Source organism: Rattus norvegicus, chromosome 1 (assembly GCF_021556685.1).
Source record: "Rattus norvegicus strain SHRSP/BbbUtx chromosome 1, alternate assembly SHRSP_T2T, whole genome shotgun sequence".
In the NCBI taxonomy this organism is placed as follows: domain Eukaryota; kingdom Metazoa; phylum Chordata; class Mammalia; order Rodentia; family Muridae; genus Rattus; species Rattus norvegicus.
The window spans coordinates 36824971-36897059 of record NC_141534.1 but is presented as its reverse complement, the minus strand read 5'-3'; the positions used below and the strand labels follow the sequence as shown (position 1 = coordinate 36897059).

Here is a 72089-nt window from a genome sequence, read left to right as displayed (position 1 = left end):
GTTGTTGTGGTGGTGGCGTCGTCGTCGTCGTCGTCGTCGTCGTCGTCGTCGTCGTCGTCGTCGTCGTCGTCGTCCTCCTCCTCCTCCTCCTCCTCCTCCTCCTCCAGCTCCTCCTCCTCCTCCAGCTCCTCCTCCTCCTCCTCCTCCTCCTTCTCCTCCTCCTCCTCCTCCTTCTCCTCCTCCTCCTCCTCCTCCTCCTCCTCCTCCTCCTCCTCCTCCTCCTCCTCCTCCTCCTCCTCCTCCTCCTCCTCCTCCTCTCATTTGGATATTTCTGAGTTGTAAGACTGCAAAGAGGATGATTTAGTCATTAAACAATCTTATTCACTCATAAAGGGCGATGGAAGATATTTAGAATAAAAGAGAAGAGTCTCATGAGCCTAGCCCTCTTCCGTGGGGTTGATAGGCAGCTATCAATTCCTAGATGTAGAAAAACTCATGAGGCCCATCATTATCTGTGGGTTATGGGTTTGGGAATTTCAGTGATATCTCCCCTGGAATGATCATTGTTTCTTTTTCTGAAATGAAATCCCCCAAAGTTCAGAATCTCCAGAAACTTGAAAATGAGAGAAAATCTTCCATAGGTTTCTGTTCTTCCACGGGAATGTTTGCAGCGATAAGACTGGATCGATTTGCATTCATCTACATGCTGACCTCCAGTTGAAGCAGCAACATTTATTGAAAATGCTATCTTTTTTCCACTGGATGGAAAATACCCTTTGTCAAATATCAAGTGACAATGGGTGTGTGGGTTCATTTCTGGTTCTTCAATTCTATTCTATTGATCTACCTGCCTGTCTCTGTACTAATACTATACTTTTTTTATTATTAATATTGCTCTGTAATACAGCTTCAAATTAGGGATGCTCATTCCTCCAGAATGTCTTTTATTATTGAAGATAGTTTATGCTATCCTGGGTTTTTCTTATTCTAAATAAATTTGCAAATTGCTCTTTCAAATTCCATGAAGAATTGAGTTGGAATTTTGATGTGTATTTCATTGCTTCTGTATATAGATTTTTGCAAAATGGAAATTTTAAAATATTAATCCTGTCAATTCATGAGCATTGGGAGGTCTTTCCATCTTCTGAGATCTTCTTCAATTTCTTCTTCAGAGACGTGAAGTTTTTATCATATAAATCATTCACTTGCTTGGTTAAATTCACTCTGAAATATTTTGTTATTTGTGACTATTCTGAACGGTGTCATTTCCATACTTTCTTTCCCAGATTTTGAATAGAGGAAGGCTACTGATTTTGTTTGAGTTAGTTTTATACACACCCACATTGCTGAATTTCTTTATCTGGCTTTGCAGTTCTCTGGTGGCACTTTTGGGGTCACTTAAGTATACTATCATATCACCTGCAAATAGAGATATTTTTACTTCTTCCTTTCCAATTTGGATTCCTTTGACCATCTTTTATTTTCTGATTGCTTTGGCTAAAACTTTGAATACTACATTGAATAAGTAAGGAGAGAGTACGAAGCCTTGTCTAGTCCCTGATTTTAGAGGGATTGCTTCAAGTTTTTCTCCATTTAGTTTGATGGGGCTACTGGTTTGTTGAATATTGCTTTTACTATGTTTTTTTTTTAAATATTTTATTTATTTCTTATATATGAGTACACTGTAGCTGCCTTCAGACACACCAGAAGAGGGCATCAGTTCTCATTACAGATGGTTGTGAGCCACCATGTGGTTGCTGGGATTTGAACTCAGGACCTCGGGAAGAACAGTCAGTGCTCTTAACCACTGAGCCATCTCTCCAGCCCGCTTTTACTATGTTTAGGCATGGGTTGTGAATTTTTTTTAAAGACTTTTAACATGAAGGAGTTTCAAATTTTGTCAAATTGTTTCTCAGCATCTAATGAGATTATCATGTGCTTTATGTTTGTTTGTTTGTTTTTTGTTTTTGTTTTTGTTTTTTTATCTATTTGGTTGATTTTAGCCCTGAGTTTGATTATTTCCAGCCATCTATCCTTCTTGGGTGTATTTGCATCTTTTTGTTCTAGAACTTTTAGGTGTGCTGTCAAGCTGCTAATATATGTTCTGTGCAGTTTCTTTTTGGAGGCACTCAGAGCTCTGAGTTTTCCTCTTAGCTCTGCTTTCATTCTGTCCCATAAGATTGGGTGTGCCCTGCCTTCATTTTCATTAAATTCTAAAAAGTGTTTAATTTCTTTCTTTACTTTTTCCTTGGTCAAGTTATCATTGAGTAGAACACTGTTGAACTTCCATGTGTCTGTGGACTTTCTATCATTTTTTTTCTTTTTTTGTTATTGAAGACCACCCTTATTCCGTGGTGATATAATAGGATGTATGAGGACTATTTCAAATTTCCTCTATCTGTTGAGGTCTGTTTTGGAGAAGGTACCATGAGTGTTGAGAAGAAGGTATTTTTTTTTAGGATCAAATATTCTATAAATATCTGTTAAATTGGTTTGGTTCATAACTTCTGTTAGTTTCTCTGTGTCTGTTTAGTTTCTCTTTCCATGATCGGTCCATTGATGAGAATGGGGTGTTGAAATCTTCCACTATTATTGTGGGAGGTGCAATGTGTGCTTTGAGCTTCAGTAAGGTTTCTTTTATGAATGTAGGTTCCCTTGCATCTGGAGCATAGATATTCAAGATTGAGAGTTCACCTTGGTGTATTTTTCTTTGATGAATATGAATTGTCCTTGCTTAACACTTGAAAACTTTTGGTTGGTAGTCAATTTTATTGGATATTGGAGTATATACTCCAGCCTTTTTCTTGGGACCATTTGCTTGGGAAATTGTTTTCAGGATTTTACTCTGAGGTAATCTTTTTCTTTTTTACTGACTTCTGTTTCCTGTATGCAGCAAAATGCTGGGTCCTCTTTACGTATCCAGTCTGTTAGTCTATGGCTTTTTATTGGGGAATTGAGTCCAATGATATTAAGAGATATTGAGCAGTAGTGATTGTTGTTTCCTTTTATTTTTGTTGTTAGAGGAGCAATCACATTTCTTTGGTTCTATTCTTTCAGGTTTATAGCAAGAACATTACTTTCTTGCATTTTTTAGGGTGCAGTTTCCCTCCTTGTGTTGGAGTTTTCCATCTATTATCCTTTGTAGGGCTGGATTTGGGGAAGATATTGTATAAATTTGGTTTTGTCATAAAATATCTTGGTTTCTCCATTTATGTTAATTGAGAGTTTTGCTGGATAAAGCAGCCTGGACTGGCATTTGTGATCTCTGAAGGTCTATATGACATCTACCCAGTATCATCTGGTTTCTTTTGCTTAGGTTTCTGCTCTTGCCTCTCACCATCAGGTTGTCTCTGGTTTCAGCTGGTCTTGCTATCTCTGACAGTGGCTTGACTCTCCTGTAAGCCTGTGTGTCAGCACTCCTGTAGACCTGTTTTCTCCCAGCAGGATCTGGGTAAAGAGAACTGTAGGTCCTGGTCAGGTCTGGGTTCAGGCAGAAACTAGAAGATCCTTTCCCAGACTCTTCCTGGATTCCTTTGTCCTGAGGATTCCAGGTGTGTCTCTTGGAGCAGAAGTGGTGGTCTTACCTTTGCTCTCAAGTATGTCAGCATGCTTAGTGACTGGCTTTCAGCTCTAGGTGCAGGCACAGCAAGGAAGGATCCTGTCCCTGGCTGCTCCTAGGTTCCTGTGTCTAGAGGGCTCTAGGCAGGTTCCTCTTGTCCAGATTATGAGCAGAAGTGGTGGTCTCCCTTGAGCTCTCAGGACTGTCTACCTTTCTGAGAGTCCAGCTCTCTCCCCTATGGAATCTGGGTACAGAGAGTTGTGGGACAGAGTCATCTCTGGTTGCATGCAGAAACTGGAAGCGGTGTTTAATACTTTAATTATATAAATCAGATAGAAATAAGAGAGGCTGAGTTTGAAGTCTCCTGGAGAAACTACTACTATTACATCCCCCAAAACCTTCTATTATACCTCAGAACATACTCTGGAGTGTGCATGTGCACATGTTTCCTTTTCTGTAGGGATGTTTAGATTCCTCTGCTCCTGGGAGAGTCTTTACATAGTTATTGCCATTGCATCTTGTAAGTATACATTTTAATCAACCAGAATATATATTCAACATTTTTTAAATTTTTTATTAGTTATATTTCTTTACTTAAATTTCAAACCTTATTCCCTTTCCCAGTTTCCTGTCCATAAGCCCCCATTCCCTCCCCTCCCCCTCCCCCGTACAGGTATTTCCCCTATACATCTCCCTTATTGCCCCCCCCCCATATACCCCTGTGCTGGGCATCCAACCTTGGCAGGATCAAGGTCTTCCCGTTCCCCTGGTGCCCCAACAAGGCTATTCTCTACTACATATGCAGTTGGACCCTGGGTCCATCCATGTGTAGTCTTTCGGTCATATTCAATATTTTAATCAAAACTTGCTATAGATCTACAGAGTCAAGACATATCCATTCATCATAATTTGATAATATAATGAAAATTCTGTACAATTTTTTTCACAAATAAGGTATTTGAAAGCTCAGAGAGACCTAATAATATGCCCAATGAAAGAATTTGTGCTATATCACCTATACTTTTGTTTTTGTAAAAAAAATATTTGAATTTGCTCTGTTTAAAATAAAGTTTTAACAAAGATTTTTTAACAAGGTTTTTAAAATTCTTTTTTAAGTTTTTCCTTCTATACATTTTTTTCAGGTGCTCACAGATCTAAAGCAGGCCTCAGATTTTTTGGGAAGTGGGCTGTGTACAGCTAGGAACCAGCATATCTGGTGAACCAACTCTGGACTTTTTTAACACAAGTGCTCTTTACTGCTGAGACACATCACCAGTTCTGAAAAAAATGTGTTTAAATAGACTTAAGGGCAGGAGTGGAGATAGCACGATGGAGAGCAATGATTTTAAAAGAAAATTATGTATTAGTATATAAAGTATCAAATAAGGCCATTGGGAAATTAATTTAAAAGGGAAAAGAAAAAGATATTGTCTTAAAGGAATTCCTTAGAAAAACAAAACACAAAATGCAATAGTGTAGGGAATACAGGTAGAAACTCAAGGAACAGGGGCAGACTGTACTCTGCCTGTGCTAGAGCTCAGTGGGAATTCAAGGAGCTAACAGGATTAGAAGAAACACTCTGTTGCCATCCCCATCCCCTCAACAATTAGCCTGAACTTGGAAGGTGATAGTGTGTAGGGTATTTGGAGAGAAGTGGAGCTGTTCACTTCCCTGTGCTTGCTTTACAGCTGACAGGGGCTCCATTCAATTTCACACTTTTATTTTAAAAATTAAAACAGAGAGATTCCTTGATTAAGATCTAACTATACTTTTAAAATTCATGAGGAGTGGCCAGTTTGTTTTTTGGTTTTGTTTATATGTTCATTAAATGCCTATATTTGTGAACTCAAAGGATGACTCAGCAGTTCAGAGCACTGCTGCGGGAATCATGGCACTTCCTTAGCCTCTGGAGGCACCTGGACTCATTTGGCAGACTCATACACATATGTACAAGCAGTCACACACAAAACATAAAAATAAGTCTTTTATTTTTAACTCTGCATTTGTCATTTTCACTTAAAACTTTATTCCAAATGCCTGGTGGAGAACTTCTTTACATTTATGAAGTATTAATATAATTTAATTTAATTAAAAAGTTCAACACCATTTTTGGTACTACATGTAGAAGGTGATAGTGAGAAGACAAAAACCTAGGGAATAAACATGTTCAATTCCCCAAAAAGTATACTGGGTTCCTTAGAGGGAGAAACTGATAATAGGTCTTTAGTCTGTGACAGCCCTGACATAGGAAGCGTAAGTCTGGAGCTGTGTCAGCTCCTGGGACACCTAGCTAGAAGAGATAACAAGGCCAAAACTTAGCTGGTTTCTAAAATACTTCAAGGTCTCACCAAATAAAATGAAACTAACATAGGGTCCCCGCCAGTGGGGACCCAGTTATTCAGGGTCCCGAAGAGGCTTTCTACCTGTGGGCCAAAATGGGGGTGAAGAGAAGAAGGAGACCAAGCAAAAGTTCTGTTATCAAGGTCTCGTTTATTGGGGTGAACGTTATAGCTTTTAAGGCTTTCAGGTAGGGGGAGTGTCCTTTGTGAAACACAGAGGAGGGGGAGGTGTGGCTATAGGTAGTGATAGCTGGAGGCCAAGAGGTCAGGTGGTAGAAGATGAGGTCAGGCAATGGAGACACCAGGTGTTGTATTCAGGAGATAACAGGTATCTGCTAAGGGAGCTGAGGCATCCCTTGAATGTTATCTTCCTGTGCCGTAAATTCATGGGAGAGGCTTTCATTCAACAATCTTAAGACTTAAGGCAGTCATCTTAGGGGTGAGTCTCTGTGGCCAAACAGCCCAGAGTCACCTAGTCACTTTGAACCATGCAGTTCAAAAAGCGGCTAGGCCCAAATCCAATATGGCTCTGTACAACATAGCAGCCAATCAAAATTGTACTAGTGTGACTACTTTGTCCTTACCAATTATATTAGAAGTTATCTAACCCTTATGGAAAATTCCCTAACCCTGTATTAAAAAGGGTCTGACAAGTCAGTCAAGTTCTCCTCATTTTGAATGGTTAACCCAATATGCTGGTCATTTCTGCAGAAATGCTAACTCCAGGAGCATCAGACATCTTTCTCTTTTATGTGCCCATTCCACACACATAAAAAGAAGTCAAAATGAGAATTTGAGACTCATGAAAGTTCCTTCTCTGTGATAATGGTCTGGTAGTCATGTTGTGAAGAAGCTTGCAAACACTTTAGTCACAGGGCTAGAAAGAGACTGAGGTGAGTTCAGAGACAAGATCTAACTAACAATAGCTCCCTTTTCTCCTCTTTGATTCTGGAACTATGTCAGCCCAGTCCCTGTAATTGGAAGGAGGCTTGCCAGTGACAAAATCAAATAAGAGTTTCTCTTTACTGAAAGAAAAAAAAATACAGCCAAAAAGTCAGAAGTTTAGAAATGCTATCTCACCCCTAAGAATCCCTAAATACCTCAAATTCCAGACCCTGCTGTCCACCTGTAATAGGTAGAAGGTCACATTTCTTGAGTCTGCTCTCCCAGAACCTAGATAAAATGGCTGAAAGATAAGGCTCTTAGATCCTGACCTAGTAATGGTCTCCTTACTTGAGTGAGGGTCTCCCCACTCTGGGGGTCTTCTGTACTCAGTGGCTGACAACTAGATTGTCTCTGTCAGAGCTGACTCTCCAACTCAATTAAGCTAGTACCACAGGATTTGTTTGTTTAAAAACCCATTCTGAGAGTCTGGTGCTCATGATTGCCACATTTGAAATTTAAAAGCAATCAACATCCTGATCAGATAACTTGTATAAACAACACTTCATATGAATTAGTTTTCAGAATTTTAAGTCTCACAAAGTTAAGGTCAGAAAGAGAAGGCCATCTTAAAATGCCAAGGTTTAACAATTAAAATAATTTTAGAAGTTTTTAAAGTACATGAACACTTTGAATTTCACCTGGAGCCTTAGGTTTTTTGAAATGTAACAGTAATAAGAGCCTACATTCACTAGAAGTTAAATCAAACAAAATTTCTTTGTTTATATTAATAAGGAATTGATTTTGTGTTCATCCATTTCTAAGCTGCTACCTATTTAATTTGTCATAATAAAGTATATCAAAACATTTAAAAGAGAATGTTATGACTATTCTATCTTCTGAAAGAAATTTTTATATTCAAATACAAGTTCTTAAACATTGGTAGGATTCATTTTCTTTTCTCTGGTGACACAATCATCTATGGTATAGTGTATAGGGATCAGTTAACTAACTCATTCATACCCATCAAGGTGCTCAACAACAATAGCTAATTTCTTTTCATCTATTTCTAGTTTTACTGTATTTTCTTATTTTATTAGATCTGCCCTTTTCTTTCTTCTTAAAAGTATTCAAGTGTGTGTGTGTGTGTGTGTGTGTGTGTGTGTGTGTGTGTGTGTGTGTTTGTGTGTGTCTGTTGTATGGGAGACCCTCACTCAAGTGTCGGGATGACACGACCCCCCAAGTACTCACGCAAGACCATCTTTGCTTTAATCACATGAGGCCAGAGCACTGGGGTCGAGACTCATATCCCACGCAGGGGCATAGAAGTTCGACCCCCAGTAGGTGGGAGAAGGGTTATTTAAAGGAAGAAGTCACAACCCAAGGGGTCAGGGATGGCGTCATTGGAAAATGTGGAGAATACCAGTGAAAAATCACAAGGAGAAGCTTCCTGTCTCTCAAGATTGCTTTTGAGATTGTAATCTAACTTTATGGTCAGCTAGTTCCTGGGAGAAGCCTCCTCTTAGATAGGATCACCTATCTAAGGGCCTTAAACCCTTTTATCTGGATCCTGGGAGAGCAGGGTCAAGAAATTTGACCTCTTACTTACAGGCAGAGAGCTGGAATTTGACCTCTTACTTACGGGCAGAGAGCCTCTGATTTTTTGGCTGCATTTTTTATTCTTTCACATGCACACAAGTGTACGTGTTGAGATCACAGAACGACCTCAGATGTGGACACTGATTTCCTTGGTATTTGAGGCAGATATACTGCAGGCCAGCTAACCAGTAAACTTTAAATTAGATTCTCTTCTCTCTACCTCCTATTTATCTTAGCATTATTGTTATAGGCATGAGTATGATGGTGTCTGATTTAATGTGGGCTTTGAACTCAAGTTTTCATCTTGTCTAGTAAAGAAACACAGGACACCTGCCACCATCTCTGCTCATCAAATCCTGTACTCCCCTGTCCCTGAGCAAAGTCAAAGCAGTTAGTATTCCCTTCCTCCACCCCACAACCCCCTGTGTGGAGCCAGAGCAATGCCTCTGCCTTTGAAGAGGGCAGACAAAAGGAAGCCCATCTTAATTACTATGTAATGACACTCAATTTGCAGCAACTAGAACCCAAGCTTAAGGCAGGGGGTAGGATGAGGTTGGGGCAGGTGTCAGGTTAGCTGGAAAAGAAGCCTATTCTATTTAAAAAAGAAGTAAAAGTGGCCAAAGCCTGAGGGCAGAATTGCTAAAACGTCTCCCAGCCTGTTTGAAAACGTGCTGAAGAGAGTTTGTCCTGTAGCTATGAAGCCCAGGCAGGTCAGAAACATGGAGGGTTGAAAAGGCTTGGCCAGGTCTGCCATTACAAAACTAATGTTGGGATAACAACAACACAATACACAAAATAAAAGCCATAGGCAGCTAAACTGGTGGGGCATTAAACTTAAAATTGATAAAACAAAGTCCTTTGAGAGATGTTTTGAGATTAAAAACAAAAAATGTTTTCTATATTTGGGATGAGGGAAAGCACCATTGTGCTTTTACGTAGGGTATCTGGATTTAATATGATCTTGCTTTGTTTATAGGCATGCAAATGGCTATTTTTTGTAGTGCCATATTGGATTTGGGCCTGGCCGCTTTGTAACTGCATGGCCACAGTAAAAGTCATGGGATTGTTGGACAGAGGCCTCTCCCATGTATTTACGGCACAGGAAGAAAAGACCAAGTAGTAAACACCCGATATCTCCACTGCATGACCTCTGCTGAGCCCGGCTGATGCTTGTGGAACTGACACACCTGGACCACGCCTGGGTGGTGGTCAATTTACCTCTGCCTTTTACTTCCTCAGCCTTTATCCTTGAGATTTAGGCTGGTCTTCTGGGATTTCTCCCTAATTAATTCAGGTCTCCTAGTTGGTCTTTTGTTACCGAAGTCATGAGCCAGGTAGTCAAGAGCCCGGGGTTTCCCACTGTGCTTCCCAGACATTTTCTACCTGAAGACTTGGGTATATAAGTGGTGAATAAAGCTACAGGAGTCTCTCACTCTTCCTCCTCACTCTCACTATTCCTCTCACTCTCACTCTTCCCGCCGCTCTCCATTTTCTCTCTCTCTCTCTCTCTCTCTCTCTCTCTCTCTCTCTCTCTCTCTCTCTCCCTCTCCTGGCTTGACAGGATAACCTGTGTGTGTGTGTGTTTCTTTCATCCCGTAGGCTTTCGCCCGATTCTCGGTACCAGGTCGGTGCTGGCGCCGACAATTTTTCAATCATTATAGTTCTCTATGTCCTCTTTGGGAGAAATCAGAATAAGGAAGATGTGGGAGATTGAGAAATTAAGTACTAGATTAAAGGTCATAAAACAGAGGTTGAAAGCATCTTTAAATCAAAACAGGAAACCCTCAGAAGAATAAATCTGTAATTTACTATAGTAAAATCAAAAAATGTAGTTCCAGTTAGAATGGTTCCACAGGAGCTTGAGAAATTAGGATGGCAGCTCATAGGCATATAATATATTGAAATAAGAATCCAGATTCTGCTTATTAATCCTAAATTAAAGCAATGCTTAATTTTATTTGGAAAATTTGATACATTGTAACATTGGTAAATGTTACAATGGCTTTCTGCCTTGAGTTCTGAGGAGGATAATGCTGAGATTACACATTTATTAGAAATGATGGCTATCTTAGATATACCTTTACAGATTAAAACTGATGATGTTTAGCAATATAGGTTCATTAAAATACAATTTCATGGGCATTATGGCATGAAGGCTATTCCAGATAATGCTTACAATCCTACAGGTTAAGCCTTTATAAAAAGGCCTAACGATGTTCCTTTGTTCAAATAGGCTGTAAGTAGAAGTCCTTCAAAAGTACTCAGAGAATATGGCATTTAAACATAATTTTATTAATTTAAGTACTTTGTTGATATTGAAACTGAAAGATACCTGTTTGATATTAGTGTACCCATTTCTTTTTTTTTTCTCCATCTTTATTAACTTGGGTATTTCTTATTTACATTTCAATTGTCATTCCCTTTCCTGGTTTCTGGGCCAACATCCCCCTAACTCCTCCTGCTTCCCTTCTATATAGGTGTTCCCCTCTCCATCTCCCAGCCATTACCACCCCCACAACAATCACCTTAACTGGGGGTTCAGTCTTGGAAGGACCAAGGGCTTCCCCTTCCACTGGTGCTCTAACAAGGCTATTCATTGCTACCTATGCGGTTGGAGGCCAGGGTCAGTCCATGTATAGTCTTTGGGTAGTGGCTTAGTCCCTGGAAGCTCTGGTTGCTTGGCATTGTTGTTCATATGGGGTCTCGAGCCCCTTCAAGCTCTTTCACTCCTTTCTCTGATTCCTTCAATGGGGGTCCTGTTCTCAGTTCAGTGGGTTGCTGCTGACATTCGCCTATGTATTTGCCATACTATGGCTGTGTCTACCAGGAGAGATATACATCCGATTCCTGTCAGCCTTCACTTCTTTGCTTCATCCACCTTATCTAGTTTGGTGGCTGTATATTTATGGGCCACACGTGGGGCAGGCCCTGAATGGGTGTTCCTTCAGTCTCTATTCTAAACTTTGCCTGCCCAGGGTATTCTTGTTCCCCTTTTAAGGAGTGAAGTATTCGCATTTTGGCCATCCTTCTTGAGTTTCATGTCTTCTGTGCATCTAGGGTAATTCGAGCATTTGGGTTAATATCCACTTATCAATGAGTGCATATCATGTGTGTTTTTCTTTGAGTGGGTTACCTTACTCAGGATGATATTTTCCAATTCCATCCATTTGCCTATGAATTTCATAAAGTCATTGTTTTTTATAGCTGAGTAATATTCCACTGTGTAGATATCCCACATTTTCTGTATCCATTCCTCTGTTGAAGGGCATCTGGGTTCTTTCTAGCTTCTGGCTCTTATAAATAAGGCTGCTATGAATATAGTGAATCACATGTCTTTGTTATATGTTGGGGCAACTTTTGGGTATATCCCCAAGGTTTGTACAGGGTGATAAGAATTGATGGAGTGCAGCCATTTCTTAAGAAAGAGAATCTTTCAAGCTGTACCATGCTTAGCACCTAGACGTTAGACAATAGACCAGAAAGTACAGAAAGCACATTCCCACCCACTCTCTAGGAAGGTACCCAACCATAAAACAAATGGTATAGATCATATTTACTGCAGGGCAATTACAAGGCTAGAAACATCTCCGGGAACCTGACTGACCACTATAGATTGTGCTGCAGGATTAAAAACATATATCAAGTTAGATGTCCTTGGTACTGACATAGCTTTGCTGACATAGCTATAGCCTTGTCCTGGGAACACCAGGAGAGAAACATCTGCCAAGTCAGATATCTTTGGTCCTTGTCCTGGGAACCCCAGGACGGAAAAACATATATCAAGTCAGACATCCTTGGTACTGAGATGGCTGCACTGATATGGTTGCATCCTTGTCCCAGAAACTCCAGAAGGAGAAGCATCTGCCTAGTCAGATATCCTTGGTACCAAAATAGCTGAGCTAAAGAAACTGTGTAACCTTAAATGTTTATATAAGCTGTACATTTCTGCTGGTCTGGGCTCTTCACATACCTCCTGCGTGAGGACCATGTCAAGCCCCAGTGCATTGGTATCCCAAAGTAAACCTCTTGTTTTTCCATCAAGACTGAGTCCCGCGTGTTTGTGGGGTGGTTGGTGTCCTCAGGATTGGAGCAAGAGTCGCCTCGGTCTGAGGGTCTTTCAAAACATATCAGATCCCAGCTGTACCTCATTAAACTTAGAAGAAGAAGATGATGAGCTCCAAAGAAAGTCCATTTAGAGCTGTCTTCATTTGTGGCAAGCTAGCCTCTGGGCAAAGAAAGTGCCCTAACTTAATCGGGAGCCAGAAAGCCATCCAGAAAAGAAAAGAAAACAAAACAAAAACAAATGCATGGAACTTGATTGCCAAGCTTTGCCAATACAGGGTAAGCAAATCCTTGGTAATTCCTGCTTCACAAAAGGTTTGTCAGATACTTTGAACAAGAGGGCTGAAGACAGTGCTCCAATGTCTTAGAATACTTTGAAGTGGTCTCTACATCCAACTGTCTGCCATTTTTAAAACTTTGAAAGCGTTTGTCTGCACTTCCTATTTAATCAGGAAATATTTCTTCTTAGTTGTCTTTTGGGGTTGAATACAAGATAATCATAGTCTCAATAAAAGCTTAAGTTGTTATATTTAAGAAGATTTATTAGACCTATAAAGATGGTTTTAGGTTGTTAATGCAAGTTAGAATAAAATTTGATTTAGATCCAGAACTCTGAACTCACCAGGATAGGATAGATAATAGGATATTTTTCTTAATTACCACATACTATGGACTTGACATTGTAAATATATATCACACCTTATAACTATTATAATTTTTATATTTTTATTCAATTTATATTTGAAAAAGACATTTATTGTACTTCAAAGGGGGATTATTGAGAGAATATCTAATGTCTATATGACTATGGTACTTGTTAATAATCTGATGGCTTATTATTTAGGTGGTAAATAAGAAGTGGGAAATCTAGGAGAAATCATAATTCTGAGATAGAATGCGTCAGGAGATTCACCTTGGAAGATGTGAGGAGAGAGACTCATAGTACCTGAACATGGTTAAGTAGGCATGTTACAGAATGTAGGCTAAAATAAGTCAGTTCTTCTAAATTGTGATCTAGTTAGAGAAGAGCCTCACTATACAGTCAAGGTATTTGTAAATATATCTTGAGTCTGAGTCTTAGTTCTCGGAGCATGGCGCTGTGTGGAAGAACTGGATCAAACTGCTACATTATATTGTTCATGAGTTTTAAGCCAAGCTAAGTTTACAGGGGATATTGTCTAAGTACATACTCAAATAATAAATTATAGATGTCATAAGTTGTTAAAAGTTATGATTTTTGTGGTAGAAATCATCCCTCATATTTGAGTTGAGGTCTTGCAGTTGATTTGGTAGACTAACCTGAATTTGATTAAATGAATGTATTTGAATTTAATTGATAAATTATTTATATTTATGTCCATGGAAATGGTAGAAGGGATAACTTTGTATGGTAAACTGTAGAAAAACACAGAATACTTGTCATTACAGCGGATTTAAACATTTTCCCCTAGATTTCAAATTGTATTACAAAACTTACAGTAATAAAAAAAAGCATATTATTGACATAATAGACACATTGATCAATGTAGAGGATTGAAGACTCAGATCCAGATGTAATTCCATACATGTAAAAACACCTTGTTTTTGACAAAGAAAACAAAATTACACACTGGGGGAAAAGTCAGCATCTTGACAGACAGATGGTGTGAATAGAAGCATACAGAGAAAAAAAGTAGATCCATATCTCTCACTGAACACAAGTCACCTCCAAAGGGATCAAGGAATTCACTCAAATCACTGAAAGACCAAAAGCCCTAAAAATGACCTCTTTTTTTGCTTTTTTCCTTCTCTCTCTCTCTCTCTCTCTCTGTTCTTCTTCTTCTTCTTCTTCTTCTTCTTCTTCTTCTTCTTCTTCTTCTTCTTCTTCTTCTTCTTCTTCTTCTTCTTCTTCTTCTTCTTCTTCTTTCTTTCTTTCTTTTTTTTTTTTTTGACTCCGTATTTGGGAATCCAAAATTCAGTTTTTTTTTTTTTTTTTTTTTTTTTTTTTATTAACTTGAGTATTTCTTATATACATTTCGAGTGTTATTCCCTCTCCCAGTTTCCGGGCAAACATCCCACTCCCCCCTCCCCTTCCTTATGGGTGTTCCCCTCCCAACCCTCCCCCCATTGCCGCCCTCCCCCCATAGTCTAGTTCACTGGGGGTTCAGTCTTAGCAGGACCCAGGGCTTCCCCTTCCACTGGTGCTCTTACTAGGATATTCATTGCTACCTATGGGGTCAGAGTCCAGGGTCAATCCATGTATAGTCTTTAGGTAGTGGCTTAGTCCCTGGAAGCTCTGGTTGCTTGACATTGTTGTACTTTTTGGGTCTCGAGCCCCTTCAAGCTCTTCCAGTTCTTTCTTTGATTCCTTCAACGGGGGACCTATTCTCAGTTCAGTGGTTTGCTGCTGGCATTCGCCTCTGTATTTGCTGTATTCTGGCTGTGTCTCTCAGGAGCGATCTACATCCGGCTCCTGTCGGTCTGCACTTCTTTGCTTCATCCATCTTGTCTAATTGGGTGGCTGTATATGTATGGGCCACATGTGGGGCAGGCTCTGAATGGGTGTTCCTTAAGTCTCTGTTTTAATCTTTGCCTCTCCCTTCCCTGCCAAGGGTATTCTTTTTCCTCATTTAAAGAAGGAGTGAAGCATTCACATTTTGATCATCCATCTTGAGTTTCCTTTGTTCTAGGGATCTAGGGTAATTCAAGCATTTGGGCTAATAGCCACTTATCAATGAGTGCATACCATGTATGTCTTTCTGTGATTGGGTTAGCTCACTCAGGATGATATTTTCCAGTTCCAACCATTTGCCTACGAATTTCATAAACTCGTTGTTTTTGATAGCTGAGTAATATTCCATTGTGTAGATGTACCACATTTTCTGTATCCATTCCTCTGTTGAAGGGCATCTGGGTTCTTTCCATTTTCTGGCTATTATAAATAAGGCTGCGATGAACATAGTGGAGCACGTGTCTCTTTTATATGTTGAGGCATCTTTTGGGTATATGCCCAAGAGAGGTATAGCTGGATCCTCAGGCAGTTCAATGTCCAATTTTCTGAGGAACCTCCAGACTGATTTCCAGAATGGTTTTACCAGTCTGCAATCCCACCAACAATGGAGGAGTGTTCCTCTTTCTCCACATCCTCGCCAGCATCTGCTGTCACCTGAGTTTTTGATCTTAGCCATTCTCACTGGTTTGAGGTAAAATCTCAGGGTTGTTTTGATTTGCATTTCCCTTATGACTAAAGATGTTGAACATTTCTTTAGGTGTTTCTCATCCATTAGGCATTCCTCAGCTGTGAATTCTTTGTTTAGCTCTGAACCCCATTTTTTAATAGGGTTATTTGTTTCCCTGCGGTCTAACTTCTTGAGTTCTTTGTATATTTTGGATATAAGGCCTCTATCTGTTGTAGGATTGGTAAAGATCTTTTCCCAATCTGTTGGTTGCCGTTTTGTCCTAACCACAGTGTCCTTTGCCTTACAGAAGCTTTGCAGTTTTATGAGATCCCATTTGTCGATTCTTGATCTTAGAGCATAAGCCATTGGTGTTTTGTTCAGGAAATTTTTTCCAGTGCCCATGTGTTCCAGATGCTTCCCTAGTTTTTCTTCTATTAGTTTGAGTGTGTCTGGTTTGATGTGGAGGTCCTTGATCCACTTGGACTTAAGCTTTGTACAGGGTGATAAGCATGGATCGATCTGCATTCTTCTACATGTTGCCCTCCAGTTGAACCAGCACCATTTGCTGAAAATGCTATCTTTTTTCCATTGGATGGTTTTGGCTCCTTTGTCAAAAATCAAGTGACCATAGGTGTGTGGGTTCATTTCTGGGTCTTCAATTCTATTCCATTGGTCTATCTGTCTGTCTCTGTACCAATACCATGCAGTTTTTATCACTATTGCTCTGTAATACTGCTTGAGTTCAGGGATAGTGATTCCCCCTGAAGTCCTTTTATTGTTGAGGATAGCTTTAGCTATCCTGGGTTTTTTGTTATTCCAGATGAATTTGCAAATTGTTCTGTCTAACTCTTTGAAGAATTGGATTGGTATTTTGATGGGGATTGCATTGAATCTGTAGATTGCTTTTGGTAAAATGGCCATTTTTACTATATTAATCCTGCCAATCCATGAGCATGGGAGATCTTTCCATCTTCTGAGGTCTTCTTCAATTTCTTTCCTCAGTGTCTTGAAGTTCTTATTGTACAGATCTTTTACTTGCTTGGTTAAAGTCACTCGAGGTACTTTATATTATTTGGGTCTATTATGAAGGGTGTCATTTCCCTAATTTCTTTCTCGGCTTGTTTCTCTTTTGTATAGAGGAAGGCAACTGATTTATTTGAGTTAATTTTATACCCAGCCACTTTGCTGAAGTTGTTTATCAGCTTTAGTAATTCTCTGGTGGAACTTTTGGGATCACTTAAATATACTATCATGTCATCTGCAAATAGTGATATTTTGACCTCTTCTTTTCCGATCTGTATCCCTTTGATCTCCTTTTGTTGTCTGATTGCTCTGTCTAGAACTTCAAGAACTATATTGAATAAGTAGGGAGAGAGTGGGCAGCCTTGTCTAGTCCCTGATTTTAGTGGGATTGCTTCAAGTTTCTCTCCATTTAGTTTAATGTTAGCAACTGGTTTGCTGTATATGGCTTTTACTATGTTTAGGTATGGGCCTTGAATTCCTATTCTTTCCAGGACTTTTATCATGAAGGGGTGTTGAATTTTGTCAAATGCTTTCTCAGCATCTAATGGAATGATCATGTGGTTCTGTTCTTTCAGTTTGTTTATATAATGGATCACGTTGATGGTTTTCCGTATATTAAACCATCCCTGCATGCCTGGGATGAAGCCTACTTGATCATGGTGGATGATTGTTTTGATGTGCTCTTGAATTCGGTTTGCCAGAATTTTATTGAGTATTTTTGTGTCGATATTCATAAGGGAAATTGGTCTGAAGTTCTCTTTCTTTGTTGTGTCTTTGTGTGGTTTAGGTATAAGAGTAATTGTGGCTTCGTAGAAGGAATTCGGTAGTGCTCCATCTGTTTCAGTTTTGTGGAATAGTTTGGATAATATTGGTATGAGGTCTTCTATGAAGGTTTGATAGAATTCTGCACTAAACCCGTCTGGACATGGGCTCTTTTTGGTTGGGAGACCTTTAATGACTGCTTCTATTTCCTTAGGAGTTATGGGGTTGTTTAACTGGTTTATCTGTTCCTGATTTAACTTCGATACCTGGTATCTGTCTAGGAAATTGTCCATTTCCTGAAGATTTTCAAGTTTTGTTGAATATAGGTTTTTATAGTAAGATCTGATGATTTTTTGAATTTCCTCTGAATCTGTAGTTATGTCTCCCTTTTCATTTCTGATTTTGTTAATTTGGACGCACTCTCTGTGTCCTCTCGTTAGTTTGGCTAAGGGTTTATCTATCTTGTTGATTTTCTCAAAGAACCAACTTTTGGTTCTGTTGATTCTTTCTATGGTCTTTTTTTTGTTTCTACTTGGTTGATTTCTGCTCTGAGTTTGATTATTTCCTGCCTTCTACTCCTCCTGGTTGTATTTGCTTCTTTTTGTTCTAGAGCTTTTAGGTGTGCTGTCAAGCTGCTGACATATGCTCTTTCCTGTTTCTTTCTGCAGGCACTCAGCGCTATGAGTTTTCCTCTTAGCACAGCTTTCATTTTGTCCCATAAGTTTGGGTATGTTGTACCTTCATTTTCATTAAATTCTAAAAAGTTTTTTAATTTCTTTCTTTATTTCTTCCTTGACCAGGTTATCATTGAGTAGAGCATTGTTCAATTTCCGCGTATATGTGGGCATTCTTCCCTTATTGTTATTGAAGACCAGTTTTAGGCCGTGGTGGTCCGATAGCACGCATGGGATTATTTCTATCTTTCTGTACCTGTTGAGGCCCGTTTTTTGACCAATTATATGGTCAATTTTGGAGAAAGTACCATGAGGAGCTGAGAAGAAGGTATATCCTTTTGCTTTAGGATAGAATGTTCTATAAATATCCGTTAAGTCCATTTGGCTCATGACTTCTCTTAGTCTGTCGACATCACTGTTTAATTTCTGTTTCCATGATCTGTCCATTGATGAGAGTTGGGTGTTGAAATCTCCCACTATTATTGTGTGAGGTGCAATGTGTGTTTTGAGCTTTAGTAAGGTTTCTTTTACATATGTAGGTGCCCTTGTATTTGGGGCATAGATATTTAGGATGGAGAGTTCATCTTGGTGGATTTTTCCTTTGATGAATATGAAGTGTCCTTCCTTATCTTTTTTGATGATTTTTAGTTGGAAATTGATTTTATTTGATATTAGAATGGCTACTTCAGCTTGCTTCTTCTGACCATTTGCTTGGAAAGTTGTTTTCCAGCCTTTCACTCTGAGGTAGTGTCTGTCTTTGTCTCTGAGGTGTGTTTCCTGTAGGCAGCAGAATGCAGGGTCCTCGTTGCGTATCCAGTTTGTTAATCTATGTCTTTTTATTGGGGAGTTGAGGCCATTGATATTGAGAGATATTAAGGAATAGTGATTATTGCTTCCCGTTATATTCATATTTGGATGTGACGTTATGTTTGTGTGCTTTTCTTCTCTTTGTTTTGTTGCAAAGACGATTAGTTTCTTGCTTCTTCTAGGGTATAGCTTGCCTCCTTATGTTGGGCTTTACCATTTATTATCCTTTGTAGTGCTGGATTTGTAGAAAGATATTGTGTAAATTTGGTTTTGTCATGGAATATCTTGGTTTCTCCATCTATGTTAATTGAGAGTTTTGCTGGATACAGTAACCTGTGCTGGCATTTGTGTTCTCTTAGGGTCTGTATGACATCAGTCCAGGATCTTCTGGCCTTAATAGTTTCTGGCGAGAAGTCTGGTGTGATTCTGATAGGTCTGCCTTTATATGTTACTTGACCTTTTTCCCTTACTGCTTTTAATATTCTTTCTTTATTTTGTGCGTTTGGTGTTTTGACAATTATGTGACGGGAGGTGTTTCTTTTCTGGTCCAATCTATTTGGAGTTCTGTAGGCTTCTTGTATGTCTATGGGTATGGTTTTAGGGAAGGGAAGTTTTCTTCTATGATTTTGTTGAAGATATTTACTGGTCCTTTGAGCTGGGAGTCTTCACTCTCTTCTATACCTATTATCCTATTAGGATAATATTAGAATAATATTAGGATAATAATAGGATCCTATTAGGTTTGATCTTCTCATTGAGTCTTGGATTTCCTGTATGTTTTGGACCAGTAGCTTTTTCTGCTTTACATTATCTTTGACAGTTGAGTCAATGATTTCTATGGAATCTTCTGCTCCTGAGATTCTCTCTTCCATCTCTTGTATTCTGTTGGTGAAGCTTGTATCTACAGCTCCTTGTCTCTTCTTTTGGTTTTCTATATCCAGGGTTGTTTCCATGTGTTCTTTCTTGATTGCTTCTATTTCCATTTTTAATTCCTTCAACTGTTTGATTGTGTTTTCCTGGAATTCTTCCAGGGATTTTTGTGTCTCCTCTCTATGGGCTTCTACTTGTTTATTTATGTTTTCCTGGAATTCTTTCAGGCATTTTTGCGATTCCTCTCTGTAGGCTTCTACTTGTTCTCTAAGGGAGTTCTTCACGTCTTTCTTGAATTCCTCCAGCATCATGATGAAATATGATTTTGAAACTAGATCTTGCTTTTCTGGTGTGTTTGGATATTACATGTTTGTTTTGATGGGAGAATTGGGCTCCGATGATGCCATGTAGTCTTGGTTTCTGTTGCTTGGGTTCCTGTGCTTGCCTCTCGCCATCAGATTATCTCTAGTGTTACTTTGTTCTGCTATTTCTGACAGTGGCTAGACTGTCCTATAAGCCTGTGTGTCAGGAGTGCTGTAGACCTGTTTTCCTCTCTTTCAGTCAGTTATGGGGACAGAGTGTTCTGCTTTCGGGTGTGTAGTTTTTCCTCTCTACAGGTCTTCAGCTATTCCTGTGGGCCTGTGTCTTGAGTTCACCAGGCAGCTTTCTTGCAGCAGAAAATTTGGTCTTACCTGTGGTCCCGAGGCTCAAGTTCACTCGTGGGGTGCTGCCCACGGGCCCTCTGCAGCGGCAGCAACCAGGAAGACCTGTGCCGCCCCTTCCGGGAGCTTCAGTGCACCAGGGTTCCAGATGGTCTTTGGCTTTTTCCTCTGGCGTCCGAGATGTGTGTGCAGGGAGCAGTCTCTTCTGGTTTCCCAGGCTTGTCTGCCTCTCTGAAGGTTTAGCTCTCCCTCCCACGGGATTTGGGTGCAGAGAACTGTTTATCGGGTCTGTTTCCTTCAGGGTCCGGCAGTGTCTCAGGCAGGGGTCCTGCCGCTCCTGGGCCCTCCCCCACGGGAGCCCAGAGGCCTTATACAGTTTCCTCTTGGGCCAGGGATGTGGGCAGGGGTGAGCAGTGTTGGTGGTCTCTTCCGCTCTGCAGCCTCAGGAGTGCCCACCTGACCAGGCGGTTGGGTCTCTCTCTCACGGGGTCTGGGAGCAGAGAGCTGCTGCGGGCCGGGATCCGCGAGTGTGGGACTTCCGGTAAACACAGAACGTGTCCGGTCCTAGAGGAATTCTGCTTCCGTGTGTCCCAAGCTCACCAGGCAGCTTTCTTGCAGCAGAAAATTTGGTCTTACCTGTGGTCCCGAGGCTCAAGTTCGCTCGTGGGGTGCTGCCCACGGGCTCTCTGCAGCGGCAGCAACCAGGACGACCTGTGCCGCCCCTTCCGGGAGCTTCAGTGCACCAGGGTTCCAGATGGTCTTTGGCTTTTTCCTCTGGAGTCCGAGATGTGTGTGCAGAGAGCAGTCTCTTCTGGTTTCCCAGGCTTGTCTCCAAAATTCAGTTTTACAGACTGGATGTTTTCCTATCCTGAGTCTCACTGGTCACATAGCTTCCCACAATGCCTTCTCCCACCACCTCCCACCAGCAGCTGCACAGATGTTGGCTGACCTGCTTCGTGGACACCAGGATACATCCTCAATTTTTCTCTCTGCTCATCAAAATGTGAAAGTTCATGGTCTGTAGCTTTCCTGCAATAGATGTCCAAGTGGAAAGACATTTCTCCCGTCCTGTCAGGATGCTGGAGGAGTTATGAGTGCCTATGCGGCTTATTTGTTTGTTTTCTGGGATTTTCTTTTGCATGTTTGCTTTCTGATATAAGGTGTTACAAAGCTCGGCCTGGCCTCAAACACACTGATGTAGCCAAAGATGACCTTGAGCACTTTGCTCCTCCTGTTTCCACCCTCCAAGAGCTAGGAATGTAAGAATCCCATGAATCCTTGCTCTTTCCTTTGGGGACTATGGAGATGGCCCGGATTGGGATCCTTCTCTCTCAAGTGTTCTTAGCTCAGCTTCCCTGGGCTGGAGTTTGCCAGACAAACCTGCAACCTCAGGGTCAGTCTGCTCACCAGGAGGCTGCATTAGATAACTTGATCACTTTTCTTTCCTCAGGGTTGTTATTAGTTCTTTAAAATCTGCTCGAGTCTCAGCCTGATTGTTCTCCTGTGAGCTGAGTTTTAAAAAAATCAAAAAACAAAAACAAAACAATACAAACAAACAAAAAGCTTAGAGTTTTACATTTCTCTGGGCCTTCAATGAGTATCCCCAAATACAGGCCAGCACTTTCCTAGCTCTTAATCTCATCGAATCCTCATTAGCTCTCAGCTTTCTCTGCAGCTTCAGGCAGACTGTAAGAACCAGGGAGTAGTCTGAATGAATGTCACAGAGTCACTGTATGCAATGCTCTCTACTCTGCAGAAGGTTAGCTGCCACTTCTTGGGAAATCATGGGAATGCACTGGGTGGCACATACATAATTAAGTGGCAACTTTTAATTAAGGCTTTGTAGTGAAAATGGCTTTGTGCAACATTAAGAGCTTTTTAATAACTAACTTTGATGCTCTCCTTTCAACCTGAACTTGTCATCCCTGGAAACTGTACAAATTTTGACTTTTAACAGCTTTGGTCTTTTGATGAGACCAGAGATTCACTTCTTTCTTGTGAATGAATGCTTTGTGAAAAGTCAGGAATCTGTTGAGGTGGCCAGCACTTCTTGCTTCAGGGAGATGATGGTATTCGTTATTCTTCTCATTGTTGTGACAACATATTTGACTAAAGCAACTTATCCATGGTTTGTTTGTAGAGGCCAGTTAGGACACCCGCCTCATGGAAGAGGGGAAGGCAGGGCAGTCAGAGCAGCTCTGGCTATGGTGACAGGAGCCTGAGGCAGCTTACTTCTGGTTCTCTCTGTCTGCTCTGGATTTCTGTTACAAGATGTGATCTTGCAGCTTTTCGTCCTACTTTGATACTTCCTAGCCATGATGAAGTCTTCTCCCTCTGGAACTAGATAAGGCAAATTGTCCTGCAATTATCCATCCCTTATAAGATATTCATAGCTACCTGTGGGCTATTTAAAGCCACACAGAATCTGGATCATCTTTGTCTTCCTCCATCTTCCTTCCTTCCTCTGTGAATTTAAACTTTTACAATCAATGGTTGCACTCAATGGTCTCAACACAACATTGGCTGAATGTATAAGGGAGAGAAACAAGGTGTGTGTGTGTGTGTGTGTGTGTGTGTGTGTGTGTGTGTGTGTGTTTCAGCTATTTTGGTGACTGTGGAAACATGAATAGCTTTTCTTACACATTTTGTCAAAAACAAATTTAAGCAAAGATTCCTCTGGTAAGAAGAATGCTCATGCTATTTTCAGTGAAAGATTTAATAATGCCTCAGGTGATAATTGAAAGTATACTATATAAGAAGTGGAGAGATCACTTGGTAGTTGAGAGTCCTTGCAGCATTTCACTGGACTCTAGTTCAGTTTGTAGCAATCACACTTAGTGGATAGCAAGAGTTTGTAAATTCAACTGTGAAAAATCCAAGGCCCACTTTTGAATTTTTTGAGCAACTGCTCTCATCTGTCCACATCCATATATATGTACCCATAAATGTAAAAAAAAACTTTTTAAAACTTGTTGCATACAAATATTAGGTCAATTAATCTCATTTTTGTCTCCGGTACATATCCTGAGTACTCTGAAAACTCAAATATTATAGTATTTGGGTTAGTTGCTGAAATTGTCTTAATGATCATTAGCTCACTAACAACACTGATGTCAGATAGGATCTCCAAAAGAAACCTAGACATTTTTCAGTAGCCAATTCTCACAGATACACAACTAGCATGTATATAAAGTATTTGATAAGTAAGTTCAGACTGTAACTTTACAAGTTTCAGGAAAACCAATTTATTTGACTGTGCTCATAAAATATAATATTCAGCTCTATATAATCCAATGGTGTCTTCTTAGAGAAAAATCAGAACTTTGTTTCTTTATTATCAATTCATGTGTGTGTGTGTGTGTGTGTGTGTGTGTGTGTGTGTGTGTTCAAATGCCATAATTCCCTTGTCTTGTGTTGGTTCCTCAGAAAATTACTAATGATGAGATTTTCTAAGTAGGGTAATAGTTCTATAAAGTTATTAATAGTTTTTTTCTAAATTTATTAAACATGTATTCCTGAAAAAAACCTACCAATTTATAAAACAGATCAGTGTGCATTTGTGGACATAGAGGAAGTATATGACCTCCCTAGCCCTGTCAATTTGACACGACCAAGATTCATCCAAAAAAGACGTCTCAATGAAATAATCTGTCTTCAACATCCTGTCTGTAAGAGACTGCTTTGCTCATTGATTTAGAAAGACTCAGTCTATTATTGGTGGCACCAATCTCTCTATAGGTTCACTCAGGATGTATTATAAAGTTAGTTAAGTATGAGCCTGAGCAAACCAGAGTAAGCCCCCAAGCAGCCTGCCTCCATTGTTACTGTTTTAAGAGCCTACTTCAACCTTTCCCTAAATGATGGGGTTTGACTTAAATGTCTAAGCTAGATATACTCTTTCTTTCCCAAGTTGCTTTTAGTTCTAATGTTTTTCATAGCACATAAAGAAAAGTAGAAGAGTAATTGAGACAAAAGTTGTGGTATGAACATTTTTTAATATGAATTTCTGTCAAGACATACCAAAACTTATAAAAGGCATAGAAAAAAATGAATGCTCATCAAAACAAATAAATAATATATATTTTCCTTACTGGGATTATAGCTAGATTTGTTTTTTACACACTCTTTATAGTATAGCCGATGGAACAAGGTACACATTTTAAGCCAAATTTTGAAAAACCTTATTATGTCCATTGGACTATTCACACGCTTTGGAGGATATGAATAATTGTAGCCATGTAGGTTTAAAAATGGACCCATGCTAAAGTCAGCTATGTACTGGCATTGGCAGTCTCTGTTCCTATCCTGGTACAAAGTTTGAGACCCATGACTGTGTGTTTTTCCTAGCCAACGCCTCACTCACAAATGCCAGCTCTACCTCTACAGATCACCAAGATCACTCTCTTGCCAGTTCACCACCCCATAGCCAGTTCCGGGCACATTCTTGCCAGCCTGGTCTCTCCACTGGTTTCCTCTCCTCTGGAGCTTGGACTTTTGTACAGTCTTCCCATTCAAAACCCTAGCTGAATGCCGCCTGGCTATGTTCTTTCCCTCATGCTCATCTATGTCACTGAGAATGGAAAACACCAGTACTCTTTATTTAAAATAAACAGATGACACAACCACTTGGTGTGGAATCTATCCTCCTAAACTCACCAATTATTCTATGTTAGAAATCTTGTGGTGGAGGCTGCTACCAGGGCTAACAGTTCCCCATCTATATCCTGCCTCCTCTCACTCTTGCCTCCCTGTATAAAGCCTGTTTCTTCTTCCTTAGTCCCCTTTTCCTCTCTAGGACCCAGAAGACTCACCTCCTCCTTTTCATTCAATGATTGGCTTCTTTTCATCTTTTTTAGCCAATCAATTAATTAAGGGAAATTCCTGTACAAGTAATGTGTTCAAATTGAGTAGCTATGGAAAAAGATTTATTAATATGTCTGTAAAATTTGGGACAGAGTATCCCTGTATCATGGGAAAAAGAAAGAGTGGTAGAGAAAGATGCATTATATCTTCCTCTGTCCTCTGTCAACAAACATACCCATACTTTATCATGTATATATCACACACACACACACACACACACACACACACACACACACACACACACACACAAAATAAGAGCAGTATGTGTTCACTCCTTCTTTAAAAGGAGAACAAGAATATCCTTGGCAGGGAATAGGGAGGCAAAGTTTAGAACAGAGGCAGAAGGAACACCCATTCAGAGCCTGCCCCACATGTGGCCCATACATATACAGCCACCAAACTAGATAAGATGGATGAAGCAAAGAAGTGCAGGCCGACAGGAGCAGGATGTAGATCGCTCCTGAGAGACACACCCAGAATACAGCAAATACATAGGCGAATGTCAGCAGCAAACCACTGAACTGAGAACAGGACCCCTGTTGAAGGAATCAGAGAAAGACTGGAAGAGCTTGAAGAGGCTCAAGACGCCATATGAACAACAATGCCAACCAACCAGAGCTTCCAGGGACTAAGCCACTACCCAAAGACTATACATGGACTGACCCTGGACTATAACCTCATAGGTAGCAATGAATAGCCTAGTAAGAGCACCAGTGGAAGGGGAAGCCCTGGGTCCTCCCAAGACTGAACACCTAGTGAATGTGATTGTTTGGGGGAGGGTAGTAATGGGGGGAGAATGAGGAGGGGAAGCCCATAGAGAAGGGAAGGGGGAAGGGTTAGGTTGATGTTGGCCTGGAAACCGGGAAGGGGAATAACAATGGAAACGTAAATAAGAAGTACTCAAGTTAATAAAAATAAAAAAAAAATAAAGAGCAGTATGTGTTAGCATAAAGCTAGGTTCTTCTAAAGATTCTACCACATAAAGAGGAAACATATATTCAGACATACCCATGCCATACTTTACAGAGAAGATAAAGCCAAGGGCAAGAAATAGATGTATGTAAACTTACCTGTGGGTCCAATATAGTTTTTAATATCAAATATAATCTAGAACTAGATTAAAGATAGTTTTTACCTTAGGGCCAAGGAATATTTGTTAGGACCAAATTGGGATTATCTAAGGATCCAGCTTGCCACTATCATTGGACATGAGGACAAAGGACCATGTTTCTTTCTAACATCCTACCTGTATAATTATGACAAATTACAGATGAAATATCTTTTTTCCTTTGCCTGTTCTTATGCCAAAATATCGGAAAAAGACTACTTAACAAATAAATGGCTTATTTGAGTTTAGAGTTCATGATACAGTGCACAGGAGAAGTAATAATACACAGCTAGTAACCCACCCTCTATTGTCAGCAAGTAGAAAGAGGTGAATGCTGATGTTGCCTATACATAGGTGGAGTCTTTCCCCATTAATCAATTAAATTCAGAACCCACATTACAGATATTTCCTGAAGTTTGTCTCCTAGGTGATTTTAGATCCTGTCAAGTTGACAACAAAATTAATCACCATGATGTATATAAATAGCCATGAAAAGAATAAAATAAGAATTTGTGCTTCCAGTATAAAGACCATGCTGCAGGTAGACGTGTTTCTTAAATTAAACTCTTTTCTAAAACCCCCCAAAAAAGGCCTGAAGAGTCAAACCTTTTATGTCTTCTAAATTTTCTAAAACATACAAGATTAAGTAAATTTTTATGGCAATACAATGATATTGTCTCTATGTTACTTGATAAACCCTAATTTTTTTCTATTTTTGTGAGTGTAGTGTTTTTATTATCCACTGTTATTTGTAGAAATTTAGTGTTTACTTAGTGTGCATTCCTTTAGGTATAGGTGACTGTAGAAACTAGAGGTTGACATCCAATGTCTTCTTCATTTCTTTCCTACCTTATTTGTTATTTATCTATTTAAAGTTTTACTTCTTTAATTAAAAAATAAAATTACAGAAAATACATTTTGGTTATATTTTTTCTTCTCATTGAAATCTACACAAATACTCCAAACCTATCTACAAATCCGTGTTTATGCTTTTTCTAGAACTCTATCTTTCCCTTTCAGAAGAATATTAAGCCTACCTGAAAATCAACTAAAAATAAACACAAAAGTAATAAGACAAAATAATACCCAAACAAAATAAGACAAGGTATACACAGAGACACACAAAGAATTGTAGAGTCAATGATGTGCTGCCCAACACTCCAGGGCATTTTTTTTTTCTTTCTGGTGAGTGAAAATGATATACCATGATACTCCTTTGGAGAAAATTGGTTTTCACTTTGTCAGCAAGTTTCAATCACCAACAGCTTCTTGCCTGGGGATGAGACTATGTATATATGTTTCCTTCTCAGTGCTATCTTTTTAATCTAGTTTGAGCTAGCGCAGAACTTATACAAGCTGCCAGAGTTCCTATGACTTCATATGTGTATCTGTATGATTGTGCTTTGAAAATATGGTTTCTTTGAAATCATCAAATACCTCTGGCTCTTTCATTCTTTCTGCCTCCTCTTCCATATAGATGCCTGACATTTTAGGTAAAGGGTATGATAAAAAAAACTCACTTATGATAGAGAGCTCAAAATTCCATCACTATCTGAACTCTACATTAGTTCCCATTAACTGAAAGAAAGCTTCTCTGATGAAGGCTGAACATGGCACTGATCTACAGGTATAACAACAGTACATTAGCACAAGGAATTTTTAGAACACCAAACAGATTAGACCAGAGAAGAAAATGTGCTTGCCCTATAATAATCAAAACACTAAACGGACAGAAAAGAGAAAGAATATTAAAATCTATTAGGAACGATGGTCAAGAAACCTATAAAGGCAGGCCTATCAGAATTGCATTTGACTCCTCATCAGAAATTCTAAAAGCCAGAAGATCCTGCACAGATGTCTTGAAGACCCTAAGACAACACAGATGCCAACCCAGACTACTGTACCCAGCAAAACTCTCATTCACCATAGATGGAGGAACCAAGATATTCCTTGACAAAATAAAATTAAAACAGTACCTTTCTACTAATTTAGTCCAGGAACGCTACTAGAAGGAAAACTCCAATGCAAGGAGGATAACAACACCCAAGAAATTACAAGAAATTAATCACCTCATAGCAAACCCAAAAGAAGAAAATCATATACACATAGTAATACCTCAGTCATCAGAATAACAGGAAGTAACAATAATTAGTCAATAATAAACTCTCAACATTAATGAACTCAATTCTCCTATTAAATACACAGACTAACAGATTGTATAATTAAACAGGATCCATCATTCTGCTACATATGTGAAACATACCTAAACAACAGCAACAAAAAAAATTACCTCAGATTAAATGGTTTAAAAAAGGTTTTCCAACCCACCCCCTCTCCCAAAAAAACCCACAAGAAACAAGCAATAGTAGACATTGCATGATCTACTAAAATTGACTTTTAACCAAAGTTATCAAAAGAGATGTACAAGAACGCTTCAGAGTCATCATAAAAAATTCCACCAAGAGGACATCTCCATTCTGAACATCTACTTCCCAAATTGAAAAAAAAAATCCACCACATTCACATTCACAAACAGAAACAACAACAACAACAAACCTCTCCTAAAGTACAAATCACATTGAACCCCACACGACAAAGTAGAAGAGGAAAACTTCAACATCCCATTCGCGTCATTGGACAGTCATTAAAACAGAACCGAAACAGAGACACAATAAAAGTAACAAATGTTTTTACACAAATATATTTAACAGATATTCCCAGAAACTTTCACAAAAACCCACAATAGTATATGTTTTTGTCAGCACCTCAGGGATCCTTCTCCAAAATTGAACATATAATCAGGCACAACGCAAACCTCAACAGATACAAGGGACTGAAATAACACCTTGCATTCTCTCAGACCACCACATATTAAGGCTGGACTTCTACGAAAAACAGAAGAATATGTAGAAAGGCTACATATTCATGGAAATTGAACAACTTTCTACTCAATGATCACCTGGTCAGTAAAGAAATAAAGAAATTGAAGACTTTCTTGAATTCAATCAATTTTAAGTCACAACACATCCAAACTTAAGGCACTAAGTTAATACAGTGCTAAGAGGAAAATTTATACTACTAAGTGCTCTCATAAAGAAAATGCGGAGATCTAATACTAGCAACTTAACACTATACCTAAAATCTCTAGGAGAAAAAGAAGCAAATATACTCAAGAGGTGTTGAAAGCAGAAGAGTGTCAAACTCAAGATGAAATCAATCAGTTGAAAACAAAGAGAACAATAAACATAATCAACAAAACCAAAAGCTTGTTCTTTGAGAAAATCAAGAGTATTAACAAACACTTAGCAAACTTAATAAAAAGTAATGGAGATAATATACACATAACAAAATCAGAAATTAAAGGCGAGGCATAAGAACAGAAAACTAGAAAATCCAAAATATCATTATCTTTGACTTGTCTACCCTTTACTCCACAAAACTGGAAAATATAAATGAAATAAATTAATTTCTAGTCATATTTCACATACCAAAGTTATTTCAGGATTAAGTAAACAATCTAAACAACACTGTTTACCCAAAGTAAATAGCAGCTGTCATTACATTTTTCTCATCCCTCCCTCCAAAAATGCATGGGGCCAGATCGTTTTAGTGCAGAATTAACCAAATGTTCTAAGAAGTACTCCACAAACTATTCCATAAAATAGAAACAGACGGGACACTAATTCATTTTCTGAGGCCTCAGTTCCCTTGATAGCTAAACCACACAAAGAGTCAAAAAAGAGAGAGCACTTCAGACCAATTTCACTTTTGAACTTTGACAAAATGTTACACAATAAAATCCTTGCAAACCAAATCCACATATCAAAAACATTATGTACTACAATCAAGTAGGCTTCATACCAGAGAGGCAGGGATGGTTCAATATATGAAAATCCATCAACATAATCCACTATGCAAAAATATCAAAGAATAAAAATCAAATGATCATCTTTTTTTTTTTTTTTTTCGGAGCTGAGGACCGAACCCAGGTCCTTGTGCTTGGTAGGCAAGCGCTCTACCACTCAGCTAAATCCCCAACCCTCAAATGATCATCTTATTAGATGATGAATAAGCCTTTGATAAACTCCAGTACATTTCCCTGTTAAAAGTCTTGGGGATATCAGTGATTCAAGGCACAAGTCTCACCATAGTAAAAGCAATAAACAGCAAGCAAATAATCAAATCAAATAATTGGAAAGAAACGAGAAAAATTCCTTCATAATCAGGGACAAAATGATATTGTGCACTTTCTCCCTATTTATTTACTATGTAATTTGAAGTTCTAGCTAGAGGAACATGAAAACAAAAGGAGATGGAGAGGACACATATTTCCAGGGAAGAAGTCAGAGTATCCCTATTTGCGAGTGATTTGATATTATATGGAAATAACCCGCAAATATCTATCCGAAAATTCCTATGGCTTATAAACATTGTCAAGAAAATGGCCGGATATAAAATTAACTCAAATCAGGAGCTCTACATAGTATAAATGACAAATGAGAATAGAAAGAAATTTAGAACACAGCACCCTTCATCTTAGCCGCAAATAATAGAAAATATCTTGTTGTATCTCTAATCAAACATGGAAAAGATTTGTATGACAAGAACTTCAAGTCCATGAAAAAAATAATTTTCCACAAGACCATGCTCAAGTTAAATCAACAAACAACAAAGATATGTAAAAGAAACATAGTAATTGCACCTAAAATTTACAAAACAAACATAAATAATATTTATTCAAAATAGTAAACTAATACTTACTACAATCTTAAGAATATGAGAAATATTTAAAAGAATTTTAAAAAGCATGTAACATTGATTAAATGTTTCTAATATATTACTAGTAAGAATTACAGAAAAATTTTCCTGTTTCTGCCTGTGCCCATAGCTGACCCAGTCCCACAGCTCTCTGTACCTAAATTCCATGGATGAGAGAGCTTAACTCTCAGAGGTATGGACAATGCTGAGAGCACAGGGGAGACCACAACTTCTGCTCACATTCCTGGCCAAAGAGTAATCCACTTGGAGCCCTGTGGACACAGGAACCTGGGAGCAGACTATGACAGGATCTTTTCAGTTTAGTCATGTACCCAGAGTTGAAAGCCAGTCCCTAGGAGCACTGACACATCTGAGAGAAGAGGTAAGACCACCACTTCTGCTTTGAGGGACCTGACATGAACCCTCAGGACACAAGAGCCCAGGAGCAGCCTGGGACAGGATCCTTCTGGTTTCAGCCAGTGTCTGGAGCTGACACTGTCCCACAGGTCTCTGTATCCAGATCGCATGGGGAAAGAGGAGGACACTCAGAAGTGCGGACAATCCTGAAAGCAAAGGGGAGACCACCACTTCTGCTCACATTCCTGGCTCAAGAGGAACCCATCTGGTGCCCTCTGGACACAGGAATCTGGGAGCAGACTGGGAAAGGATCCTTCAGGTTTCTGCCTGAGCCAGGAGCTGACCCTGGGACACATCTCTCTGTACCCAGAGCCTGCTGGGAGAAAGCCTATCTCCAGGTGTGCTGACACAGAAGTTTACAGGATAGTCAAGCCACTATCAGAGACAGCAAGACCACCTAACACTGGAGATAACTAGATGGCAAGAGGCAAGCACAGGAACCTAAGCAACATAATCCAAATCTTCTTGTCATCATCAGAGAAAAGTTTTCCCATCAAAGCAAATAATGGATATTCCAAGACACCACAAAAGCAAGATTTGGATTTAAAATCACATCTCATGATGACAATAGAGGACTTTAAGAAGGACATAAAGAGATACAGAAATACAAGAGAATTAAAGAAATACAGAAGAACACAGGTAAACTAATAGAAGCCCTTAAAGACGAAACACAAAAATCCTTTAAAGAATAACAGGAAAACATAACAAAAATAGTGAAGGAATTAAACAAAACTATCCAGAATCAAAAAGTGGAAAGAAAAACAGTAAAGAAATCACAAAGGGAGACCATCCTGGAGAGAGAAAAGTTAGGAAAGAGATCAGGAGACACAGACGCAAGCATCACCAACAGAATACAAGAAAGAGAAGAGAGAATCGCAGGGGCAGAAGATACCATACAAAACATAGAGACAACCATCAAAGAAAATGTAAAATGAACAACCCTTAACCCAAAACACCCAGGAAATCCAGAACAAAATAAGAAGATTGAACCTAAGGATAATACGAATAGAAAAGAGCAAAGACTCCCAACTTAAAGGGCCACTAAACATGTTCAACAAAATTATAGAAAACTTCCCTAACCTAAAGAAACAGATGCCCATAAACATACAAAAAGTCTTCAGAACTCCAAATAGATTAGACCAGAAGAGCGATTTAAGTAACTCAGAGCCAGAAAGATTAGCCATGTGTTCACCCTTACCTTTATATTCTTGCTCTGAAACTTTGAATATAAATACATAATCTGGAATAAATAAAAAAAAGGAAATTTAAAAAGAGCCATAAGATCCCTGCCCGCAGCAGCTCTGTGCTCCCAAACCCTGTGGGAGAGAGCCCTCACCGCCTGGACAGGTGGGCACTCCTGAGACTGCAGAGCAGAAGAGACCACCAACACTGCCCACACCTGCCCACATCCCTGGCCCAAGAGGAAACTGGACACGGCCTCTGGGTTCCCTTGGATAAAGGCACAGCAGCAGCGGGTCCCCTGCGTCTGAGACACCACCGAAACCTGAAGGGACCGACCAGATAAACAGTTCTCTGCACCCAAATCCCATGGGAGGGAGAGCTAAACCTTCAGAGAGGCAGACAAAAACCAGAAGAGACTGCACTCTACACACATTACTGATTCCAGAGGAAAACACCAAACACCATCTGGAACCCTGGTGCACGGAAGCTCCTGGAAAGGGCAGCACAGATCTTCCTGCTTGCTACCGCCGCAGAGAGCTCATAGGCAGCACCCCACGAGCAAACTTGACCTCAGGACCACAGGTAAGAGAAACCTTCCTGCTCCAAGGAACCTGCCTGGTGAACTCAAGACACAGGCCCACAGGAACAGCTGAAGACGTGTAGGTAGGAAAAACTACACGCCCGAAAGCAGAACACTCTGTCCATATAACTGGCTGAAAGAAAACAGGAAAACAGGTCTACAGCACCCATGACACACAGGCTTATAGGACAGTCTAACCACTGTCAGAAATAGAAGAACAAAGTAACATTAGAGATAATCTGATGGTAAGAGGCAAACGCAGGAATCCAAGCAACAGAAACCAAAACTACATGTCATCATCAGAGCCCAATTCTCCCACCAAAGCAAACACGGAATATCCAAACACACCAGAAAAGCAAGATCTAGTTTTCAATCATATTTGATCATGATGCTGGAGGACTTCAAGAAAGACGTGAAGAACTCCCTTAGAGAAACACAGGAAAACATTAATAAACAAGTAGAAGCCTACAGAGAGGAATCCCAAAGATCCCTGAAAGAATTCCAGGAAAATATAAACAAACAAGTAGAAGCCCACAGAGAGGAGTCACAAAAATCCCTGAAAGAATTCCAGGAAAGAACAATCAAACAGTTGAAGGAATTAAAAATGGAAATAGAAGCAATCAAGAAAGAACACATGGAAACAACCCTGGATAGAGAGAACCAAAAGAAGAGACAAGGAGCCGTAGACACGAGCCTCACCACCAGAATACAAGAGATGGAAGAGAGAATCTCAGGAGCAGAAGATTCCATAGAAATCATCGACTCAACTGTCAAAAATAATGTAAAGGGGAAAAAGCTACTGGTCCAAAACATACAGGAAATCCAGGACTCAATGAGAAGATCAAACCTAAGGATAATAGGTATAGAAGAGAGTGAAGACTCCCAGCTCAAAGGACCAGTAAATATCTTCAACAAAATCATAGAAGAAAACTTCCCTAACCTAAAGAAAGAGACACCCAAAGGCATACAAGAAGCCTACAGAACTCCAAAGAGTTTGGACCAGAAAAGAAACTCCTCCCGTCACATAATAGTCCAAACACCAAACGCACAAAATAAAGAAAGAATATTAAAAGCAGTAAGGGGAAAAGGTCAAGTAACATATAAAGGCAGACATATCAGAATCACACCAGACTTTTCGCCAGAAACTATAAAAGCCAGAAGATCCTGGACAGATGTCATACAGACCCTAAGGGAACACAAATGCCAGCCCAGGTTACTGTATCCTGCAAAACTCTCAATTAACATAGATGGAGAAACCAAGATATTACATGACAAAACCAAATTTACACAATATCTTTCTACAAATCCAGCACTACAAAGGATAATAAATGGTAAAGCCCAACATAAGGAGTCAAGCTATACCCTAGAAGAAGCAAGAAACTAATCGTCTTGGCAACAAAACAAAGAGAAGAGAAGCACACAAACATAACCTCATATCCAAATATGAATATAACAGGAAGCAACAATCACTATTTCTTAATATCTCTTAACATCAGTGGCCTCAACTCCCCAATAAAAAGACATAGATTAACAAACTGGATACGCAATGAGGACCCTGCATTCTGCTGCCTACAGGAAACACACCTCAGAGACAAAGACAGACACTACCTCAGAGTGAAAGGCTGGAAAACAACTTTCCAAGCAAATGGTCAGAAGAAGCAAGCTGGAGTAGCCATTCTAATATCAAATAAAATCAATTTTCAAATAAGAGTCATCAAAAAAGATAAGGAAGGACACTTCATATTCATCAAAGGAAAAATCCACCAAGATGAACTCTCCATCCTAAATATCTATGCCCCAAATACAAGAGCACCTACATACGTAAAAGAAACCTTACTAAAGCTCAAAACACACATTGCACCCCATACAGTAATAGGAGAATTCAACACCCCACTCTCATCCATGGACAGATCATGTAAACAGAAATTAAACAGAGATGTAGACAGACTCAGAGAAGTCATGAGCCAAATGGACTTAACAGATATTTATAGAACATTCTCTCCTAAAGCAGAAGGATATACCTTCTTATCAGCTCCTCATGGTACTTTCTCCAAAATTGACCATATAATTGGTCAAAAAACGGGCCTCAACAGGTACATAAAGATAGAAATAATCCCATGCGTGCTATCAGACCACTATGGCCTAAAGCTGGTCTTCAATAACAATAAGGGAAGAACGCCCACATATACGTGGAAATTGAACAATGCTCTACTCAATGATAACCTGGTCAAGGAAGAAATAAAGAAAGGAATTAAAGACTTCTTAGAATTTAATGAAAATGAAGGTACAACATACCCAAACTTATGGGACACAATGAAAGCTGTGCTAAGAGGAAAACTCATAGCGCTGAGTGCCTGCAGAAAGAAACAGGAAAGAGCATATGTCAGCAGCTTGACAGCACACCTAAAAGCTCTAGAACAAAAAGAAGCAAATACACCCAGGAGGAGTAGAAGGCAGGAAATAATCAAACTCAGAGCTGAAATCAACCAAGTAGAAACAAAAAAAGACCATAGAAAGAATCAACAGAACCAAAAGTTGGTTCTTTGAGAAAATCAACAAGATAGATAAACCCTTAGCCAGACTAACGAGAGGACACAGAGAGTGCGTCCAAATTAACAAAATCAGAAATGAAAAGGGAGACATAACAACAGATTCAGAGGAAATTCAAAAAATCATCAGATCTTACTATAAAAACCTATATTCAACAAAACTTGAAAATCTTCAGGAAATGGACAATTTCCTAGACAGATACCAGGTATCGAAGTTAAATCAGGAACAGACAAACAATTTAAACAACCCCATAACACCTAAGGAAATAGAAGCAGTCATTAAAGGTCTCCCAACCAAAAAGAGCCCAGGTCCAGATGGGTTTAGTGCAGAATTCTATCAGAACTTCATAGAAGACCTCATACCAATATTATCCAAACTATTCCTCAAAATTGAAACAGATGGAGCACTACCGAATTCCTTCTATGAAGCCACAATTACTCTTATACCTAAACCACACAAAGACCCAACAAAGAAGAGAACTTCAGACCAATTTCCTTTATGAATATCGACACAAAAATACTCCCTGATTTTAGTGGGATTGCTTCAACTTTCTCTCCATTTAGTTTAATGTTAGCAACTGGTTTGCTGTATATGGCTTTTACTATGTTCAGGTATGGGCCTTGAATTGCTATTCTTTCCAGGACTTTTATCATGAAGGGGTGTTGAATTTTGTCAAATGCTTTCTCAGCATCTAATGAAATGATCATGTGGTTTTGTTCTTTCAGTTTGTTTATATAATGGATCACGTTGATGGTTTTCCGTATATTAAACCATCCCTGCATGCCTGGGATGAAGCCTACTCGATCATGCTGGATGATTGTTTTGATGTGCTCTTGGATTCGGTTTGCCAGAATTTTGTTGAGTATTTTTGCGTCGATATTCATAAGGGAAATTGGTCTGAAGTTCTCTTTCTTTGTTGTGTCTTTGTGTGGTTTAGGTATAAGAGTAATTGTGGCTTCGTAGAAGGAATTCGGTAGTGCTCCATCTGTTTCAATTTTGTGGAATAGTTTGGATAATATTGGTATGAGGTCTTCTATGAAGGTTTGATAGAATTCTGCACTAAACCCGTCTGGACCTGGACTCTTTTTGGTTGGGAGACCTTTAATGACTGCTTCTATTTCCTTAGGAGTTATGGGGTTGTTTAACTGGTTTATCTGTTCCTGATTTAACTTCGGCCCTGGTATCTGTCTAGGAAATTGTCCATTTCCTGAAGATTTTCAAGTTTTGTTGAATATAGGTTTTTATAGTAAGATCTGATGATTTTTTGAATTTCCTCTGAATCTGTTGTTATGTCTCCCTTTTCATTTCTGATATTGTTAATTTGGACACACTCTCTGTGTCCTCTCGTTAGTCTGGCTAAGGGTTTATCTATCTTGTTGATTTTCTCAAAGAACCAACTTTTGGTTCTGTTGATTCTTTCTATGGTCTTTTTTGTTTCTACTTGGTTGATTTCAGCTCTGAGTTTGATTATTTCCTGCCTTCTACTCCTCCTGGTTGTATTTGCTTCTTTTTGTTCTAGAGCTTTTAAGTGTGCTGTCAAGCTGCTGACATATGCTCTTTCCTGTTTCTTTCTGCAGGCACTCAGCGCTATGAGTTTTCCTCTTAGCACAGCTTTCATTGTGTCCCATAAGTTTGGGTATGTTGTACCTTCATTTTCATTAAATTCTAAAAAGTGTTTAATTTCTTTCTTTATTTCTTCCATGACTAGGTTATCATTGAGTAGAGCATTGTTCAATTTCCAAGTATATGTGTGCATTCTTCCTTGATTGTTATTGAAGACCAGTTTTAGGCCGTGGTGGTCCGATAGCATGCATGGGATTATTTCTATCTTTCTGTACCTGTTGAGGCCCGTTTTTTGACCAATTATATGGTCAATTTTAGAGAAAGTACCATGAGGAGCTGAGAAGAAGGTATATCCTTTTGCTTTAGGATAGAATGTTCTATAAATATCCGTTAAGTCCATTTGGCTCATGACTTCTCTTAGTCTGTCTACATCTCTGTTTAATTTCTGTTTCCATGATCTGTCCATTGATGAAAGTGGGGTGTTGAAATCTCCCACTATTATTATGTGAGGTGCAATGTGTTTTGAGCTTTAGTAAGGTTTCTTTTACATATGTAGGTGCCCTTGTATTTGGGGCATAGATATTTAGGATTGAGAGTTCATCTTGGTGGATTTTTCCTTTGATGAATATGAAGTGTCCTTCCTTATCTTTTTTGATGACTTTTAGTTGAAAATTGATTTTATTTGATATTAGAATGGCTACTCCAGCTTGCTTCTTCTGACCATTTGCTTGGAAAATTGTTTTCCAGCCTTTCACTCTGAGGTAATGTCTGTCTTTGTCTCTGAGGTGTGTTTCCTGTAGGCAGCAGAATGCAGGGTCCTCGTTGCGTATCCAGTTTGTTAATCTATGTCTTTTTATTGGGGAGTTGAGGACATTGATGTTGAGAGATATTAAGGAATAGTGATTATTGCTTCCCGTTATATTCATATTTGGATGTGACTTTATGCTTGTGTGCTTTCATTCTCTTTGTTTTGTTGCCAAGATGATTAGTTTCTTGCTTCTTCTAGGGTATAGCTTGCCTCCTTATGTTGGGCTTTACCATTTATTGTCCTTTGTAGTGCTGGATTTGTAGAAAGATATTGTGTAAATTTGGTTTTGTCATGGAATATCTTGGTTTCTCCATCTATGTTAATTGAGAGTTTTGCAGGATACAGTAACCTGGGCTGGCATTTGTGTTCTCTTAGGGTCTGTATGACATCAGTCCAGGATCTTCTGGCCTTCATAGTTTCTGGCGAGAAGTCTGGTGTGATTCTGATAGGTCTGCCTTTATATGTTACTTGACCTTTTTCCCTTACTGCTTTTAATATTCTTTCTTTATTTTGTGCGTTTGGTGTTTGGACTATTATGTGACGGGAGGTGTTTCTTTTCTGGTCCAATCTATTTGGAGTTCTGTAGGCTTCTTGTATGCCTATGGGTATCTCTTTTTTTAGGTTAGAGAAGTTTTCTTCTATGATTTTGTTGAAGATATTTACTGGTCCTTTGAGCTGGGAGTCTTCACTGTCTTCTATACCTATTATCCTTAGGTTTGATCTTCTCATTGAGTCCTGGATTTCCTGTATGTTTTGGACCAGTAGCTTTTTCTGCTTTACATTATCTTTGACAGTTGAGTCAATGATTTCTATGGAATCTTCTGCTCCTGAGATTCTCTCTTCCATCTCTTGTATTCTGTTGGTGAAGCTTGTATCTACAGCTCCTTGTCTCTTCTTTTGGTTTTCTATATCCAGGGTTGTTTCCATGTGTTCTTTCTTGATTGCTTCTATTTCCATTTTTAATTCCTTCAACTGTTTGATTGTGTTTTCCTGGAATTCTTTCAGGGATTTTTGTGACTCCTCTTTATGGGCTTCTACTTGTTTATTTATGTTTTCCTGGAATTCTTTCAGGCATTTTTGTGATTCCTCTCTGTAGGCTTCTACTTGTTTATTAATGTTTTCCTGTGTTTCTCTAAGGGAGTTCTTCACGTCTTTCTTGAAGTCCTCCAGCATCATGATCAAATATGATTTTGAAACTAGATCTTGCTTTTCTGGTGTGTTTGGATATTCCATGTTTGTTTCGGTGGGAGAATTGGGCTCCGATGATGCCATGTAGTCTTGGTTTCTGTTGCTTGGGTTCCTGCGCTTGCCTCTCGCCATCAGATTATCTCTTGTGTTACTTTGTTCTGCTATTTCTGACAGTGGCTAGACTGTCCCTATAAGCCTGTGTGTCAGGAGTGCTGTAGACCTGTTTTACTGTTTTCTTTCAGCCTGATACGGGGACAGAGTGTTCTGCTTTCGTGCGTAGTTTCGTGTAGTTTTTCCTCTGTACAGGTCTTCAGCTGTTCCTGTGGGCCTGTGTCTTGAGTTCACCAGGCAGGTCACTTGCAGCATACAAGTTGGTCTTACTTGTGGTCCCGAGGCTCAAGTTCGCTCGCAGGGTCCTGCCCACAGGCCCTCTGCAGCGGCAGCAACCAGGAAGACCTGTGCCGCCCCTTCTGGGAGCTTCAGTGCACCAGGGTTCCAGATGGCCTTTGGTGTTTTCCTCTGGCATCCGAGATGTGTGTGCAGAGAGCAGTCTCTTCTGGTTTCCCAACCTTGTCTGCCTCTCTGAAGGCTTAGCTCTCCCTCCCACGGGATTTGGGTGCAGAGAACTGTTTATCCGGTCTGTTTCCTTCAGGTTCTGGCAGTGTCTCAGGCAGGGGTCCTGCCGCTCCTGGGCCCTCCCCCACGGGAGCCCAGAGGCCTTATACAGTTTCCTCTTGGGCCAGGGATGTGGGCAGGAGTTGGCAGTGTTGGTGATCTCTTCCGCTCTGCAGCGTCAGGAGTGCCCACCTGACCAGGCGGTGAGGTCTCTTTCCCACGGGGTCTGGGATCAGAGAGCTGCTGCGGGCCGGGATCCGCGGGTGTGGGCCACTGGTGCTCTTACTAGGATATTCACTGCTACCTATGAGGTCAGAGTCCAGGGTCAGTCCATGTATAGTCTTTAGGTAGTGGCTTTTTCCCTGGAAGCTCTAGTTGCTTGGCATTGTTGTTCATAGGGGGTCTCGAGCCCCTTAAAGCTCTTCCAGTTCTTTCTCTGATTCCTTCAATGGGGGTCCTATTCTCAGTTCAACATATCCAATCTTTTAGTCTATGTCTTTTTACTTGGGAATTGTGACCGTTGATGTTGAGAAATATTAAGGAATAGAGATTGTCACTTCCCATTATATTCTTTGTTAGAGGTGAAATTATGTTTGCTTGTCTCTCTTTTGGTTTCTTTCCAAGGAAATTATATTCTTGCTTAATGTACGGTATACTTTCTCTTCTTTTATTGGAGTTTCCATCTATTATCCCTTGTAGGGCTGGATTTGTAGAAAGATATTGCATAAATTAGGTTTTGTCAGAGAATATCTTGGTTTCTCTATCTATGTTAGATGAAAGTTTTGCTGAATACAATAGCTTGGGCAAGCATATTTGTTCTCTTAGGGTCTGTATTACATCTGTTCAGGATCTGCTGGCTTTCATAGTCTCTGGTTAGAATTCTGCTGTAATTCTTATAGGTCTGTCTTTATATGTCACTTCACCTTTTTTCCTTACCTCTTTTAATATTCTTTCTTTGTTTTGTTCATTTGGTGTTTTAACTATTATGTGATGACAGGAATTTCTCTTCTGGTCCAATCTATTTGGAATTCTGTAGGCTTCTTGTATGTTTATGGGCATCTCTTTCTTTAGGTTCAGACAATAAAATATAACCCAGTTTATTGTGACCCTCCTTGCCCCCAGGGATCTTAGGCCCGTATCAGTCCAGGAGAACAAATAGAGCAGAGAAGATGAATTGCATTCTGTAATAATGACACTAGAAGCAACTGTGCGTAAACAGATCAAATTTACTTGGGATTTACTTTCAAGGAATTTATAGTATTGGGTATGGGGGTTAGGGTAAGAATATCAAGGATGGGCAATGGTTATTGGCCGAAGGCTCAAAAATCCAAGATTCCTCATTAACATGGAGAAGCATTCCAGGAACTCCAGGTATTAGCTGAACAATTTCTGATTGAGAAAAAATTAAACCGTAATATAAAACTATGTGACATTCTGCAGGTAGAGGTATGTGAGAATTAAGGTGAGGGAAGGGAAAACCCTGCTATTAAATGAAGTCTTCTATTTTGTGCTGAAACCTGAGAGCTATCCAGACAAAGATAGACTTAGATCTTTTTTTTAATAATACGAAGTAAACTAAGATTTTATTGTGAAATTCTCATAGATGAAAAATTCAATTGAATATTTAGTCTATCCATTTTTCATTTTACAATAGTCTTACCACTTACCTTTGTGACATGTATTTCAATTGGTTGTTTAGTGAAAAATAAACCTGTAATATTTGGCTTATTTTTAGATTAATATTTTATCATTAAAGACCCCATAATAAAATGTGTAATCAACAGCTACACCCTAAGCCACCAATTGCAGAATGTTTGACTGCTGCTTAAACCAAAGGAAACAGCCTCTGACCTTTGTCACCTTAAAATGCTAGTGTCTACAAGGGACTCTGTTTCCCACAGTAAGACAAAAGCAGTCTAGGATCTCAAAGGTCCTAGTAAACAGAACTTTCACACATGCAAAATTTCATGAAATAAGTATATTTTTTCTCCCATCATTCCCATCTAGTGTTCATATTTTCAGTTAATTTGGGAAATAGAATTTCTACAGTTAGGGCAATCAACATTTCCTGCTTTCTAATCTAATGCTTAACCTCTCCTCCAATATGAGTTATACAGTTGAGAAGAATAAAGGTGACACCTGGAAGTGGAGGCAGGAGGATCAGGAGTTCAAGGCCACCCTCCGGTACAAGTGAATTTGAGGCCTCTTGAGCTATGTGAGACACTGTCTCAAAATAATGGGGGCAGTCTGGGACATGTCTTTAATCCCAGCACTTTTGAGGAAAAGGCAGGTGAATCTGGGGGGAGTGGGCAGCCTGTTGTACATGTTCCAAGCTAGCCAGGGCTACACAGTGAAACACTGTCTCAAAAAAAGTGGAAAAAAAGCCAGGTGTGGTGGCGGACACCTTTCATCTCAGCACTCAGATACAGAGACAGGTGGATCCCTGAGTTCAAGGCCAGCCTAGTCGATAGACAAAGTTCCAGGACAGCTAGGGATACACAGAGAAACCCTGTCTCTCCAATAGCCAAATAATAATAATAATAATAATAATAATAATAATAATAATAAATAATAATAAATAAAATAAAAAACCACACACAACAGAAACATAAATAAAGAAGAAATAGAAAGGATTGTGTGCCCTCAGACTCAGCATGAAGAAACAGCAGCACACATTACCAGATCACTGCCTATGAGGAAGCATGTGCTGTTCTCCATCTCAACCACAGATGTATGACAAAAGTGTTGCTGGTGAGGCCACTTCGGATGGTTTGGGCTGGAGATGAAGAACTAGGAAGCACACACTTCACAGAGTTTGAGTTCCTTGAACCAATGAGGTTGGTGAAGTCTCTACACAGCAGAAAGCTTCTAGGTCACTCATTAGACCTGTTACTAGAAAGCAAACCCTGGATGCTGTGCTATTAAGATAGGTCTCTAGTGCTCTTGCTGCACACACAAATAGCTGTTGAGTAGACTGCAAAGCTCTATTTCCTTTTAATCATAGGAATTAAAACAATATTTATCACCATACAATTTGATATTACTTCCGATAAGTACAATATTTATTAAACATGTCTTCAGTTTTGTTAAATAGTGTGCAACAAATTATAATATTCTGCAGCCACAAATTAATGCAGAGTAAGAAGAAACTATTAATCTGATAGTGTAATCTTTCATTTATAACTCTACCAAGAAGAACTAGCAAATCAGATCTTACATATAATGTCTCACTAAACTTTATGCATGGAAACTGACAGACACTGGTTGTGCTGTTTGATACAAAATGGCTGAACTTCATCTTCAGAAGACTAAACCCAACATCTTTTTTTTTTTTTTTTTTTTTTTTTTTTTTTTTTTTTTTTTTTGGAGCTGGGGACCGAACCCAGGGCCTTGCGCTTGCTAGGCAAGCGCTCTACCACTGAGCTAAATCCCCAACTAAACCCAACATCTAAACATGCCAATATAAACATCAAAACAAAATATATTCTAACAAACCACGGGAAACGATCTGGTATCAGGAAATGAGCAAGGTTTACACACATTATTTTATAAACCAGCACACAAAGTTTTAAAACAGTTCTGAAAATGAAGTTAGCTGTCTTGAGTCAAGGGAATAAAAAAAAAAGTCAGTATTGATCATTTACAATCTCTGACCTTGTGAAAACGGTAAGAATCTGTTGTAGTGCAGCTACATACAGTACAATTCAGGCAGATTGTTTTTTTTCACTCGGGTTCAGATTGAGAATTCATTGCTGTGAGAAAAGGACGTTGGCAGATTTTAGCAGCAACCTCCACCTGACTGCTTGACTGGAGTGCTCTGGATTTTAACATTGGACTTCTCTGCACCACCAGCTGTTGCTCCAGGACCCATTTGCTTTTTAATCTCCGTGGCCATTGTCATAAAAGACTGTTCTACAATCATTGTGTTCTTAGCACTGGTTTCCAAAAATGGAATTCCAAGGGAATCTGCAAATTCCTTTGCTGTTGTGTAGTCTACTACTTTCTTGTCAGGTCACATGTGTTCCCTACCAACAACTTGTTGACATTTTCACTGGCATAGCGATCTATCTCTTGCAGCCACTGTTTAACGTTATTGAAGGACTCCTGGTCGGTCACATCATACACAACTATGATAACATGGCTTCCTCTGTAATAACTGGAGGTGATTGTTCGAAATCTTTCCTGGCCTGCTGTGTCCCATATCTGAAGCTTGATTATTTTCCCTTCTAGCTCTATAGTCCGTATCTTGAAATCCACACCAATTATGTTGATGTAGCTTTCCATATACGTGACATCTGCAAACCTAAGGAGAAAGCAAGACTTTCCAACCCCAGAATCGCCAATCAGAAGTAACTTGAATAAATAATCATATTCGGGATTCATGCTGGACATGTCACTGCAGCTGCCTCCGCTGCCACCGCCCTTTCTGACGCAGCTGCCGCCCCAAGCTTCTGCACCACGGTTAATGGAAGGGGAGGAATGAGCTAAGCTGTTCCAGTAGAGCAAACGTCAACCCCACACCGACGCTTAATACACAATCAGCAGCCGCCACCACTCAGTGATCGCTTTCACCCAAAAATTAGGCTTAGAACTTAATTAGCAGGGTTTATCCACAGGCTATATTAAACACTGTCATACATATATAGATGGATAGATAGATAGATAGATAGATAGATAGATAGATAGATAGATAGATAGATAGATAGATAGATTAGCGATAGAGATAGAGGTATATAGATAGATGCTATAGAAGGGAACCGGACAATTGATGTGGAATATACACTTAACCCATGTAAAACTTTGATCTTTGATTTCTATGAAATGCCAGAGTTTCAGATGATATTTGTATAGAAAGTGAAAGGATGAGTAAATGAGTGAACTTTTGTAAATTGTGTTTCTCTAAGTTTACAGCTTAAACTTACCTTTTCCTAAGTTGATTGAAGCTGAGACAAGGCAAATTTTCACACGAAGTATCTCCTTGTGTTTTCAAAAGCTTTATGTATGTATGCTGACTATATATGACTTGCAAAGTCATTCAGGTGGCAGATAGTGCCTGGGGGGAAGTGAGGACTGTCCTCCTTGACAGCAAAATCTTCTAATGAGTGTTCTTCCTGTCATTGTGAAACAATACAAGTCTCCAGGCCAAATCCTATGTAAATTTCCCTTGTCCCTGGGATGGGATACTAATGCTATGGCAACAACTGAGAAGCTCTTGGTCCTGTGAAGGCTCTTTTCCCCAGTGTAGGGGAATGACTGGGTGTTGAGGTGGGAGTGGGTGGTTGGGAAGGAGAGCATCCTCACAGAAGCGGGGGAGGGAGGGATGGTAAAGGGGTAACCAGAAAAGGGATAACATATGAAATGTAAATACATAAACTATTCAATTTTTTAGAAAAGGAAAAAAGAGAAAGTACTGACTTCTGTTCATTATTTGACCATGCCCTTTATGGGGCTGCTCAGTGCTGTGGCTATAATGGTGAGATGCAGGGACAGAAAGGAATGCTCAGCAACTCAGCTGTTTATGTTTCTGCATCCCATCCTTAAAAGGACATCAATCAGCTGGCTTCTCAGTCAATTGATATCAGCTCATGAGGGCATTATGTTACTTCTGAGGAGTAACAGTACAACAAGCAGGCTTAGATGAACTTTCAAGAAAAAAAAACCAGTTTATTTTAACAATAAAAACAATAGAACTGAAAAATAACTAAGTGGGTAAGGAGCTTACTAAACAGGCATGAAAGCCTGAGTTCAAATACCTAGCTTGCACAGTTAAACCTGGGCATGATACTGAGGGAGAGTGGAAATAGATAGATTCCTGGGGCTCATTTGCTATTCATACAAGGACAATCATTGAGCTTCCATTTCAGCAGGTGATTCTGTCTCAAAATCTGTAGTGGCTGATATAGTGAAACATAGCTTATGCCAGTTTATTTTTACCTTGTCATTTATAGTCATATACACTTACATATATGCACATACATGCATCAAACAAAAAAGAATAGCTGACCAACACAGTATCAACAGGAAGAATATATCTAAAAAGCATGACTTTTGTAATCCGACCTGCCATGGCTGAGATCTAACCAAATGTCAAGCATAATGGCTGGATCTGTCTTTCCTTCTCACTGGCCATTAGTTTAATTATTTTCTTGTAAAATAGAATATATTTGAGAAAAATCTCTTCAACAGTAGGACTCATTCTGCAAACAATTTCCCAAAGTCTGTTATGCTGAAATAATGGATAATTTAATACACAACACCCACATGCACTTTGCCCATTTATTATACCCTATAATTATATTTCTAGACGATTGCTTGTATACTTTCTTACTTTATAATGGAAATTAAAGTCTGATGACTGGAGATGATTTAATTTTCTCAAGGAAAGGAACTCCTACCCACTACTACCACAGATAATTTGTTATGGTTTTGGATTGCAGAGTTTATAGAATATAACATGTTAAAAATATTTGTTTATATTTAGGGTTAACTATAGGTAGGTGTGTGTGTGTGTGTGTGTGTGTGTGTGCAATCAAATGGATCAAATAAGCTATCACATACACCTTTCACTGTTGTGTTTTCTTCTCCGTCTTTTTAGCTTCTTTAAACTTTAGACTCATTCTTACTCTTTCTTCAAATACATAAAGAGTGTCACTTCACTGTACCTTTGGCCTTTTAAAAATCTCTCCCAGACACTAAATAGATTGTTACATTCTTTCCACTAGTCTTTCAAAATTTTAATTATTCAGATCTTATACAAGTGATGATACCTTTATTTTGTAGCTCAGATCATTATCATTGTCTAGTAAAAGCCTGCTTCTTCATATACCTGAAGTCATCATCCATTGACTACTGTTGCCTTCCCTTCTGTAGTAATATCTGTATTACTTTTTCTGGGTCTTCAAAATCAATGAGTATTGTTCCTGACTACAAGTGCCTCACAATTTAGAACAGTGAAATTGGTAGGTTTGAGAAGAGATCATTATAAAATTGCCAGGAACATTGGGACATTTAAAGCACCAGTATTACCTTCATTTGCACCTTTTATGGATCTCAAAGTGACTGGAAGTTTGAAAGGCTTTATTGACCTATTAGACTATGTATTCAAGATTCCTGCTGTCTTTTTGAAGGAACTGAAGGACAGACAAGGAAATAGCATAGAAACCTAATTCAAAAGCAACCTGACAATATAGGTCAGAAATACCCTATCAAGAGTAACTGCAAAACACAAGGCATCAAAAGTTCTGGTGATTGTTTGCAGCTATTTTTATTTTAATTCAAGACAAAGATTTTTTTGATAACGGGACATGGACATACATTGGTGGGCTCTTTGTCTTGATTGACATGCTTGGCTTATTTATTACTTTGTTTCATCTTATTTTACCATATAATTTATAGGCATAATATAGTAAATGGGGACTTTTCCCTGAAAGTTCAATTAGAAAATATATTCACTCCAAATCATTCAAGAAAATATAGATTAGCCTGTATTTCCCAGTTACATACCTGGTTGTCTCAAATTAAAACAGAATGTCAACATAGGACTCTTAAGAAGGAACAGTTTACTTCATTATTTGAAGTGGAATATCCTGATGAAGGTTGCTAAGCACATTGTTAGGAAAAGCGAATGTTTATAAAGTATGTACAGATCATATTTGACCTTACTAAGCACATTGATATGTGTAAATAGTTAAATCAAACTCTGAAGTCCCATTTTATTAAACAACTTTTATATTTGCTTTGAATGCAAAACTTTCATATATAATGATCTTTTAAAATGTTAAAATGATATAAGTGAGTAAAGAATTCTCATATGATCTTAATTATTTCTACTAGATTAGTTCACATATGCATTTGTATTTACTTTTTGGTTCCAGAGTCCAAGGACAAGTGTCCCTATCTGAGGTCCACAAACCAGGATAAGACATGTGGTTCCTTGAGAGTCATTGGTTGGGGTGTATGATAGGAAGAGTTAGAAGAAATTTAATCATTGTGGCTATGATGAGAAGGAACAGAGAAGCTAGTACCCTGTACCCTGTATTCAGAATTGTGACAGAAGCTACAGTATTAAACAAGAGAAGTAATAAAATAGAAGGTAATAAACACTGTCAGGATCTCTTGGATTCTAACTGGACTGATTAGTCGAATTCCAGGTCTGTCTCCCAAAAGGCCTGTGCTGATTGGCAGAACCCACAGAAAACTTTATTACCTTAACTGGTAATAATTTTTCTAAAGAATTATATTTAATATCTCTCCCTCTCTCTTGAAAGACCTCTGGAGTGGGGAGACCCTCACTCAAGTCTCAGGATGACGTGACCCCCCAAGAACTAATGTAAGACTGTCCTGGCTGTAATTTACACGAGGTTTATTGATAGGAACCAGTGCACTAGGTTCGAGACTCGTATCCCACGCAGGGGCAGAGGAGTTTGACCTCGAGAGGCTTGGAGAAGAAGTATTTAAAGGAAGAAACCACAACCCAAGGGGGCAGGGATGGCATCATTGGAAAGTGTGGAGAATACCAGTAAAAAATCACAAGGAGAAACTCTCTGTTTCTCAAGATTGTTTAACTTTATGATCCATTAGTTCCTGGGGAAACTTCCTGCTTCTCAAGATTGTTCTCTAAGATTTTAATCTAACTTTATGGTCAGCTAGTTCCTGGGAGAGAGTGGTCAAACCGGCTGGTGTAATTGTAGTACTAGGGCCTGACCAGTTTCTTTTTTCTGTTCTGAACTTTTGTCTAGGGGGGCAACATTAAAACTTCTACCTTCCTCTCTCTCTCTCTCTCTCTCTCTCTCTCTCTCTCTCTCTCTCTCTGTGTGTGTGTGTGTGTGTGTGTGTGTGTGTGTGTGTGTGTGTGTTGTCAGTGCAATGTTAGCAGAGGCCAGAAGAGTATATCAGATTCCCTGGAACTAGAGTCACAGGCTGAGGTGAGCTACCAAGTTTGGGTCCCGGAAATCAAACTCCAGTTCTCTGCCACAGCAGTGTGCGCTCTTAACAACCAAGTTATTCCTCTAGTTTCCCTGTTCCATTTTGAGCTACTTCTTCCTACCTAGAGTAACTTTAGTCTCTACTATAAAAATAAACCTCAAAATATCCAATAAAAGAAAAAAAATAAAATATAATAAGCCTCTAGGGCATCTCAGCTCTAGAATCTGCTAAGCTGGAAAGTATGAGAAAAGGTACAGTTTAAGGGTGGAATCTGTATTAAATTAAGGCAAGGATTGGGTAGAGAAAAGAGCAGAGTCAAAGCAATTCCTGCTGTAATTTCTACAGTATCTCTGCAATAATCTCACCTTAAAGTGTTGTCTTTTTTTATTCAACATTCATCCTCTCAGTTGGATTGTGATTATTTCCAGAAAACCAAAAATAACCATATAATATGAGATCCTGAGGCATGTTCAATGAGCTCCAAACTACACTCTCTAGGCCTCTTTTCTGAGACCCCAATCAACACCTCAAAACATTACTCTCTTCAAACAATATCCGGAGAGGTCTGTTTCCTCTACAGCTATGTCCTAAGATCATATATTGCTTCATCAGAGTCAGCAAAGCTCCCATACAAAGCTTACAAAAACAGTGTGTTAGACCACTGTGGTGGTGAATATTGACAGTTTACAGCAGGTAGAACAAACATCCCAGGAGCTTAGCCTCTGGCCTTGCCCATTATAGAGTATCTAAATTAACTTATCTTCTGGGATAACTCTTGAAATTATATATGTATATATAATTGTATATATATGTATATATACATATGTATATATAATATGTATATATAATTATATATGTATATATAATTTCAAGACCTACTTTAACTCTGGGCAGCATTTTTCTATGGATTGTTATCCCAGACTGAATAAAAAAAGCAAAAAACCAAGCAGAGCTTTCACCTTTCTGATTCTTGAATGCAATGCAAGTAGCTTGCTCAAGCCCATGTCACCATTTCTTCCATACCATGATGGGAAAGCACCTTTGAACTGCGAGCTAAGGTGAGCCTTTCCTCCCTTAAGTTACTTTTCCAGGTATTTTGTTAGAGCAAAAATACAGAGAATTACTACAACCTTCATATTAAGGAAAATGTATTCTGGGAAATAGTTAAAAAGTACAAGGAATACTATTCTTGACAGGAAAGGAGAAACAGTATGGCTGAATGCTAGCTGGAGGCATTTTTCTTTGTGAAAGGAAAAAAAAAAGAAAAAAAAAAGAAAAAAGAAAACTAGTGACGTTTGTGAGACTGACCAAAGATACACTCTCTAAGACATTCTCAGCACTTTCAATTTGTGTTCCTTTTTCATGTTTTCAATATAGTGTGAAAAGCACTTTTACTTTTCATATTTCTAGCTCTGTTTCCTCTGTCTGGAAGAGCAGTGGCAGCATGAAAACACAAATATAATAGAGAAACAATATGTCAACTGCTTTTAAGCATGCCAGAAATCATTCGAATTGAAATCAGGACAGAAGTGTTAACAGCTTTGATGATTGTTCTCTTTAGTTTTTGCTTTATTGCTTTGCTCCCAGCAACCTTTCTATCCCATCTCTGTGCTTCCACCTTTAAAACCACAGAAATTTGGAATAAGTAACTATTTTGCACACAACATTAGGGAAAAAAATTTGAAGGAGTTGATTGCATCCTTCTAGCATGTTGCTTCTGAGAATGGAACTCAGGTCATCGTGCATGACAGCAAATACCTTTACTGATAAGCTATTTCCCCAACTTGAATATAAACCTATAATAATTTTTCATTATAAAATTATGGCATAATCTGAGATTTATCTTGTCATTCCCACTATGGTCTAATCGAACTATAATTGTTGTGCAGAAGGGTATCAAATACTTTATAAATTCAGTAGTTTAATAAAGGCTTAAAATATGCATTTACATGCGTGTACATTTACCTCAAACAAATTTCTTTCTGGAGATATTTTTTCAGCATTCTTTTATGGAGTAGTAGTATGTACAACATTAAAATTGAATCCAGGAGAGCCTGATAGGTCACTTTCATACATGTGTCTGCCACCAGGTGTATTTGGCAAGACAGACATGGGGGTAACTCTGGAAATAGAGCTAGCCAACCCTCTGTAGAAGAAATTTAAACCTACAGAAGTATCATTTGTAAGTATGTCCCCCCACCCCCTCAGTGTCAAGAGAAAGGGGATGAATTTAAATTACTAGAGATTCAGCAATGGAAATTCCAAAGGTCGCCTTCAGAACCAATTTCATCTGTGTTCCAGGCTAAGTCGGTGATCAATTCACTTCTCTTGTCTGTGAGCTGTTATAAGACTGGATATCATGTTTTATTTACAACTCCTGGTACTAGAGTGATTGTGACTTGTCACCATTGGGATGTATGATATCTCCATCCTTAGAAGGTTTGATAATTAAATTAGCTGAAATAAGCATATAATAACAACTTCAATGAATGGAATCTATGTGTATATGTCCTTGCCTACTTTCTTACGGAAAGAACAATGGCCTAAAGGACCTAACGGGCAGGCTCACTTTTCCTTCCCAGAATATGCACCCACTATTGCAGACCCTACAACATGCCATGAGGTTGAACTGCATCTGTTCATCTTTCCACACCCTAACTTAGGAAGACATATGTCTTAGTTTGTGTTTTACTGCTGTGCAGAGAAACGACAACAATGAAAATTCTTATAAAAAGCATTTAATTGGGGGTTGGGGATTTAGCTCAGTGGTAGAGCACTTGCCTGGCAAGCGCAAGGCCCTGGGTTCGGTCCCCAGCTCCGGAAAAAAAAAAAGAAAAAAGAAAAAAAGCATTTAATTGGGGCTTTTTTGTAGGTTCAGAATTTTAATCAGGTATCATTATCGTGGTGTGATTGGGTTTGAGGTAGATACCATGCTGAAGAAGGTACCATGAGTTCTACGTCTGCATTAGCACACAACAGGATTAAAGAATGAGCCACTGGGCCTGGGCTAAATTTTGAAACCTCAAAGTCCATCTCCAGTGGCACACATCCTCCAACAAGGACACCCCTCCTAATGTCACTCTCTAAGCATGCAAATATGTGAACCTATAGGAGTTCAACCTTATTCAAGCCACTACAACACAGCTATTTCTTTTCTCTTGTCTTTTTATTTAGATATAAACTACACCTTTAAATTCTCTGAATAAATGTGATGGCCAATCTTCATTGTTAGGCAGCTGGAATCATATACCCAAAATGCTGGGTACTTGTGAGAGATTTTCTCTGATTAGGGTGTTTGAAGAAGGAAGATAGACCCTAAATTTGGGCCATACCTTCTAGTGGCAGCCCAGATAAAAGACATGAAAGAAGAAAAGTTTTCTTTTTTTCCTGTATGTCTTTACCTCTGTTTATGTATGCTATTGCTGCAACTCCTCCACTGATATCAGAATCAGCTTCTTTGGATTTCCATAATAGACAAAGTCAGTAGTTCTCTAGACTCTGGTACTAGACTATGACAGAGTCATCCAGCCTTATAGATTGAACAACTGCAGGATCTTTGGCTTTTCAATAATGAACTAGTTTGCATCGTATAAGCCAAGGTACTAAATCCTATATACAAATGTTTGTTCTGTTTGCAAAGCAAACCGATTAACACACTGATGTTTTTAGGTTTCTTGCTTTTTCTAAGACAGCCCTCCTTGTACTATTGCATTCCATGCTTCCTTTTCCCATTCTCTTTCTCTAGGCAACTACAAGGTTTCTAACTTGCTGCCTTGGTTTTCCCCTTCAAACTCTACTATATGCTCATTAAGCTTCTGTTTGAGCCCAATCTTTGCCCTCAACTTTACATTTGTGTCTAGTCTTAAATTATTGTGTTAGTGAAACAAATAGCCACCAAAAGAGATACTGGCTTTATAAGTATTATAAGAAGGCTTTGCAAGAACTCCCAAAGAATTTCCGTAATATTTTTTTAAGCTGGTAAATTAATCTGGTCTTGCATCCCTAGATTCTATCAAGATTAGCAGACTTTCACTTCTATACATATTCTTACATATTACACAGAAAGAGTTATGGGAAAAATAGGCTTCCAGATAAAGCATGGCTCTTCTTTTGAAAGGGGAACTTAGGGGGAAGAGAGATGACCAACCAGGAGTGCAAACATCCTGAGATCACAGCAAAGACTGCCACCTCTGCACACCTCTGCCCACATCACTGGTCCAAGGGGAAACTGCACAGTACCTCTGGATACACGGATATAGGAACAGACAGCCGTCTGTAGCCGCAGTTCAGATCTGTGCCCAGGTCAGATCTGACCCTGCCAAACAGCTCCCTGCACCCAAATCCCATGAGGGAGAGAATTGGAACCTCAGAAGTGTGGATACTCCTGAGAAGTCAGAGGAGAATACCCTCTGCCCACAGTCCAGACCCAAGAGGGAATTGCATGGTGCCAACTGTGCCTGATGGGTGCAAGGACCAACAGGAGCAATCAGGGGCAGGACCTTTTGATTCCTGCCAGCTCCTAGAGCTGGAAGACAGTCTCCAGGAGCACTGCCACAGCTGAGAGCAGAACACCTGTTCTCAGGAATGGCTGAAAGAAAACAGGAAAACAGTTCTACAGGAATGCTGACACAGAGGCCTAGAGCAGGGACAAGTCACTCCCAGAAACAGCAAGACAAGCAAACATCAGAGACAATCCAAGGGCTAGAGGCAAGCACAGGAATCTAATCAAGAGAAATCAAGACTACTTGACATCATCAGAGCCCACTATTCCCACCAAAGAAAATACTGAATATCCAAACACACCAGAAAAGGAAGATTTAGATTTAAAATCACGGTTTTTGATAGTGATGGAGGACTTGAAGAAAGACATAAAGAACTCCCTTAGAGAAATACAGGAAAGCACAAGGAAACAAGTAGAAGATTTTAGAGAGGAAACACAAAAATCACTGAAACAATTACAGGAAAACACCACCAAACAGGTGAAGGAATTGAAAATGGAATTAGAAACAATAGGGAAAGCACAAAGGGAGACAACACTGGATATAGAAAACCTAAGGAAGAGACAAGGAGCTACAGATACAAGCATCACCAACAGAATTCAAGAAATAGAAGAGAGACTCTCAGGGGCAGAAGATACCATAGAAAACATCAACAAAACTGTCAAAGATAATGTAAAAGGCAAAAAGCTCCTAGCCCAAAGCATGCAGGAAATCCAGGACACAATGAGAAGATCAAACCTAAGGATAATAGATATAGAAAAAAAGTGAAGACTCCCAACTTAAAGGGCCAGTAAATATATTCAACAGAATTATAGAAGAAAACCTCCCTAACCTAAAGAAAGTGATGCCCATAAACTTACAAGAAGCCTACAGAATTTCAAATAGATTGGACCAGAAGAGAAATCCCTCCTGTGACATAATAGTTAAAACAGCAAATGCACAAAACAAAGAAAGTATGTTAAAAGCACTAAAGGTAAAAGGTCAAGAGACATATAAAGGCAGACATATAACAATTACACCAGACTTCTCAGTAGACACTTTGAAAACCAGAAGATCCTGGAAAGATGTCATACAGAAGTTAAGAAAACACAAATGCCAGCCCAAGATACTGTCTGTATCCAGCAAAACTCTCAATTAACAAAGATGGAGAAACCAAGATATTCCATGAAAAAAAAACAAATTTACACAATATCTTTCTACAAATCCAGCCCTACAAAGGATAATAGACAGAAAACTACAACACAAGGAGAGCAACTACACTGTACAGAAAGCAAGAATATAATTTCTTTGCAATGAAAACAAAAAGAGAGAAACAAACGTAATTCCATCTCTAACAACAAAAAGAACAGGAAGCAACAATCACTATTCCTCAATATCTCTCAATATCAACGGATTCAATTCCCCAATAAAAAGACATAGACTAACAGACTGAATACATAAAGAGGACCCAGCATTTTGCTGCATGCAGGAATCACACCTCAGAGACAAAGACCAATACTACCTTAGAGTGTCTAAGAAGCAATGGTCCAAAGAAACAACCTGGATTTGCCATTCTAATATCAAACAAAATGGATTTTCAACAGAGTCATTAAAAAAGATAAGGAAGGACACTTCATATTCATCAAAGGAAAAATCCACCTAGATGAACTCTCAATCCTAAATATCTATGCTCCAAATGCAGGGGCACCTACATTCATAAAGAAAGCTTACTAAAGCTCAAAGCACACATTGCACCTCACACAGTAATAGTAGGAGGTTTCAACACCTCACTCTCATCAATGAACAGACCATGGAAGCAGAAATTAAACAGAGACATAGAGAAACTCACAAAAGCTATGAACCAAGTGGATTTAACAGATATTTATAGAACATTCATTCCTAAACAAAAAGAATTTCTCCAAAATTGACCATATAATGGGTCACAAAACAGGCTTCAACAGACACAGGATGATAGAAATAATCCCTCACATCCTATCAGATCACCACGGACTAACACTGGACTTCTATAACAACCATGACAGGAGGCCAACATACACATGGAAGTCGAAAATGCTCTACTCAATTACAACTTGGTCAGGGAAGAAAGAAAGAAAGAAATTAAAGACTACTTGGAATTTAATGAAAATGAAGATACAACATTCCCAAAATTATGAGACTCAATGAAAGCAGTTCTAGGAGGAATATTCATAGCTCTGAGTACCTGCAAAAGGAAACAGGAGAGGGTATATGACAGCAGCTTGACAGCACACCTAAATGCTCTAGAAGAAAAAGAAATAAATATAAATCCAAGAGGATTAGAAGGCATGAAATAATCAAACTCAGGGCTGAAATCAACCAAGTAGTAACAAAAAGGAATATACAAAGAATCAACAAAACCAGGAGCTGGTTCTTTGAGAAAATCAACGAGATAGATAAGCACTTAGCCAGACTAACTAGAGGTCACAGAGAGCATATCCAAATTAACAAAATCAGAAATGAAAAGGGAGACATAACAACAGAATCTGAAGAAAATTAAAAAAGCATCAGATCCTACCACAAAGGCCTATATTAAAAAAAAAAACTGGAAAATCTGGAGGAAATGGACAATTTTCTAACAGATACAAGGTACCAATGTTAAATCAAGAACAAATAAACCATGTAAACAACCCCATAACTACTAAAGAAATAGAAGCAATTATTAAAAGTCTTCCAACCAAAAAGAGCCCAGAACCAGATGGGTTTAGTGCAGAATTCTATCAGACCTTCATCGAAGACCTCATATTAATACTGTCTAAACTATTCCACAAAATAGGAAAAAAAAGGAGCACTACCAAATTAATATTATGAAGCCACAATTACTCTTATACCTAAACACAAAGACTCAACAAAGAAAGAGAACTTCAGACCAATATCCCTTATGAATATTGACGCAGAAATACTCAGTAAAATTCTTGCAACCCGAATCCAAAAACACATCAAAACAATCATCCATCAAGCTCAAGTAGGAGTCATCGCAGGTTTGCACGGATGGTTTAATGTATGAAAACCCATCATTGTAATCCACTATATAAACAAACTCAAAGATAGGAACCACATGATCATTACATTAGTTACTGAAAAAGCATTTGACAAAATTCAACACCCCTTCATGATAAAATCCTCGAAAGATCGGGAATTCAAGGCCCTTATCTAAACATAGTAAAAGAAATATACAACAAATGAGTAGGCAACATCAAATTAAATGGAGAGAAACTTGAAGCTATCACACTAAAATCAGGGACTAGACAAGGGTGACCACACTCTCCCTACCTATTTAATATAGTACTCAAAGTCCTATCAGAGCAATCAGACAATGAAACGAAGTCAAAGGGATACAAATTGGAAGGGAAGAAATCAAATTATCCCTATTTGCAGATGACATGATAGTGTACTAAGTGATCCCAAAAGTTCCACTAGAGAACTACTTAACCTGATAAACAACTTCAGCATAGTGTCAGGGTAAAAAATTTAACTCAAATAAAAGCCTTCCTCTACTCACAGGATAAACAGGCTGAGAAAGAAATTAGGGCAATGATACCCCCCACAATAGTCCCAAATAATATAAAATATCTTGGTGTAACTTAAACCAAGCAAGTGAAAGATCTGTATGATAAGAACTTCAAATCTCTGAAGAAAGAAATTGAGGAAGATCTCAGAAGATGAAAAGATCTTCCATGCTCATGGATTGGCAGGATTACTATAGTAAAGATGTCCATTTTGCCTAAAGCAATCTACAGATTCAATTCAATCCCCATCAAAATTCTAACTCAATTCTTTATAGAGATAGGAAGAGCAATTTGCAAATTCATTTGGAATAACAGAAAACGCAGGATAGTGAAAAATATACTGAACAATAGAAGAACTTCTGAGGGAATCACCATTCCTGACTTCAAAAAAAAAAATCGTATGGTATTGGTACAGAGACAGGCAGATTAGTGGAACAGAGTTGAAGACCCAGAAATGAACCCACACATCTATGGTCCCTTGATCTTTGACAAAGGAGTTAAGCCCATCCAATGGAAGAAAGATAGCGTTTTCAACAAATGGTGCTGGTTCAACTGGAGGTTAGCACACAGAAGAATACAAATAGATCCATTCTTATCACCATGTACAAAGCTTAAGTCCAAGTGGATCAAGGACCTCCACATCAAACCAGATACACTCAAACTAGGAGAAGAAAAAGTAGGGAAGTCTCGAACACATTGGGGAAAATTTCCTGAACAAAACACCAATGCTCATGCTCTAAGATCAAGAATAGACAATTGGAACTTCATAAAACTTCCAAGCTTCTGTAAGGCAAAAGACATTGCCATTAGGACAAAATGGCAAACAACAGAGTAGGAAAAGATCTTTACCAATCCTACACCTGATAGTGGGCTAATACCCAAAATATGCAAAAACTCAAGAAGGTAGAGTCCAGAGAGCCAAATAACCCTTTCAAAAAGTGGGGAACAGAGCTATAGAAAACATTCTCAGCTGAGGATTATCGAATGGCCAAAAAGCACCTAATGATATGTTCAACATCCTTAGTCATCAGGGAAACTCAAATCAAAACAACCCTGAGATTCCACCTCACACCAGTGAGAATGGCTAAGATAAAAAACTCAGGTGATAGCAGATGCTGGCAAGGATGTGGAGAAAGAGGAACAATCCTCCACTTTTGCTGGGATTGCAAACTTGGATGACCACTCTGGAAATCAGTCTGGAGATTCCTCATAAAATTGGACATTCCAGTACCCAAGTACCCAGCTAAACCTCTTTTGGCCTATACCCAAATCATGCTCCAAGTTACAAAAAAAACATGCTCCAGTTTGTTAATAGCAGCCTTCTTTATAATAGCCAGAAGCTGGAAAGAACCCAGATACCCTTCAACTTAGGAATGGATGCACAAAATATGGTACATCTACACAATGGAGTACTACTCAGCTATCAAAAACAATGACTTCATGAAATTCATAGGCAAATGGAATGAAGTAGAAAATATCATCCTGAGTGAGGTAACTTAATCACAGAAAATATACTTGATATGCTCATTGATAAGTGGACATTAGCCTAAAACCTCAAATTACCCAAGATGAAATCCACAGACCACAGGATGTTCAAGAAGAAGGATGACCAAAATGTAGATGCTCCCCTTCCTTCTTGAAAGGGGAAAATATATATCCATAGGAGGAGATATGGAATCAAAGTTAAGAGACTGCACCACATGAAGCATATATATATATATATATATATATATATATATATATATATATACATATATCCATCAAAACTAGATAAGATTGATGAAGCTAAAACATGCATGCTGAAAGGGATTGGATATAGATCTCTCCTGAGATACACATCCAGAACATGTCCAATACGTACATAGGTCAATGCTAGCAGCAAACCACCGAATTGAGAACAGGCCCTCCTTGGCAGGAATTAGAGGAAGTTTTGAAAGAGTTGAAGCAGCTTGCAACCCCATAAAAACAACAGTGTCAACCAACCAGAGCTTCAAGGTACTAAACAATGACCAAAAGACTATACATGGACTGACCCAGGGTTCCAACTTCATATATAGCAGACAATAGCCTTGTTGGAGCACCAACAGAAAGGGAAACCCTTTGTCCTGCCAATGTTGGACCCCCACATCAGGGGACTATGTGGGGCTGTAATGAGGAGGTATAGGGGAAATACCCATATGGGGGAGGGGAAGGGGAGAGAATGGGGACTAATGGACAGGAAAGCAGGAAGGGGAATAACATTTGAAATGTAATTTAAAATATATATCTAATAAAATATTTTTTTAAAAAAGAAAGGTTAAACGTGGGTGAACCAAAGTTAAGAGAATGTTGAAGAGAAGAATATAAGCACTGAGCATGACAGGGTAGAGGCAGATAGAACTTTGAAACTCTCTTTGTCTATATGCGTCATTTTTCTTCCCTCTCTGTTCTAACTAAATTCTAACTGTTTGGACTTTTATTGTGTCTAAAATGAGGTCTTTCCTTTGTAAGTACAGAAAACAAAGACTGCTGTTGAAGGAGAGCCGTCACATTGGGAAGAGGAACAAATAGGTCCAGTCAGCATCTCAGTCCATCTTCAGAGGTATAAAGTGAAGTTGAGGTTTAAAGAGTATAGTTTAAGCATAGCTGTACTGTCCCACAAGAGTGTCTAGTCCTTTACATTACTAGTCTCAGTTGCAGTCTCTCCAGTAACATGATCTGACAAGTTGTAATTCTTTCTATATTCGACCTGTTCCTCACTATGTATATAACCATAGTGATGCACATTTTCCTTCCTCCAGAAAAGATTCTATAGGAAACTGTAACATCCTGGGGTACATTTTCTCAATAGTCTGATAGATCAAGGGAGTACTACAACAGACTCAAAGGACACTACAGTTTGACATGGTTTGCACAATTAAGCATCACCTGAGAAGTAGTTACAGGGAGACATTGGGGCCAAGAAACCCACCATACTTGGGTAAAAGTTACTTCAGTATTTTGTAGAATATATATGTGTAAGATCTATGGCTCTAGAGTTTGAAGTAAACATGGAGAAAAAACTACTCTGCGAAGAATAGACTAGTAAGAGATCAGTGCAGTCACTTATACAGCTACAGACTTTAGAAAAGATGAGTAAACCCAAGGGACAGAAAATAGTTATAGATGAATGTCATCTGCATTCGAGTGAGGCAGGCATTTTGATCTTTACTGAAAGTTAACCTTCCTGCAGATAGAGAAGCTCAGAGAAATCCTTCCTATCTTTTGGGAAGAAAAAAACAGAAACAGTGTGTGTGTGTGTGTGTGTGTGTGTGTGTGTGTGTGTGTGTGTGTGTGTGTGTGTGGTGATGGTGGTAGTGGCAGTGGGGGCTATGTAGAAAGTTAGAGACCTTGCTACAAAGATGAATTTATTCATCTCTACTGTTCAGCATGTCCAAGCACCATACTTTGAGGCACTGTTTTCTGAGCTCTAAAATAACAAATATTTTGTGCACCATCATCTGGCCTTGTCAATGTCTTCATCAGTGTTATTGCTGTGAAGAAACACTGTGACCAAGGCATCTCTCTCAAAAGAAAAGGGTTATCTGTGGGCTTGCTTACATTTTCAGAGGTGATCCCAAAATCATCACGTGCAGGAACACAGCAGCAGGATGGCAGGTTTGGTAATGGAGATGTGTAGATCTGCACTACCCCACAGAGAAATAGCTGAGAGCTACATCCTCATCAAAGGATAGCAGAAAGAGAAAAATATCCTGGACTTGCCATAGACTTTTGAAACTTCCAAGCCTACACCCAGTGATCTACTTCCTCCAACAAGATTCTATTCCTTATTTCCTTAATCCTTTTAAGTAGTACCTATACCTGGTGATAAACAATTCAAATACATAAACTTAAGGGAGCAATTCATATTCAAATTACCATAGTGACTCTTGATTCTTTAATAGAATTGGGAAACTAAACACATTTTATGCTAGAAACTCTAAAGTAGTAATATCAGGGGCTTGCTGTTATTAGTTTTCTATGTTTCTTTCTCTACAAATTTATTTTAAGTTATTTTGAGTAATTTTCTGTGGATATGAGTTATCAGAAATGAAAGAAACTTACACCTTATATGAATGACTCTAGAAGGTTCATTGGCTCCTTAGAACTTCATGATTGTGAAGAGTTGGAATGTCAAAGTCTTAGAGCCAAATGATTTTAGGCTATCTTTAGTAGCTAGTCAGTGTCTGTGATTTTGTATGATGAATCAGCTGTTTAATGACAATGTAAACCCTCCTGAATATTTTCAATCGATTCAATTTCCTGTGTTGAAAATAATCAAAATTTTCTATTGTTCTCATAATATCTCTTCTTGTTCTGTGTTTTAAATACTAATTTTAGTGAACAAAAAATAATTGAATTATCCCAAAATTAACAAGAATTAAAGACCAATAATTTCTAAAATTAGAAACAGCTTCTCATATTTTGTGCCTATAAAATCCAACTAATGAGAAGAAAATTTAAATTTAGGAAATAACGAATTATTTCAAAAACTCTTCTCATTAAAATTTATGATCACAATTTGATCAATTTCAAAGTATTTGCCTTATCTCTGCAGCTTCTCTGCTACTCTCAGCCAAAGAGAATCTCATGGCCTCATATTTTATCTATTACCTCTCAAAGCAGCTCAGCTCCAGCTTAGAGAATTCCTTTTTCTTTTAGATACTTTATTTACATTTCAAATGCTATCCCCTTTCCTGGTTTCACCTTTTGAAATCCCCAATCCCATCCACCCTGCCCCTGATTCTATGAGTGTGCTTCCCTCCCCACCCACCCAGAACCTCCAGCCTCTCCACTGTGCCATTTCCCTACATAGGAGCAAGGAGCCTTCCCAGGACCAAAGGCTTCTCCTCCCACTGATGTCTGACAAGGCCATCCTCTAGTACATATGTAGCTAGAGCCTTGGGTCCCTCCATGTGTACTCTTTGATTAGAGGTTTAGTACCTGGGAGCTTCGGGGAATGGGGGTATGGTTAGTTGACATTGTTGTTCTTGCTATGGATTTCAAACCCCTTTGGGTCCTAAAGTCCATTCTCTAACTCTTCCATGGAGACCCTGTGCTCAGTACAATGATTTAGTGGATCATCTGCCTCAAGTTAGAGTTACACAATAGAATTAACTTCCTGCCCAAGGATACTTGATTGCATTATAGCCTCCCTGTCCAGAATCTTCACTAATCTCCTAAGTCCTAAAGACCTTGCCTTTTAGTAAGGACTTATCTTTATTCAGTAACCAATCTCATTAAAAGTCTAAAAATATATGATATTTAATTTTGTATTCATTATTTTTTGTTGCCATGATAAAACATCATGAAGAAAAGCACCTTATGGAAAAAAGTATTTATTTGGTATATGGTTTCTGTTGGGGTTCAAGATTCACCCCACAAACCACAAGTACATTGATCTCAGTCAGAGTTATTTTATTGAACAAACACCCTGAGATTGATCCATCAAGGAAGCAGGTTCAGACTTGATAGCTAGAAGCCAAGTCCACAAATATTTGTCAGCATCAGTTTATACAGGCTAAAACTGGAAACAAACAGACAAACAAACAAAAAACAGATAAAGAAAAACACAATGAGCTCATACATTGGTACACGAAGCACTGCCCGGTGGTTGTCCCTGACTCAAGGTATTTTAGGCATAGCAGTTCATATTCACCTTTACTTTGATGAGTCCTAAGTAACACTTCTAGTTTGGCAATACTTTTCTTAAGATTAAGAAACCTCATAACATCCAGAACATAACAGGGTATGTGGCCAGCATGACTGGGTCAAGTTATTTTTCTGCATCAATGACTAGCAGGCATATCACAGCAACATTAAGAGTTTCAGAAGGACAAGAGGGCATCATGCATAGAAACATACAGCAATTACTGGAAGCTGAGAGTTGACAGTTTCAACTGCAAACATGAAGCAGAGACAGAATCCCAAAAGGAGTGAGGATATGAACTTTTAAAACCTACTAGTGGTGACATTATTATGTCCATGTAAGTTTTACCACCTCCCCGAATAGTGCAGCCAAAATGGTGTGGATTATAAGTTCAAATACCTAAATCTACTAGGGCCATTTCTCACTTAAACTATTACATCTTGCTGTCTGACTGCCCTAGGCTTGTGGCCATATAACTTCAATATCCCTCTCCCTTTTGTTTTGCATTGTTTTTATCTCAACACATATTAAAATTCCAAAAGTAAGTCCAATCTCATTTGAGACAAAGTAATTTCTTAATTATAGCCACCGTAAAAAATTAAATACTTCCAACTTACAAAAGCTAAAGTATATCTTCCCACTCCAAAAGGGAGGATGAAGATATTATAAGGAAATCCTGGACCAAAACAAGATTAAAACCCAGAAGGAAAGGTAACAAATCCTATGACAAATTAGTGTCCAGTGTCAAAGTTCATGGCTTTATACTTCTAGATTTCCTATTTGAAACACATTGCTACTTTTCTTGTCCTGTCTACTCTCATTTCCAATTAGCAAGGATAATACCTTGCTAGCTATCTCATGGTTTGCTATCTCCAACACACTGAAGGCTTCATCTTCTCAGATACCTGTATTCCTTCTCAGAACCTGCTGGAATTTCCAAGCAGTCTTCTCATATTGACTAAAACTCTACTTCATTTTCCCTCAGCTTAGTGGCTCTCTGAAACCATGGAGAAAAAATGTATAACCCAATAATTCCTTGATCTTTCATGTCTTTATGGTCAGTGTGTCATACCTGTAATATGAAAGCCAAGTTTGATTGCCATGGTGGGATAAATCTAGAACCCTTGAATCATTTTTGCATCAGCTTTTGTATGTTGTGGTTTCCTTGTAGCAAAAAGAAATTTTTAGGCCTTTAATTTTTACAAGTTGGAAGATTTAGTGGGTGATGTCTTCTCTTGAATGTACACTTCTCATTGATTCCATGCTTAATGGTACTAAACTCCTTAACAATTATAGTCTCTTTCACCACATACCTTGGCTATAATAATTTTTTTTATTCTCCAAACTATATACGTTGTATTTCTTTCTGCCTCACTTGCTTTTGTCATTAGGGACATGCATAAGAGAAATCAGTAAGATGTATTGAACAGATTAAATGTTATGCAGTCTTGAAAATTCCTCCACCAAACATAATTGGTGAGACTTTCAGATTTGGCCACTGGGAAATTCTCAGGGAAAAAAAGACAGCCAGGTTATTTATCAAAGTATCAGAGGCATGTTTCAGTTACTAATATGTTCCCCTCTGAAACCTCTTGAGCTAGGTCTCTACTGTACACATTTCTCTTAGTCACCCAGTCTCTCATTAGAAAATCTCAATGTCTTCTGTTTACAATATTCCACCACTTTTTTACCTCAAAGTTCCAAATTCTTCCACACTGTTCTTGAAACAACATGGACAGAATCTTCAGAGAAAAACAACAATCTGTGTACCAATCTATTAGTTAAATTTCTATTCTCCAATGAAATATGACAAAAATTTGACTCAAAAAATAGTTTATTTTCACTTATTGCTTGAAAATATGAATCCTTCATGTCAGGTGGGAAGCATGGTAGCAAGAGGAAAGCTCAGTAGAGACTAGGATGCTGAGAGATCATATCTTCCACTCTTTGACAACCAATACCAAACAGAGAATGAACTGTGTGTGAGGGAAAGCTATGAATTCCCAAGCCTACCCCTAATGACTTCTTTCACGAGGTCATACCACTGCCTGAAACAACCACACCAAATGCAGACCATGTTTTCAAATATCCAAGAAATAATTCTCACTTAAACCATCAAATCTTTTCAAATATGATGCTAAAACTGAAAGTAATTAAGTTAAGATACCGTTAGTTTTTATCAACACTGAAGTTGATTATTATCAGATAATATCTAAAACCTAGAATTTTCCCCAATTTACTGTAAGTAGCCTACAGATATTTCTATCAAGATATTAAAAATGCTTTGACTTATGACTGTTTTTTTCTATCTCTAAAAAGTTCATGTATGAATTTCCACTGTGGAATCTGAGACTCAAGTTAGGCTGAATCCATGTGAGTAGAGTCATTCATATTACACACAAATTAAATGATCTCATCCCTTGACCTGAGAACTGTGTTTGTATCAACATTTATCATGGGTAGTTTCTCAATTAGCCCTGTAAAAAATAAATAAAAAGAAATAAAGAAGAAATTGAGAAAAGGAAAGAAAAGAAGAGAAAGGTGAAAGACCAAAATCTACATCATATTATTATGCAAAGGTTCATTATTGTACAATGAATATCTGAGGTAGAAACCAGAAGTATATCCCCTTGACCTTAATAGTCAAATATTGATATTACTTTTTGTTCTGTCTCATACGCAAATGCCCTAGGGCTTTTATAAGTGAGAGAACATAGATAAGTTCATATACTTGTGGGTCAAAATATATGTCTAGGAGGCAATCTATAGTCTATATTTAACTACATCAGTATTGCTCAGAGAATTAAGTAGATGCATTAAAATGCAAATGCATAAATGTCCACTTTAAATAGTTTTTCTTAGCCAAAATAACACATACTAATGAATCTGAATACGCATCAATGAAATTGTGTTTAAACAATTCCGAATTCATTTCACTGTTTTACATGGTATTTATTTTTTATTAATTTATTGATTTATTTACCTCCCAAACATGCCACCTTCCTAGCCCACCTTCACATAGATTCTTGCCCAATCTGACCTCCTCTTTCCCTCGAGAAGGCACCCCAGTTATTCCTCCTACCCTCCTGCATCGAGTCTCTAAAGGATTAAACATATCTTCTCCCATTAAGGCCAGGTGTGACAGCCCTTTGTGTCCTATTTTCCAGGAGCTCCAGACAAGCCCATGCATGAGCTCAGGTTGGTGACTGGGTCTTTGGGAGATCCCCGTGGTCAAGGTTAGTTGAGACTGTTGGTATTCCTGAAGCGTTGCCATTTCCTCGAGAGCCTACATTTCTTCACCTAACTTCCATAGGTCTCCTAGACCTTTGGCCAATGTTTGTCTACGGGTATTTGCATCTGTCTCAGATAGTTGCCTGGGTAGACTCTCTTTTAGGCCTCTAGGCTAGACTCCTGCCTGTAAATACATTGTATCATCATTAACAGTGTGAGAGGTTGGTGCCTGGTCATGGAATGGGCCTCAAAATGAACCAGTCAATGGTCAGCCATTCCTTCAGTCTCTGCTCCATCTTTGTCCCCACATTTCTATTAGTCAGGACCAAATTTGTGTCAGTAGTTTTGTAGGTGAGCTTGGGTTCCCATTCTGGCACTGGGGATCCTATCTGCTGTTGTTGTAAAATTATTTATAAAGGGGGGCTGTATTTTATCCCTACTAGAATCGGCACCATAGTGCCCAAATATATCTGGTAGATATCTTGCAAGAAACACACATCCCAACTCTGTGACGGCTTTGTGTTCCAGCTGCCACATACTCTTAAAACTTAATTCACCACAAGAAAGAACACATAACACAATTACCTCTGATCCAATTAATACGATATAATTGCCCACCTAAACATACAAAGCCCTATATACATCCATCCCTTAAGAATATTCATAACAACCTGTAAATACACAGTGTTATCTTAATGTCAGTCTCCATGTTCTCCCATGGCTACTCTACCATCCCTCCAGTCTCCGGTCGTTTCCGTTCCAGTCTCCTCCTCCCTCAAACTTTTCTCCCACCCATCTTTCTTTCTTGTCCAATGAGAGGCCTCATTCTATCCTATACCTGCCTTAGCCTTATCCTGTATGACATCCTACCGCCTGTCTACTGGAGATGGTCTCCTCAGGGTCCATATCTCTACTGTTGGTCATTTTGGCTAAGGTCACATTTGTTTACTCCTGAGAACTTCCCTCTTCTTGGGTCTTTGGGTCTTCCTAGAGTCCCCCACACACACACACCTGGGACCCTGGTAGAATATTTCCATTTATTCTCTTGGCCCTCTTGATCTCACTCCTGTCTTTCCCCAAGTCTGATACAGTCCCCTGACCCCCAGTCATCTCACACTCCTCTCTCTCCTTGCTCTGCAACTTCATATGGAAGAAAAAAATCATACGGGATAACCACTGAACAGGGCGGTGTCACAATCTCTGACCTAAAACTATACTATAAAGCAACAGTACTTAGAACTGCATTGTATTGGTATAGAAACAGGCAGGTAAATCAATTGAATTGAGTTGAATACCGAGAAATAAATCCAGAAACCTACAGACACTTGATTTTTTGACAAAGAAGTCAAACCATACATTTAAAGAAGGAGTGTGTTATGGGCACTGGAAAAAATTTCCTGAACAAAACACCAATGGCTTATGCTCTAAGATCAAGAATCGACAAATGGGATCTCATAAAACTGCAAAGCTTCTGTAAGGCAAAGGACACTGTGGTTAGGACAAATCGGCAACCAACAGATTGGGAAAAGATCTTTACCAATCCTACAACAGATAGAGGCCTTATATCCAAAATATACAAAGAACTCAAGAAGTTAGACCGCAGGGAGACAAATAACCCTACTAAAAAATGGGGTTCAGAGCTAAACAAAGAATTCACAGCTGAGGAATGCCGAATGGCTGAGAAACACCTAAAGAAATGTTCAACATCTTTAGTCATAAGGGAAATGCAAATCAAAACAACCCTGAGATTTCACCTCACACCAGTGAGAATGGCTAAGATCAAAAACTCAGGTGACAGCAGATGCTGGCAAGGATGCGGAGAAAGAGGAACACTCCTCCATTGTTGGTGGGATTGCAGATTGGTACAACCATTCTGGAAATCAGTCTGGAGGTTCCTCAGAAAATTGGACATTGAACTGCCTGAGGATCCAGCTATACCTCTCTTGGGCATATACCCAAAAGATGCCTCAACATATAAAAAAGACACATGCTCCACTATGTTCATCGCAGCCTTATTTATAATAAACAGAAGCTGGAAAGAACCCAGATGCCCTTCAACAGAGGAATGGATACAGAAAATGTGGTACATCTACACAATGGAATATTACTCAGCTATCAAAAACAACGGCTTTATGAAATTCATAGGCAAATGGTTGGAACTGGAAAATATCATCCTGAGTGAGCTAACCCAATCACAGAAAGACATACATGGTATGCACTCACTGATAAGTGGCTATTAGCCCAAATGCTTGAATTACCCTAGATGCCTAGAACAAATGAAACTCAAGACGGATGATCAAAATGTGAATGCTTCACTCCTTCTCTAAAAGGGGAACAAGAATACCCTTGGCAGGGAAGAGAGAGGCAAAGATTAAAACAGAGACTGAAGGAACACCCATTCAGAGCCTGCCCCACATGTGGCCCATACATATACAGCCACCCAATTAGACAAGATGGATGAAGCAAAGAAGTGCAGGCCGAGAGGAGCCGGATGTAGATCGCTCCTGAGAGACACAGCCAGAATTCAGCAAATACAGAGGCGAATGCCAGCAGCAAACCACTGAACTGAGAATAGGACCCCCGTTGAAGGAATCAGAGAAAGAACTGGAAGAGCTTGAAGGGGCTCGAGACCCCATATGTACAACAATGCCAAGCAACCAGAGCTTCCAGGGACTAAGCCACTACCTAAAGACTATACATGGACTGACCCTGGACTCTGACCTCATAGGTAGCAATGAATATCCTAGTAAGATCACCAGTGGAAGAGCTTGAAGGGGCTCGAGACCCCATATGTGCAACAATGCCAAGCAAACAGAGCTTCCAGGGACTAAGCCACTACCTAAAGCCTATACATGGACTGACCCTGGACTCTGACCTCATAGGTAGCAATGAATATCCTAGTAAGAGCACCAGTGGAAGGGGAAGCCCTGGGTCCTGCTAAGACTGAACCCCCAGTGAACTAGACTGTTGGGGGAGGGCGGCAATGGGGGGATGGTTGGGAGGGGAACACCCATAAGGAAGGGGAGGTGGGAGGGGGATGTTTGCCCGGAAACCGGGAAAGGGAATAACACTCGAAATGTATATAAGAAATACTCAAGTTAATTAAAAAAAAAAAAAAAAGAAATAGAAAATTCAGGGAGTGGCACTACTAGGAAGTGTGGCCTTGTTAAAAAAGGCACAGCCTTATTGGGGGAAGTGTCTCACTGTGGAGTGTGGGTCTGTGAAGTTTCAAATGCTCAAGCCAGGCCCACTCTCTCACTCTCACTCTTCCTGCTGTCTGCTGATCCAGGTGTAGAAAACTCATCTACCCTTCCAGTACCACGTCTCCCTGCTTGCTGGGATGCTTCCTGCCATTACAATAATGAATGAAATCTCTGTAAGCCAGTCCCAATTAAATATTTTAATTTGTAAGAGTTGCTTTGGTCATGGCTTCACTACATACCAATAAAAACCCTACCTAGGATAAAAAAAAAAAAAAAAAAAAAAGATCAACAGTGGAAGGGGAAGCCCTGGGTCCTGCTAAGACTGAACCCCCAGTGAACTAGATTGTTGGGGGGAGGGCGGCAATGGGGGGAGGATGGGGAGGGGAACACCCATAACGAAGGGGAGGGGGAGGGATTAGGGGGATGTTTGCCTGGAAACTGGGAAAGGGAATAACACTTGAAATGTAAATAAGAAATACTGGTTAATAAAAAAAAAAAAGTAAAAAAAAAAAAGGAGTATGTTTTGAACAAATGGTGTTGGTCAAACTAGATGTCTACATGTAGAAGAATGTAAATAAATCCATATTCATATTCCAACATAAAACTAAAGTCCAAAAGGATCAAAGGCCTCAAGGTAAAACGAGGCACTCTTAATATATTAGAAAAGAAGGTGGGAAAGGCCTTCGACTGCATTGGCACAAAAGAAAATTTCCTAAAGAGAACACCAATGGCTCAGGAACTAACGTCAAGACTTAATAAATGGAACCTCATTAAAGTAAATAGCATCTGTAAGGCTAAGGATGCTTAATGAGACAAAATGGTAGCATAGAGATTCTGACAAGATCTTAAGTAACCCATCACCAGAGAGAGGATTAATATCTAAAATATTGAAAGAACTCATGGAGTTAGACTACAAAAACAAATAAAAGTGGGGTATAGAATTAGAATATTGTCAACAGAGGAAATGGATCAGGGGAAAGCAAATCAAAAGGACCTTGAGATTCCACCTTATACCAAGCAGAATGGCTAAGATTAAAAACTCAGATGACAGTATATCCAAGTGAAGATCTGGAGAAAGAGGAACATTCTGTCATTGATGGTGGGATTACAAACTGTTAAACTCTGGAAATCAAATAAGAATTTGTTAGCAAAATGCATCTAGTTCTACCTAAAAACTCAGATTTAATGCTCCTAGGCAAATAGTCTAAAGATGGTTCGCTATACCACAAGGACAAGTGATCCAATAAGTTCATAGCTTATTTATTTGCAATAACTAGAAACTGGAAGCAATCCAGATATGAACTGCAGAATGGATACAGAAAATGTGGTATATTTACACAGTGGAATATTATTCAACTATCAAATACAAGGACATCAGAATGCATGGAACCAGAAAAAATCAGCCTGAGTGATGTAATCCAGGTTCCAAAGGACATGCACAGCATATACTCACTGATAAGTTGATATTATCCAAAATGATGAGAATAGGCATGATATACCCCAAACACTTGAATGAACTAAATAAGAAGGAAGGCCAAAGTGAGGATGCTTGCATTGATTTTATAAAATACCAGAATCTGGGTTATTCATAGAGAACAATCCTGGGTTGTCTCACTGTTCTAATCATTGAGGTTTCACAGATCATGTCATTCATACCTGACATCTTATGAAAGCCTTCCTTTTGTGCTCTTAAAAGAAAAAAAAATAATACAGAGGTCAAGAGAGGAGACTTTATTTGGAGGAGAGAAAAAGAACTCATACTTTGCCTGTGAACCACTTTTAAGAGGCATTTGTCATCTGACTGTTCTTGGACGTGGATGTAGTTTTATCCTGTGTGTTGAATTTTCAAATCAGAAATTTAGGGAGACCTTTTACAATAAAAATATGATATACTATCTTATCTTTAGACAGTATCTGTGAAGTCTTCATTCATGTCTCATAAATGCTTAATATGAAAAATGATCATCAAATCACCATGCTATGTTACACTCATCAGAAAGGCAGAGGCAGGAGCAGAGGCATGGCCCGTACTTTTGTATGTGATGGAGGTTTCAAGTCAAAGTTTGGAGGTGCAGAATAGTGTTTATACGTTTGCATGTGGGAGCCAAAGGACAACTTTGAATGTCACTCCTCAAGTGCTTTCTATCTTTGAAACAGGTTTACTCATGGGCCTGGAGTTTCACTAAAAATAATAAACTAACATTCCATTGAGTCCTCTGAGATCTGCTTCTACCTCACTTCCTTCTCTTAATGGGTTTATGAATATAAAACAAATGCCCAGATATTAGACTAGATTCTGAAGGATCCAACTCAGATCCTCCCTCAATTACATGACAAATATATTGTGAGTTAAGCTACCTCTCTATCCCTTGACTCAAAAGTTTTAATAAAATTTCCAAGACAGGATTGTTTTCAAAGTACCTTCAAATTATTAACAAAAATTTGGTATCCTCACCCTCACCAATATATTGAGGCTCTGTTCTTAAGTGGCGCTTAGACCTATATTTCATCATACAGGGAAAAAGATTGATAGGTTTGCTTTATTCTTTTTTATGTGGTGAAATTATATAAAAATTAAGCAAGATATTTTATGGCCCTTTTTAATGATGTGCTTAGACTATCAGAGACTTTTCAGAATTAATTTCATTATGCATTTAAACAGTTTATAAAAGTAATGATTCCAATATATTTACCCTTCTTTGCTGTTGTAAGCCTTTAACTAAACTGACACTGTGAACACAGAAATCACAATGTAAATATTCCAGAGGCTTCACAGCAACTTCCACTTTAATTATAGTTTAATTAGCAGAAACGAATTCACAGTATTACTGCATGATGTAGTAGAGCTCAAGTACTTTATAAAGTGTAGTTGTGTCGCAAATTCTGGGCTCATTTTAGAATAATTAGCACATTGATGCTACTTATGTAGTTAAAAGGAAATGTTCAAATTTTCCCATTAGATGCACTTTTTATAGGCCCACTCTGTTCTCTAAAGTGAGTAATCTTTCATTCCATAGGAAGCTGGTAGCACCATCTTCCCTGTATTTCATCTTCCTCCTTTCATGTCTCA

At 38.9% G+C, this 72089-nt stretch overlaps 1 pseudogene; it reads right to left on the bottom strand.

Annotated features, from left to right (window-relative positions):
- Window positions 1-43718: 43718 nt before the first annotated feature.
- On the bottom strand, window positions 43719-44405 carry LOC134484859 (ras-related protein Rab-1A-like; annotated as a pseudogene).
- Window positions 44406-72089: the final 27684 nt, after the last annotated feature.